Source organism: Nuphar pumila, chromosome 5, assembly GCF_984573655.1.
Source record: "Nuphar pumila chromosome 5, dmNupPumi1.hap1.1, whole genome shotgun sequence".
NCBI lineage: Eukaryota > Viridiplantae > Streptophyta > Magnoliopsida > Nymphaeales > Nymphaeaceae > Nuphar > Nuphar pumila.
In genome coordinates, this window is record NC_143253.1 from 21,033,823 (window position 1) to 21,105,911 (window position 72,089).

The 72,089-nt window shown below is 38.9% G+C and overlaps 4 protein-coding genes and 1 pseudogene across 5 annotated transcripts in view; 3 read left to right on the forward strand and 2 right to left on the reverse strand.

The window, feature by feature from the left end:
- The window catches only part of LOC149837058 (auxin-responsive protein SAUR71-like), a 501-nt gene extending 47 nt beyond the window's left edge, over nucleotides 1-454 (forward strand). The window contains exon 1 of the mRNA XM_090007955.1: nucleotides 1-454. This exon is cut by the window's left edge and continues 47 nt beyond it. Coding sequence (XP_089864081.1) covers nucleotides 1-454 — 454 coding nt within the window.
- Nucleotides 455-8,363: 7,909 nt separating this feature from the next.
- LOC149837059 (phosphoenolpyruvate carboxykinase (ATP)-like) lies at nucleotides 8,364-20,267 on the reverse strand. Its single transcript, XM_090007956.1, has 7 exons — nucleotides 20,261-20,267; nucleotides 19,788-19,986; nucleotides 15,365-15,396; nucleotides 15,056-15,237; nucleotides 14,622-14,791; nucleotides 14,271-14,439; nucleotides 8,364-8,501 (listed from the first exon to the last, which is right to left on the reverse strand). The coding sequence occupies exons 1-7, from the start codon at nucleotides 20,265-20,267 to the stop codon at nucleotides 8,364-8,366; spliced, it is 897 nt and encodes a 298-aa protein (XP_089864082.1).
- A 3,066-nt stretch (nucleotides 20,268-23,333) lies between these two features.
- LOC149837060 (auxin-responsive protein SAUR50-like) lies at nucleotides 23,334-24,033 on the forward strand. Its single transcript, XM_090007225.1, has one exon. It carries the CDS (start codon nucleotides 23,372-23,374, stop codon nucleotides 23,954-23,956), a length of 585 nt encoding a protein of 194 aa, XP_089863351.1. The 5' UTR covers nucleotides 23,334-23,371; the 3' UTR covers nucleotides 23,957-24,033.
- A 7,326-nt stretch (nucleotides 24,034-31,359) lies between these two features.
- Nucleotides 31,360-31,806, reverse strand: LOC149837061 (uncharacterized). The gene has a single exon (XM_090007957.1). It carries the CDS (start codon nucleotides 31,804-31,806, stop codon nucleotides 31,360-31,362), a length of 447 nt encoding a protein of 148 aa, XP_089864083.1.
- Nucleotides 31,807-64,336: 32,530 nt separating this feature from the next.
- Nucleotides 64,337-66,353, forward strand: LOC149837062 (glycosyltransferase family protein 64 C3 pseudogene; annotated as a pseudogene). The gene has a single exon (XR_016432080.1). The product of XR_016432080.1 is annotated as a glycosyltransferase family protein 64 C3 pseudogene (transcript).
- The last annotated feature ends 5,736 nt before the right edge of the window (nucleotides 66,354-72,089 follow it).

The following is a 72,089-nucleotide window of genomic DNA, read 5'->3' on the forward strand; positions in this document are numbered from 1 at the left end:
ACAACTAGTTAAGAAGTGGAGAAAAGTAGCAAGTGCTCCAAAAAACAGTGGCAAGAAGAGCATCAGTTTCTTGAAGAGGACTCTATCTTTCTCTGACCCCTCCAAGACAGGTGGGGATGTGCCCAAAGGGTATCTTGCTGTGTGTGCAGGGAAGGAGATGAGGAGGTTCATCATCCCCACAGACTACCTCAGCCACTATGCCTTTGTTGATATCCTCAAGGAGGCAGAGGAAGAGTTTGGGTTCCATAATGAAGGAGTGTTGAGGATTCCATGTGACGCTGATGTTTTTGAGAGGATGCTGAAGATGGTGGAAGAAGATGATGGTGATGGATTCTTTGTGCATGATAATGCTTCTCAAGACTGTGAGGAGGTGGGAGTGTCTTGTGGGTATGAGGATGATGCTCTTGCTGGGTTGGCTCGGTCTCATTCCCATCATAAACCAATGTGCAGATGATTGATGATGGTGGTAGTGTGGTGATACATGGACCTCTCTCTATGTACATGGGGAAAAACTATAAAACAATTCGAAGGGAGCAATGAAATTTGTGAAGCTGGATCCAGTGGCTTAAATTCATGTTTTCTTTTGTTCCTCTGAATTTTTATAATGAAGTTCCTCTGAAAATTTGATAAACTTTATTTCTTTTGTTTTTTTAAGGAAATAAATCTTTATTTCCTTTGCTACTATGATGGTATACATCTGTTTTTGCATAGATCTAAGCTCTACAAGCAAAATCTAAATTGAATCATGTTTAGTATTAAAGTTTACTCAAATTTGATATTTTATACCATTTTTAAAGTACCTTCATTTTTCTTATAGGGTATTAAACATGATAAAACTTTCTAATGTGCTAAATAAATCATGCTAAACACATCTACACGGCTAGATTTACCATTTTATGGCTAAATCTATGCAAACAAGAGTGTGCACCACCGCATGGTATCATAGTAGAAAACCAGCATTTGAGTTTTGTCATATGGTGGGGGATTCTCTCACACGGCCATGTGCATGACCATTTTGGAAATAGTGGTGTACGAGATTCTTTGCATCCATATTTGAAAAATAGACCATCTCTCTCTCTCTCTATCTCTCTATCTATCTATCTATCTATCTATCTATATATATATATATCTATATATATATATATATATATATATATATATATATATATATATATATATATATATATATATAGCCAGTTCCTCCTCTAGCCACCGGCAACCACCGTCGGTGCTTTTCGGCCGGTGCCGCCTCCTTTGTCGGCCACTACCTGGCAGGTGGTACACTCACTCTCTCCATTTTTGTTTTTTCTTTATTTGTTTCCAGTGCCACACCACTCCCCCTCTTTCGATTTGTTCGCCGACCAACCCATCCGGCCACCGCCCGACACCACCACCATTCCAGTGACCTCCTCAACCTCCCCTACTGGCTTGCTGAAGCTCACCCAGCTCTGCCCTCTGTCCCCTCTCTGCTGAACGTAGAAGGAACCCACCCCCGCCACCATCTGTGACCCTTTCTTCTTTGGACTGGAAGCATCTATGCCATCATCACAAATTGTCGTCGCTGTGACTAATTTGTCTCCCCGTTCGAGTGCCGATCAGAGGCCATCCATCGCCACGGTTCTCCTCTCCAAGCGTCGGGATTCCCCTTGGCCTTTTTCCTTCACTTGTTCGGGAGGGGCCAACGTCGAGCGACTGCCTCATTCTAACCCAGCCGAACCCCCATCGCCGCTGTGTTCTGTAACTCAATTGATCCCCCATCGTCACTGTGTTTTGTTGCTGCCGTCGAACCCCCAACCTTCTGATCAAACGCCAACCACTGCCGAGGTTTCTACCTACCATCTGTTTCGCAGCTACTCTCTACGTTACAGTCCACATCTCGTCGTCGATAGGATCAGAGGAGCGTGTCCACGACGGTGAATGGGCACACGATCATATCGGAGGAGCGCTTCCACAACAGTGGAAGAGCGCACGACCAGGTTACTCCCAACTTTCAACCCCCATCTTTACTCTCTCTCTATATCTCTCTCTCCTCACAATGAGGGGGCGTGGAAGGAGAAGAAGAAGTGGGTTGTCTCTCCCATAGTTGACCCCCTCGCCAACACGAAACTCTGCAAGCACCTCCTCGAGATCGTTAGGAGAGATCCAAATGAACCATTATTGGTAGCAGAGGCATGAAGAAACAAGTCGAAGAAGAAAATCACAAAGGGCTCAAAGGGTGCTTCCTCAAGATGATGAGTTGGAGGGGCTGGTTGGCTTTGCACAAAGGAAGCTGGGCATAAAGGGTCCCTCCCCTGCCTTTTGGCATGTCTCCTTCTTTCTGCGTTTTTGGGGTCTTTGCCCAACCCACTCTCTGCGCGTTAATCAGCAGACCCTTCTCTCCATCCAGGATGCCTTGAACAAATGGGGATTGGCTTTCTCCCTGTGTCGACAAGGCATTGTCGTTGCCCTTCATTTTTGTCTATCCTTCAAGATGTTCCTTTCCCTCTTAGAGATTTTTGCCTCGTGTCTAGCCTCCGGCTCGCTCGTCCACCGGAACATCCAGCATTTCATTCGTGCTGTCAAACTGGAACCCCTAAAGGCTTGCTCTGTGGGTGCTCTACTGAGCGCTCCTTTTTTCTTCTGTATTTTCTCTTGAACAAGCAACTCCAGAGTGTGGCAAAACGTTAGGCCATCCTGACAATGTTCTTTCTTCAGAAGTTTCTCGCGTGCCAAACTTTCCCGTGCTAAGCCTGGTGACTGGTGGTGTTCCCTGTGTCTTTCCCTGGATTTTTGAAAGCGCATGACCTATCACCATTGTAACACCTCTATCCTTTCCAGGCGTCACCCTGTCTGTAAGCGCCATCACGCTCCTCTGCTCTCCCCCTCTAGTTCCTTGGTGCAGTGGTCGTCACCCTCTACCAGTCGGGTGTCTCGGTGTCAAAAGCCTTATAAGCACAGGGCTTCTTTCTCACCTTGGGTGCAGGTTGGCAAGTTGCAGGATCCGTCATCCTCGTTCATGGCTATCAAGACCGGTGCATATTTAGTGCCGACCTCTCCGATGCTTGCGACGCCCATGTCTTTCTCAGGGAAATCTTTCACTACAAGAAAAATGTTATTTAGCGACAAAAATTTATGACAAAAATAATCCGTCGCAAAGTTGCGACAGATTAGCGAGAGAAAACTATTCGTCCCTAAAATTGGAATTAGGTGTGGAATTAGCGATGAAAAAATTCCATCGCAAACGTCATCGCAAATTTGTCACGGATTAGCGACGAAAAAATTCGGTCTCACACTCCGTCGCAACTTTGCAACGGATGAGCAACACCATTTTTTCATCGCTACTCCATCGCAAATTTGCGATGACGTTTGTGATGAAATTTTGCCATCGCTAATTTGTCTTTAAATTTCACGTAAAACCCTAATGTGAGGCCTCTTTCTTTTCTTTTTCTATTTCATTCATCGCACATCCTCGCCCTTTCTTTCGCCTCGTTGCTCGCCCTCCCTTCTCCCCCTTTTGACGACCACCTCCTTCTCTGGCAGCTTCACCGACACCACCTCGTTGGTCATCCGACCTTTCTCTCGCCCCCTCTTGCTCGTCTCCTCTCTCCTTCCCTCTTGCTCATCTACTGATGCCGACACTAGTGACCTCCTCCCCATATACATCTCCTCCCTTCCCTTCTTCTTTCCCCTAATCTCTCTCTCTCTCTCTCTCTCTCTCTCTCTCTCTCTCTCTCTCTCTCTTATCCTGCCCTCTATCACCCAACGGGCTGGCGGAAGGGGTCAGGACCCCCCCTCTCCCCTTTTTGCCTGTTTTGGAGATTCTGGCAGGGGGCTTTGGCCCTTGCTTCATTTTTCAGAATTCGGCAAGGGCCAATGGCCCCTGCCTCGATTTTCTTTTGAAGTCGGTAGGGGCCATTGTCCCCTACCTCCTCCTTTTCAAGAGCCGCATGGGCCTTTGGGCCCTGCCCCCCCCCCCGCAGAGGCCATTGGTCCCTGCCCCTATTTTATTTTTGGTAGGGGCCGATGCCCTTGCCCCTCTCTCGCCTCCACCCTTTCTCTCACCTTTTCTCACATTGCTCGCTCGATGTAACCCCAGCCTCTACCTTCTGATTTCAATGAGAGGGGTGTCACTCCTCCCTGCTCGCTCGCTCTTTGTCCTCTCTTTTCAACAGGGGAGGGGGAGGCCCTCCCTGCTCCCCGCTCTCTCTCTCTCTCTCTCTCTCTCTCTCTTTTCTGATGGGGTCAGGCTCAACCAGGTAGCCGAGCCCACCTCCCTCTTGGTCAAGGTTGGGGCCGGACTCGGCATGGCAACTGAGCCCACCCCTCTCCCTACTTCCTCTTTTCGCAGTGGAGGGGCCAAGCCTCACCCTATTTCCTCTGATAGCAAGGGAGGAGCCTGCTCCCTTTTCAGGCAGACTAGCAGACAAGAGAGGGGGTCGACACCCCCCTGCCCCTTCCTCTCTTCCTTTTCTTTTGACAGAAAGGCAGGGGTAATTCCCCTGCTCCATTTTTCTGTCAGGTTGTTGGGGCAGGGAGGGGAGGAGACAATTTTGCAAATATCAGCCATTTTTTGAAAATCTCCCTTGACCCACGCTGGTGACCTTGTCATCCTCCAGTTCCAGTAGCCTCGCTTCGCAACCAACCCGTGACCAGATCCCCTTCGCCAGCGAGTCTGCAGGTATACCGCCTCTCTCTCTGCCAAGCGGTAGTGGAGCCTCAGCCGCCTCTTGATGGGTTGCTACCTCTGTCATATATAAATGTGCTTTGCAGGTGCATAACTGAGCTAATTGCGCGATGCTTAGTGCTAAGCATTGTATGCGACTAAAAATGCAATACAAAAAGAAATAAGAAAAAAATGCAAAGGCAATATCATGCAAATCGGGTAAATACCCGTGGTGAGTAAGTGATGCAAGTGCATCACAGGTTATTCGATTTCTTGGATGCAACACTTTCATGTTCACACACTCACTTAGTTGTGGATATCTAGGACTACTTTGATGGAGTTTGGAGATCATGCTGAGCATGATTTTAATGTATGAAAATAGAAGTTCTCTTAATTTTGGAGTTCGGATTCCATGCTAGTCATGGTAGTAGTTAGTGGGATATTGAAGTGTGTTTGGTGCAGATATATATTTGACATTGTTTTGATATGAATGATTTGAATGTATTATAATGTTTGATGCGACTATATCTATGCTTGCATGAAGTTATTTTCAATTTGATTATTCTTTTCATATGAAATTGTATCATGAAAGCATGCTTCGAATGAATGTATCGTGTTATGAATGGGTTTGCACATGAAAATGAATGATAAGTTATCAATGCTTCAAACATGCTTCAAATGAATAGTTTTGCACATGAAAATATTAAGTTATCAATGTATGCATCATATTTTTGTGATTGAATGACATCATATATATATATATATATATATGTGTGTGTGTGTGTGTGATATCAAATCATTATATCCACCATGAATGCATGATAAATTAGATATTTTCTTCATCATAGCATTCTTATAATTCTCTTTTAATTGATTAGGATAATATTCGTAACATCATAAAACAAAATGACTGCAAATCGTGAATGGATGTATCGTAGGATAGTTGATAATGAGGTATCACTTGAATATATGGATGGTGTTGACAGTTTTATTGAATTTGCAATGGCAAGTGTCAATATAGTGGATCCCATAGGTCGGATCAGGTGCCTCTGCACGATGTGTAAGAATAATCGATTTGTAGAACCTCATGACATTAGACATCACCTATACAAGAAGGGTTTTGTCAATAATTATCAGAATTGGACACTTTATGATAAAAAAATTTGAAACAATTTTGACGCACGGGTGGATGTGGTGCACGATAATCCATATATAAATTTGATATTTATTGCCACATGACTAGAATTGGGTTCTGCTATGGGTCCTAGTGATGTACCAACTGTGGTAGTGAAAGAAGCAACAAATAATGCAGCTAGTAGATTTTATGATTTACTTAGAGATGTTGATGAGCCACTTTGGAATGGTTGTGAGAATAACCCTATCATGTCTGCAGTTCTTCAACTACTGAATTTGAAGTTCGAGTTTAATTTGAGTCAATCATGTTTTGACCATCTGTGCTCTATTATAAAGAGTATGTTGCCCAAAGATGAGAAATTGCCATAAAATTTCTATCGTACGAAAGTTATAGTTAACGCTTTAGGTATGGGGTATCAAAAGATAAATATTTGTCCAAATCATCACATGTTGTATTTCAAAGATCAAGAAAATAACAAATCATGTTCGCCATGTGGGCATCCTCGGTTCAAGCCAAAGATAAGAGGCAGTGATAGCACGAGGTTAAAAGAAATGTCATACAAGTCGCTCCGCTACTTTCCTCTCACCCCTAGATTGCAATGATTATATATGCTTTTGAGGACAGCTAAACACATGAGATGACATGCAAATAAAGTTTGACATGAAGACAAAATCAGGCATCTTGTTGATGCTGAAGAGGGTGATTACTATCAATCAGATGATATATATGACTTCTCTTATGATCATAATGTCACACATGGTATGCATGTCATATCTCCATTATCCGATGACACACGTGTGAAAGAATGTGATCCAAATGATATACCAAGTGGATGGGTACCCAATGAAGAAGAAGAAGAAGATGACAAAGAGGAGGAGGAGGAAAAAGAAAAATATGAAAGTCAAACAAGTGATGAGAAAGCATACTCGAGCTAGTGAAATACATCTTCTAATACATACCACATCACTTTCTCATATGCTCTTATTTTTGGAGTTTGGATTCCATGCTAGTCATGGAAGTAATTATCGGGATATTGGAACGTGTTTGATGCAGGTACATGTTTGACATTATTTTGATATGAATGATTTGAATGTATTTCAATGTTTGATGTGACTGTATACATGCTTGCATGAAGTGATTTTCGATTTGATTATATATCCATGAACATATGTAGTTGTGTAACTGATCCAAATAAAATTTTTATTTGTTAGAATATGGTTCGTGGAGGTCACAGTGGTACAAAAACATCAGAAATTCTCTCTTGATGGCATAGGAGTTGGTCCCCACATGTCAGAGTTAATTAATTTTACAAAAGGTTCCTCACATTGATCATTAGAAATAATAAATGGAAGCCTGGATGATTTTTTCATTTGACTTGTTAAAATGGGAGACTTGTTTCCACAACCATCAACATCAATAAGGTTTTTGTTTTTCAGAAATAGAACAATACTAAATCAAGGGTGGTCGATCCTAGTGTGCCACTTATTTTCTAAAGTTGTTCTAAAGTGACTTGAGAACATCACCTTCTGGCCTTGATCCAATGTGTAGAGACCTCCCTTTCTACTTCCGACTGCGACTTCTCTCCCTGTTGCCATGTTTACCACACAATTTGAAGATAAAAACTCAATATTAAACAAAAAATCTAAAGTGAACTTGCTAACTGAAATAGGACCTTTCTTGATGTTGGGAACGTAGAGAACGATTTTCAAAAACAATAGGAGACAGTTGAGAGTTGATTTTAGCAACCCCCGTATGTGAAATGATCAATTTCTCACCATTCCCCACCGTGATATAGTCGTTCCCTTCCTAACTTTTCATCTTAGAAAGCTTACCCATGTTACCTGTGACATGTGTCATGTGTCATGGCTCCAGAATTCAGGATCCACTGTGAGTCGCGGCTATATGCAATGGTCACTGCAGCTTGGCGGATGTCTTTGGATTGGAAAAAGTGATTGAAATGATTAAAGCAGTCAATAGCTAAGTGATTTCTCTTATTGCATATCTGACATATCACTCCAGTTTTATTCAGTCCAGCAGTTTTACTCCCGAGTGTCCTTGAACTTTTGTTAATATTTTCTTGAGGCTTCTTTGAGTTGTTTCCACCTTGAAAAAATCCACGACCACGAGAGTTAAAACGATGATTTCCATATCATTGTCTCTTATTACTTTGATTCCCCCTTTGATTGAAAAAAGGTAGCCTGAGGAGGATCCTAAGAGCTCGATACTTAGAGATGATTTCTGGCTTCAAAGCTATGGAGAAGAGGTATAATATCTTTATGTGATGGCAGTGGTGGCTTGAGCATTGTTGTGACAAGTTTCTTAGACATGCCCAAGACCTTGAAGAAGCCAAAAGGTGTTAACTATCTTCAACAAACCTGCCAATGTCCGCAGGATTGTCACACCTTTAAATTTGCTAACATAGTCGGTTAGAGAATTTGATTCTTCTTTAGTGATCAGGGGAGTTGCTGCATAAGATGAAATTCTCTCTTGGAAATCCTGAGCAAAAGCATCCTCAATAGACATCCAAATCTCACTTTTGAATAGTGTGCATGTGATCCGACCTTTTTACAGTCGATCAGATTGACGTCAGGAGAGGTATTTTGGATTCGGCAGCGGCCTTTGATCAACAACACTATCAGTGGATGAGGCTACAGATGGTGTTGGCATGATGGTGTCTCCATTCAAGAATTCTTGGAGATCCTGACTCTCCACCAACGCCGAGTCCTTCACAGTAATAAGTTGGAATAACTTAGCTTTAGCCAGATAAAGTTCGACAAATTGAGTGTCAATGGGTAAGGGTACATCAATGACAGCTGCACCAGTTGATGTTGAACCAGATTGGGTTCTAATACGTCCACGATAGTAAAGCACACTCACTCACACTTTCATTCACCACTCAACAGGGAAATATATACAAAAGCAACCCGAGAAAAAATGTGTATGCATGCTTAATGCTAAATTAATGTAAACCTGAATTTGAAACTCATTAGTAATGGCTCAATCTTATGGCAGTTTTCACCTTTCAAAGCAATGAATAGGATGCAACTATGATTTCCTTGATGCCCACCCCTCAAAGATTGCATGGTAAGGCAATACATTAGTAATTAGTTACTAGAACTTAAGAAAATAAGGAGAGTAAGATAGGCATTAAGCCACTCAACTGATGTTTTTCTTTCCAATTTCTAGGTCAACTTCAATGGGGCAGTTAGGTGATGAGGAATCAACCCCCCCAAAGAGACTAGGAGCTAAAAAAAATCACCCAAACGCGGTGAGCCTAATCACTGTAAAGATGCATCAGGCCAAATTGAAGAAGCCGCATGATAGATCTCACTTTGCATAGCGTGATGAATTTGGAAGAAGTCTGATTCTTCGTCCCTAACAATCCTTATGTTGCACTCATTCTACTGTGGGTAACCTGAATTCTGAACTCTCTGATCCAGGACTCAATCCAAAAATATTTTGTGACCGTACAATGAAAATTTTCAATGGGGTTTGTAGTGAGCTTGGGCCATGCAAAGGGATTGGGCCATTAGGCCACAAATTCCTCTATGGACTACGGGGCAGAGCACCCATGGTATAGACCTGTCTAGTTTTGTAATTTATTTTGTACCAGTTAGGGTTTTATGCCCTTATATATATATATATATATATATATATATATATATATATATATATATATATATATATATATATATATATATATATATATATATATATATATTCTTTTGAGAGTTGGGTATGCCTATTGAGTATTAGGGTTTTGAGAGTTTTGTATCTAGCTTCTGTATTATTTTGCATTTGTTAGTGGACATCATACCCCTCATTCGCTCTTGGACTTAGGCCTAAATTGTCAAACCACGTAAATCTTTTGTCCTGTTCTTTTCTTCTTTTTAGTTGTGGTTTGTATAACACATTCCAAGCACTCCACCAAACTGAAAATAGCCACAATTTCCTCTCCAATAACCATTTTTTGTATTGACGGATTTTGACCCAACCCAGAATTAATTGTCTGAGGACAGCCATACAAGTAGTTAGGGACAAATCCGGCCAAGCTAAGGAAAAAAACTTTTGGAAGAAATGTCAGAGCCACAATCGATGCGCTACTACCACTGAGGTGTTGAGTGGGGTCCTGTGTCAAGCTGAAGGCCCAGGATCGAATCCCTCTGCCACATGGGGCGGTCCGTTTAACCCTAGCTTGCCTTTTAAAAAAAAAAATCGGTGCACTATAGTTTCATCTTTACATTTACACGCAATGCAACGATTGGCAATGTAGCAGCCTCCTCTTTGGAACCAAGTGTGTTGACCCTAAAAAAACTAGAGCACGGTGAAGGCCCAGAGCTCCAAATGGCAGACAAAGGCTACCAGCCAACTCCATCCTCACGGGACGCTCAATGACACGATTTCACCGAAAAAATACCATCCTTCTCTAGCTTCCAACAAATGCCACAATCAGAATTTTCTTTGCTAATCCAAAGTTTGAAGAATAACGAAACTCTGACAAGCGACTTCCACAAGTGATTACCTCTTTTCCATGAAGGGTTGGGATTCCAATCTAAGTGACGTGAACTTGAAATATTTTACTTAGATTTTCATTTATCATTTCAAGTATAAGAGCACGTTTGAAAGTGAGAAAGAAATAGGAAAAGTGATACAAATAAAAAATTAGTATGTTTTTTTCAGCCCTTCCATACAAAAGAATTTTTTTTCCTTGAGAAAGCTTTTCTAAAAAGTATACTTTTTGAAAAGAAGCATTAATCCACCTCACCATCACTGCCCACTACCATTATCACCATCCATCTCACCATCACCACCACCCACCTCTTGGAAAACTATCCTCCTCACCATGATTTTTCACTATCCATCACCACCACCCACCTCTTGGAAAACTACTCTCCTCACCATGATTTTTCACTATCCATCACCACCATCCATCTCATTACTATCACTACCACCCACCTCCTGGAAAATGATGCTTGAGAAGCTCCACTACCACCACCTAAGATGATTTTTTTACCACCACCATCCATCTCACCACCACTCACTATCACCCACCTTTCGGAAAACCGTCCGTCCCAACATCAATCACCACCCACCATCACCCATATCACCCACCTCCTGAAAAACTGTGTTGAAGAAGCTCCACCACCAGCCCTCCTCCTCTCTCATTTTTTTAAGATTTTCTATTTTATTTTTCTTATGTTACCCAAACCAGTGAAATTTTTTCATTTTTAGAAAAATTATCATGTCAAAACTTTACATAGGCAAAATTTTCTATGAGAGTTTTCTTGCTTTCGAACGTGCTCTAAGTGACTTGTGAAAGTCACAAAGTGAACAGGATGCCATGAGTTCAAAAGTTCAAGGAGTGTCCCTTGCCACAAGGTCGAAGCTGAGTGTATTCCCCGATAGACAAGAGGGACCTCAAGAGTTTTACTGACTGGAGGCCTGCCAGTCTGCTGTCAGTGATGGGAGGTTTTTTTTTTTTTTAAATCTATGTGAAGCGAAGTTTTCTAATCGTCAAAAGCCATCCCTGTTAGCACAAATCAAGATCTTGAATATTGGGTCTGTTGAACATGGTTCAGATCTATCTCAAGAAATAAACCAAGTCCGGAAGGACACAGACTGGATCGGGTTTGGTTGCACAGGTCTCAACAAAGTTCCAAGATAATTGCCCAATAGCCAGCCTTTGCGTAAATTGGCATCCAATCAAATACTTCACAAAAAATGGCACAAAGTTGAACTGTGAGATACTAGGGGATCGACATGCCCCTTGGAAGGTTGAATAGCTAAAGGTGAATTGGTGAAGGTCTTACCATGTCGAAATTCACAATCAAATAAGTTTTGCAAAACAAGGCGTCATGCCACTTAGAAAAATAAAGAAATACTTCAAATATTCAATGAGATAAAGAGGTTCAACAGCTTTCTCAGTTCTAGTGTGAGAAGCATAAATGCCCAATAGCTCATAATTGGCTGGTTTTAAATTGTAATCACTAAAAATTAAGTCTGTTTTATTGCCCATTTTTATCAAAGAAATACAAAGAGAAAATGACTCATTTATATTACATTGAATGTTGCAAAGCTGGCCAACGCAACAATTACAAAATGATTTTATGATAAAAAAAAGAATTATAAAAGTATCAAAATGAGGAAGTCTTGCATTCATTGCATAGATCTTATCAGGAGTTCTTTATGCTGGTTGCTTATTAATATTTATCAAGGAAATTCGTAAGAACCCAAGTACTGCATTTAATTAATGATGTGGTTGCAGAAAATTATTATTTATGCCGTAATATTTTTCCACCATGCATGTATTAATATATATTCTGTCTTCTTTTTATTTATTTCAACAGTAATACCTTGCCAAGCAAACAAGGCTTCGAGACCGTGAAGACAATTGGGTTCATCATTATCATTTCTACTACTTAAACAACAGTGGTTGATCTCTATCTTAGCAGTCCATATCAAAGATATATGATACTTTTTTTTTTTCAGAATAAAGATAGATGATACTACTGACCCTCTTTTGTCTCTCATGCTGTTTGGCGTCTGCATGAAACATGACAAAGATTAGAAACTCAAGAGAAATCAAGAACATGATCATTTAATCTAGCACCATGCAGTGATCCTAAAAATGTAGCATATGATGAAATAAGCTTGAAAATAAATGGCTGGTATGTGTGCCACATATGATCTTTTATGTAGCATTGGTGTTTTTTCTTTTCCATTTGAGTTCAAAAGCTTGTTATCACTACAAGAAAAACGGTAATTAGCGACAAAAATTTGCGACAGAAATAATTCATCGCAAATTTACGACAGATTAGCTAGAGAAAACTAGTCGTCCGTAAAATTAAAATTAGTTACGGAATTAGCGACAGAAAAATTTTGTCGCTACTTAAAGACAAATTAACGATGCAAAAATTTTGTCTCAAAATCTGTCGCAAATTAGGCACAGATTAGCGATGAAAAAATTCTTTCACTAATCTATCGCAAATTAGCAACGATTTTTGAGACGAAATTTTTTCATCGTTAATCCATTTCTAAGTAGCAATGGATTAGCGACGGAAATTTTTTGTCGCTAATCCATCTCTAAGTAGCAACTGATTAGCGACAAAAAATTTCCATCATGCATCCGTCGCTAATTTGCAATATAAAAATGCCCATTTAGGGATCTCTCTCTCTCTCTCTCTCTCACATTCGGTCACCGCGGCGAAGGACTGATGGACGCTCCTCATGCCGGAGTTTCACCTTTGTTCGGGTGATGAGAGGATGGACGACCGGTCGGAATCCTATGGCGACCTCTGGTTTTCTCTTTAGACTGCATCCACCAGCATTCCATACCTTCCTCAAGTGCTGCCGGCATCCACCGGTCAGAATTTTTCCATCGCCTACCATACCTTCCACCGGCAACACAGGTATGTCTCTCTCTCTCTCTCTCTCAAGTGCTGCCGGAAGGTAATTGGTTCCCCCTCTCTGCTACATGTGTTGCCGAAATGTGAGGGGTCTCCTTTCTCTGCAGTGTGTGCTACTAAAAGAGGGCAGAAACCCTAAAGACTATTTGGCATGTATATGGCTGTATGTATTTTTTTTTCTCTTGCTCTATGGCTAAGGTTGAATACCTACTTGATTGCTAAAGAAACTTTTTGTTTTCCATTGCTCACTAAAGATGCCTCTACATCTCAGCTTCTTGTATTAGATAGTTCAAGTGCATATTTGATGCTTATATTTCATGGAATATGGTTGTATACATCATCATCGTCGTTGTCATTATAAGGCATGTCTTCAGCTATGGTTACATTCATTGTTTGACTAGTGTTTGAATGAAAGACAGAATAAGGTAATGCATGCCACTAAGTGACTTTACTGAAATTGCATGATACGTCACTACAATCATTCTTCTGCGTGGCCATTCTTTATCAAGTGTGTTAGGCACATGATACAAAGATTATAATAAGCTTAGTTCTATTATTTAGTTCTTTTTTGTTGATTTATGCTTGTTCTCCTAATAAGATTGATTTTTCAAGCTCATTATACTTGTAGATCTTGATTTGTTGGAAAATGAAAATGCCTTTTCTCATTATACTGTGCAGTGAAATTCTCAATAAATCTGCCTTATGAAAAACTACTAGAGAACTTAAATGGGTGGTCGAAAGCTGTGAATCAGAGATTTATTGTTTCCCTTTCTGCACCAACAACTTTCCTTTTCTAATATCTCATTGGAACTTTCATTAAGAAGTGTAATTTTCATGATCTATTTTTGTGAAAAAACTGATGATATGTGGGTGCTTTGTTTTAGCATTGTACTTTTAGCATGTATTATTGACTTATGTCTTAACCAAAGGTTCTTTATTACCCAACTTCAGATGCAAAAATCCATTATATGGTGGAACCCTAGATGAATGTTATCATTAATGAGGAAACACAGAACAGAGCTCAAGTGAGGTGTGATGCCCAAATAATCAAAGAACAAGATGAAAGGGAAAAATTAAGCCCACTTACAACATTCATGGGGTTCAAAATATGTGAAGGTACGACTCCAATTTCATCAGGTATCTCAAGGCCAAACACTTCTATCTTGGTGTAGTTGGAATTCAAAAGACTGCCTGAATGTATGGCATTGATAATTTTCCAAGTATATGCTAGCTTTATCCAACTACCAGTGCCATATCTGCAAATGGAAAAAAGGAAAAACAGAAAAACAACTGAAATGGAGTTTTATTCATCAGAAAGAAAGCTTGCTTGATGAGCAAATAAATCATAAAACATCTTTGTATGGGAAACCAGGAGAGGCTTTCTATTCCCTAGTCCTTGCTGCATTTCTCATTGATGATTGCTTGCAAATTGTTTTACCTGCCACTAGACCACCCAGTGTTGACGAGCCAGCCAGTTGCACCATGTTTCTGCATCTTCTCAGCTAGCATGGCTGCATACTTGGTGGGGTGAAGCATTATGAAGGCAGCTCCAAAGCAGGCAGAAAATGTGGCTTGCGGTTCCTTCACCCCTTCTTCAGTTTCAGCCACCTAGTTCAATTTGAGACCAATCAGAACCATAGGGAAAGAATGCATAACTTATCAATTTTTCTTGCTTTTTTGGTATGGATAGGGGCAGAGAACTTATGTCAATTCAAAACTATACAAATGATATATTGACCATGGTGTCCTGTGTAAGAGAATTCCAAAACATCTAAAGGTCCTTTCAATTAGTAATTGTGTGGATGCATAAATAAACTATGTAGATGGAAATAAAAATCACATCTACTATAAATACATCAGAATTGGTTAGGCATACCGGGCAGTGTAGCCACTAATGAAATGGTACATAGTCTGAGGCAAAGTAAGCTTGCTGACAGGCGGCAGCACACCAAATGCATCACAAGCCAACAATATCATATTCTTGGGGTGAGGCCCAACACAGGGAATCTTGGCATTCAGAATGTACTCAATGGGATAAGCAGCTCTTGTATTATCTGCACAAAGAAAATTGGTAAATATCCACACCAAAAATACAGAAAGCCATAAGGCTCATAACAGAATCGAAAAATGAAGAAGCTGATTCCACAAGAGGAAGAAAAGGAAGATAAAATGGATCTATACCAGTGACTGACTTGTCTGCATAAATCTTCAACCTAGATGAATGTTATCACATATTTATGATTGAAGTTTCATTTTTATGTAGGCTAATAACAGAGCATTGTTGGTATTTCCCGACGTGGGTGCATCTCGTGTGGGAGATCTTTTCGCAAGAGCAAAGAAAGAGGCACCATCAATTATTTTTATAGATGAGGTAGCAACTGACCTCCAACAATTAATTTCTTTTAATGGGAAATTCCCTTGTTGAGGATTTATTTACTTTATATCTTTCTGCAAATTGATGCAGTGGCTAAGAGTCGCGATCAGTGTTGTGAAAAGCATCGAGGCGTAGCGAGGTGCTTCACCAAAATCTGAGGCGAGGCATAAAGCGTAAGCCTCAAAGTTTTTTTTTTAAACTTAAAAAAACTATAAAAATTATCTAAAATTATAAATAAATAAATAAATAATTTGATGAAGCAACAACCAATAATAAATAAAAAATATCAAATAAATACTGAAAAAATATGCAATTAACATGTAAAAATAACATTAATGCACCAACTTGATCTATATAAGTATCTAAGAAATAAAACATGAGCATTCATTAAATAAAAAATTAACATTAACAACGAAATGTATATTAGCATTACCAATATCATGTCATAATTAGAAAATGCATTTTAGCATTAACAACCAAATGTTTATATATATATATATATATATATATATATATATATATATATATATATATATATATATATATATATATATATATATATATATATATATATATATATTAGAAAATGCATGTTTCATTTTATCGGATCTGGGTATAGTTTTTCTTATAAAAATCCAGTTAAACCTGAATCTTGATATGATACCTACATTACTTAGTCGGATTCGGGTTTGGACTCACTCATTTTAACATAGGTCCAACTGATGAGTTGTGGAGCCTGATTCAGAGTTTTGCCCTTGCAGTAAGGGGAGTCTAGAGGCTCCCCCCCCTCTGGCGTAGGTCCCACTGCACGTTTAGCGGGCGAGGGTCCAGGGGGGGCTCCCCTGGCGAGGGGTCATAGGGGGCAACACCCCCCAGAAGAAATTTTTTTTGGGGTTTATGTTTGAGACCCGGTGCCTTATGGATCAAACCCAATTTTTTACTAGCAGCTTAGTTAAAACTGCGTAAAAAAAACCCCTATTTTTTTGTCAAATAAGGGCTTTGACCATCATTTGACTAAAAAATTAAATGCGTGTACGCCTGAGCTTGAGGCGCGCCTCGCCTCAAGGTGTGCACCTCAAGGCGTATGAGGCACATGCCTCGGGACTATTGCGCTTTGTACATGCGCCTCAATTTTTTTTTAAAATTTTGCGACAGATTAGCAACGGATATGTATCCGTCGCTAAAATTCAACAAAAATTTAGGCACAAAATAGCGACACAATTTAGCCACAGATATTATCCCTCAGTAAATTTTAGCGATGGATTTATATTTTTCACAAAAATAAAATCAATCATTATTTAGCGATGAATTGTGGCATTCGTTAATCCCTCGTAATTTAGCGACAAAAGTAGCGACAGATCTTTTCTATCGCTAATTAGCGACCAAAAAATTACGATGGACGCTATCCATTGCTAATCCGTCACTAACAATTTTAGTGACGGATTAGCGACGGATTAGCAATGGATAATGTCCGTCGCTAATCCACGAAATTCTTGTAGTATATGAAGTATATAGTCAAAGTTGTTGATCAGCTAAGCTTGATGAACTTCCATAATCACCACTTAGAACATGACCAAGATCATGAAAGTACAAACGACTTACGATCTTAGTCACATTTCTCAGGGTGCCCATATGTAGTCAAACACGTGTCACGACCCTCGCGAAGGCTACCACCATTGGGTTTTTTGAGCCAGAATCAGGTGCCATCACATGGCCCACTTTGAAGTGTGTTGCGACACCTGATGCCCTCCATCTTTGGTTGACAATTTGTCAGTTGTGGGGTCCAAAAGCAAATGGAGGGAAGCTAGGTGTAGACACAAACTCAAAGTGTGCCGTGTGATGGCACTTGATCCTGGCTCAGGTTTTTTGCAACCACAAGATGGAATTAGTACTCGATAGGAGACTTTGAGTGTGCCAACTTGGTCTCTTCATACTCATGTATAATGAACTAATGCACAGGTATCTTGGATATTTCTAGATAGAGGTAGAGAATCAGGTTGGTCCACCTACTACATTTCCATATATATTTGAGGATCAACCACCATATTTTCTACCCTTGTTTTGTTGTTTTCATTTGCAGTTCCATAACTCTAACCAACTTTTCTCCACTTCCAAGTTGCTTTTTGTGCCCTTTAATTTATGGTTCAAGCTTGCTCATGAGTTCTAATCGTACGACCCTTGTGCTCTTGCCAAACTGTTGTAGCAATCTTGAAAGTTGATATGACAGCACAAGCTCCATGTTCAGAACTGTTGGATGAGCCCATTGATTCCAAAAAATCAATTGTATAGTATAAGTGTATCCAAATGGACTTGGAAGTTATTTCTACCTGTACTAGTGTCCCGAACAACCACATAGAGCATATGGATTTGGATAAGGGTCAAGACCTGATCAAAAGAAATAGGCGTGCCTGAATCACATTTATCGTTGTTCTTGACATGTAACGGCAAAGGACTTAGTTCTCGTGATCCCAGATCATGTAACACAATCCAGGAAGTAGCATGCAATTGTCATGAATCAAATCTACTCAGACCTACTGATGCAGGAGCGAAGCAGAAGACTTGGGTCTATGGATCCATTTAGATCTATTTTAATATTTTTTGGATATTTTTATCATTTGGATCATTTTTCATATTAAGTTATTTTGTAATAGATATTAAATCCTTGTGTTTGATCCATATCTTAATTAAGATAAGTTTTATCATTTTAAGAGTTTATCAGATTATGTAGTTTACTTGAATTGGGATTTTGGAGACCTCATCCATAAAAGGATGAGAGCCTATGTAGAAAGGACAATTCAGAGTTGATTTGATATTGAATTTAGTATTTTTTTTGTTTCAATTGAATTTTCTACAATTTTCTTGCATTATGATCATTTACTCATATTTTTTACTTTTTTTATGTGTAACATAGATTTTTTTGTAAATCAAGCCCTCTTAGATTTACATCAATTTGGTATCAAAGCAACTTTCTCTTAAAACGAGTTTTCTCAATTTAAATCAATTTGGTATTAGAGCGAAGACCACCCTCTCAATTCTATTCGAGGGATGATCTCGTTGGTTTCTTCATTCTCAAAGCATTTAATTTGAAGAACAACGAATGGCATAAATGTGTTCGGAGTTGTTTATATAAGCATGTGAAGCGCGATAAAGAGAGGTGGCGTTGAAAGAAATGGTTGAAGAAGTAATGCGGCAGCATTCAGAAAATTTGTATCCTCCATCACTATCGCAAGGTGTTTTTTCGCTGCCAACCGACCTAACAACACCACCGATTAGAGTAGTTATTCCAATGATACTATCGGAATATAATGAGATGGGAAAGATGCTCGTGCAAATACAAGTAAATTGTGATGCACTGAAACGAATGCTTCATGCAACTCTCAAATCAACAAATAAAGGGAAGGCAGTCACGTGAAACTCCATCGACAATGGAAGGTTTTCGGATGACAACACACGAAAAGGGCAAAAGGGCATTTTTGCCCCTCCCCCTTCTCTTTCCCTTCAATCACTAGCAGGACAACAACCTCCCAATGACAAGATTCCATCTGGCAGCCTCATGTTAGATGACCCTTATATCATCGAGAACTTGTCCCCCCTGATGAATGGCATGCCCATGGTGGTCCTCCCTTCGTCAACAATAAGTTGAGAGGGTGAGAGGGTGTGTTGTGCCTCTCTCCCTCCTTTCATTGTTTTTTTGGTAAAACGACATCTTACCACCGGCCCACCTACAACCTCACATTGTACGGTACCAGCCGAAGACAGTGGCTAGTGATGGAAGCAAATCAGGCCCACATGCTGAACATGAGTTTTTTTTGCTCATGCCAACATCGTGGCCGTCCGTTTTGTATTTTGAAAAGTTAAAAATACAACAAAACAATTATATGCTACGTGGCATTCATCAAAAATGCAATCAGACCGTCACGATGTTGGCATGAGCAAAAAGCTCAGGTTCAGCATGACCTGATCTGCTTCCTGATGGGCCTCTGTCCGCTATCCCACCTGCAATAGGGGTGTTACATGGGCATCTGGTGGGGACCCCATCAATGGCCAGGCATCACCTAGCGGGTTTCCACTGGACAGGGCAAGCTGGTGAGTGCAACCCCCACCGGCGGTGAACCCTGCAGCTCTATCATCTCCGCCTTCCCCGGTTTCCTCATGTCCCTCACCACCTCCCTCTCTCCTTGCCACTCACAGCAGACCACCAGCCGGAGGGTGCCCCACGAGTGGCATCACCCTTTCTTACTGATGTTGATGCCAGCACGGATAGAAACATGGTGGCGGAGGGAGTCTGCCCTTTGTCGACAAGTTGCAATAAGGGTGCAACGTGAAAGCTGCCACTGTTGGGAAGGAGAGGGTGTTGCGTGTGCCGGAACATGCACTGCTGTAGCTTGTTCCTGGGGGAGACATATAACCTGCCCGTGGAAGACCCGGACTATAGCACATGAATAATTAATTACAAAGATGAGACCCAATTGCCTCGACTGAACTCGTGCCCTTTTTCTCTGACTGTAGACGTCCAGAAACTAATCCAAATGGAGCGTGAAACCTGAGCACCGAGTCCCACCTAATAGCTTTTAAGAAGCTTAGAAGTGAACAAAGCAAATTATGGTTTAGTCAAATGCATTTTCCACAAGTGACTGACAGTGCCATTGGGTAGCTTTTTCCAATAATTATGACTGGCTAAGAATAAGACAGTTTCTACTTACCTTTCATATGTACTGGTAATCATGGCACGTTTGGAAGTGAGAAAGACGTAGAAAAAGTAATACTAAATGAAAAATATTTACAATTTCTCTGAAATAGTTTTTCTAAAGTGTTTCTCTCAAGTACATTAGTATAATTAAAGATATGTATGAATGAGTAGTAACCAATGTCCGCACTTGTGGAGGGGTGACAACCAATTTCCCGATAACGGTTGGGTTACATCAAGGATCTGCTTTAAGCCCTTTCCTATTTGCGATAGTGATGGATGAGCTTACGAGATCAATTCAAGAAAATGTACCGTGGTGTATGTTGTTTGCTGATGATATTGTTTTGATTGATGAGTCTAGAGCTGGGGTTAATGCTAAGTTAGAATTATGAAGACAAACATTGGAAGCTAGAGGTTTTAAGTTGAGTAAGAGTAAGACTGAATATATGGAATGTCGGTTTAGTAAGCAACGAAGTAGTTATGGGAGTGTAGTGAAGCTTGGTGAGCAAGATATACCGGTGAATGATTATTTCAAATATTTGGGATCCATCATTCAAAAGTATGGAGAAATTGATGGAGATGTAAATCATAGGATAAAGGTTGGGTGGATGAAATGGAAAAGTGCTACTGGAGTGCTGTGCGATCGTAGAATGCCATTGCGGTTGAAGGGAAAGTTTTATAGGACGACTATTAGACCCGCTTTACTATATGGTACGGAATGTTGGGCTGCCAAGAGACATCATATTCAAAAAATGAGTGTAGCTGAGATGCAGATGCTTAGATGGATGTGTGGAAATACAATAAAAGATAAGATTCGGAACGAAGAGATACGTAAGAAGGTAGGTGTTGCACCCATTGAAAATAAGATGCGAGAGAACCGTTTACGGTGGTTTGGACATATTCGGCGAAGGCCTAATGATGCTCCAGTTAGAAGGTTGGAGAAATGGGAAAATATATTAGTTAAAAGAGGTCGGGGTAGGCCTAGGAAGACTTGGATGGAGATGATAGGAAAGGATATGAATGCTTTGAACCTCACCGAGGACATGGCGTTGGATAGAAATGATTGGAGGAAAAAGATTCATGTGGAAGACCCAAAATGAATTTCTTTTTTGGTTCATATCGCTGACCCCAATTGTTTTGGGATGAAGGCGTAGTTGTTGTTGTTTTTGTTGTTGTTTGGAAGAGAGAAACTCCCATAAGAAAAGAAGGTTTTGCGTATGAGAGTTTTTTATGAGTTCTCCAAAAAAAGTTTGTTACTTGTTTATATAGATTGAGAAAAACAAAATGAGAGAGAGGAGGAGTAAGAGGAGGATGGTGGTGGGTGGTGGTGAGATGGATGGTGACGGTGACGGTGAGATGGTGGGTGGTGGTGTGGTAGTGGTGAGTGTAAAAATAATTTTTTTCTTGGTAGAAAACATTTTACCCTCCTTTTTTATGGATGAATGTTTCCTATCAAAAAGTGTGTTTTTTTAGAAAAACTCTCAACCAAAAAGTCTTTTATTTGGAAGGGTTAGAAAACCAGTATGGATTTTTTAATTTTTCATCATTTTTCCTACAATGTTCTCGCTTACAAATGTGATACTTTTTTTATAGAAAACATTCCTCAAAAAAAATGGAAGAATGCTTCTTACCAAAAAAAAAATGGTGAAGTCACCATCATCCCTCACCATGATTTTTTACTACCCACCATAACCACCTTCCATCTCACCATCACCTACCTCTTGAAAAAGAGAGATGAAAAGCTTCACCACTACCCCTTCCTCTTCTCTCTCTCTAATTTTTTAAGATTTTTCATTTTATTTTTCTCATGCTACCCAATAAAAGAAGAGAAAAATTTTTAATATCAAAACTTCTCATAAGCAAAATTTTCTCTTTTTTTTTATGAGAGATTTTTTTTCTTCCAAACCTGTAGTGAAAAATACTTCTCTCATTTTTGCTCTGGCTTCTAATCTAAGAATGAAAGCCTTTTAAGCATCATAGAATCCAGAATTCTATATGAAGTTAAAGGATGCACATAACCCTTTTAAGGATAAGTTGGCACTAAGCAGAAACCAAATCATCCATCCATTACTCTTAAACAATAAGCGATATTAAAACAATAAATTTACCCTTAAGTACTTTTATAAGTAGCATTTGATTGTGTAGACAGCAGCGTCTGGGGCGGATCGCTTCTGTCTGCTCCTGACGCAAACGGCATACGCACGTGATTCTTACAACATGGCATTCCGTTCATCCTAGCGAGATACTTTTTAGGTGCCCTGCAGTGTTTCACCACCACCACCCCGGTCCATCCAGCAATGGTGCTCGGGACACTTGGTGCAAAAACTAAAAAAAAGAAAATTTAAAGGAGGCAAACTTGACTTGTCCAGGACACCTTTTTGCCTGACTAACAGTGTCCAAACTGAATTGTTCTACACAGTCCTCCCTGTGAAATCAAACGCTTAAGGACTTCGATGGTGTATTTTAAAGCATAGTACGACGATAAATTTGAGACGTATAATTGATACTGTAAGCTATATATCTGATATTGACAGCAAACTATAAGTTGTCCATATATTGGTGTGGTCCATTTGCTTGGAATGAACTATTGGATCATCATCAAAGAAATATAATTTTGTATATTTGAATATTTACAAAACTTTTGAACCCTTGATATTTAAGTCTTAAAAGATTCTTATTATACGTGAGTTCGGATCAAGGGTCATCACATGGCACATTTTTTGTGCTTTAGGCACCTGATCTCTCTCCGTCAGGTCATGGGCTGCACACCTGATAGGCCCTATCTTTAAGATGTTCGGTGATCAGGTACGAAGGCAAAATAAATTGTGCCATGTGATGGTACCTATCTTAGTAATGGGATGATCTAAAATTCTATTTTTTATAAAAAATCAATGGGTCTCATTCATACTTATCTGTTTTTATAAAATCAAGCATCTAAATCACATTAAGGTAGAATTAAAAAAAAGAAACCTATAAAAATATAGGTGCACATTATTCTGTTGGTTTACATACCCTAAAGGTAATCAATAATTTTCTCTCCCTTCTCTCTACCCAACCTCCATTTTCTCTCTCTAGAGCTCTTTTAAAAACCCACACCCTCTCTCTCTTCATCCATTGACATCTAACGATGTCGAGTACTCCATCCGGGAACAAGAAGACCAACAGGATACGGCAGATAGTCCTCCTGAGGCACATGCTGAAGAAGTGGCGGAGCCTCTCCCTCAATCTCCCCGAGCCCACCCCTTCCTGCTCCTTCTCCCCCAGGTTCCGCCGCTGCCGCTCCGTCTTTTCCAACGACGACGACGTCGTCGACGAGCCCACCACTGGCGGCAACATCAACAGGACTCCGTCCGGATGCGTCGCCGTCTACGTCGGGGCCGAGCGCCGCCGCTTCGTCATCCCCACGCGCTACCTGAACCTCCCGGTCTTCTCGGCCCTCCTGCGCCAGTCGGAGGAGGAGTTCGGCTACCAGAGCACCGGCGCCCTCTCCCTGCCCTGCGACACCGGCTTCTTCGCCGTCCTCCTCGCGGTCCTCAACAAGAAGGAGAAGGCCCTCGGCGGCCTCGATCTCGAGGCCTTCCTCAAGTTGATCCCTTCTTCTTCTTCCGACGGTGGCTGCAAACAATCGAGCGGTGGCGGTCGTGTTGTCTCCCTTTCCTCTCATGACAATAAGGCCCTCTACGCCCCCTTGTTGCAGAACACCAGGGCTTGATGATTCTGGGGTTTCTTTCTCTCTCATCCTTGTTTCTGTTTTTTAGTATTTTTATTCAAGTGGAGTTTTTGGTGGTGTGGTGGAGATGGTGAAAACTGAGCACTGTGAGAAAAGAAGTATGACGTTTTTTTTTTCGTCTTTTTTTTTTGTATAGAAAAGAAACTAATGTACCATCCATGAATCCCATTAACGTTTGAGGGTTCAATGATATGTACTCTGTTTTTATTTTTTATTTTAATGAAAATCAATTGCTACTAGTGGATGTTTCTATCTGATAAGATGGTTGGTGGTTGTCGTGATTCTATCTTCGCTTCGCTTCTGTTGTTTGCTCAATCTTTCGTCATTTGGTATATTCAAAACTGTTGAAATCTACTGTTTTTTATTATTTGGCCAGATGGAAACAATTGGAAGATGCAGTTTCTTTTTCAAATGCCTGTTGTCCCTGTACACATCTCTAATAAATTTTTTGGTCTATTTTTCCAGATTCCCTGCTTATGATGCATGTATTAGGTTTGGTACGAGTGTGGATAGATTTTCCGCTGTAATTGGGATTGGAATTCTTATCTTTAGTAACTGAAATGAATGACCGTTCTATGGTGGTGGGAAGGCCGTTTCAAGGGAAACTTTTGTTGGTACAATCTTTCCAAACAGTATATCAATATTAGCAATTGATATCTAAAAAATGTAATCATATTTGGCAGTGGCAGAATAACCCCATCTTAATCAGTTGGTGCTTTTAAGGAGGAGAATCCCTTTCTTTGGGGAAAAAGAGTTGGTCAAGCTTATCATAAACCTAAAAATATTATGACACCTCAATTGCATCCAAGTGACAGTGGGTAGCTCAGACTCTAAACAAATTTGCTTTTTTTGGTATATTACGTGTCGTACCAATAGTTAGCAGGAAGCAAAAATAGATACAGGAAGCGTTGTGGGAAGCCGAAGCAGGAAAGCCAATGTTAAAAAGCAGTATGAAGCGTGAAGCGGGTTCAGAAAGCGAATGTGGAAGCATATAGGAAGCGAAAAAAAATCATGAAAGAAACGAGTAGGAAGCTAGATTTAAGTGAGTGGGAAGCAAGGGTGAAACTAGTGGGAAACACTAACGTTAGCTTGTGTGGGAGGAGTAGTTAGTGCACGTCACCTTGTGTTGGGGGTGTTGCAACTTCGAATGTCTATGGCATAGTTGTATAACTGGTAGGGGTCTGCCTAACCCCATCTCTCTCTATCATAAATATATATATATGGGAAATGTGTAAAAGGTGAAGGAGATGCAAGAGGGAAACTATTTAGAAAACGGGTGAAAAGTATACTTTTCACAAATGAGAAGCGAGCTTCTCCCACTCCCACGTTCCCTCGCTTCAGAAGCGTTCTGCCCCCGCTCTCCACTGAAGATGCACTTACGGTGACTATGGTCCTAGCTAACTCGGGCTGACTAATGTCTGAATGAGAGAGAGCAAATTTAGATGTGGTTAATGGGTCATGGGCCAATCAATAGTTTCTTGCTTGACCAATTTAGAGAACCATCTCGAGTTGAGAGTAGTGTACAGCGATTCACCTTTCTCTTGGTCTGGTCACCATGGAATCGAGTTGCCTTTATAAACCTAACTCCAACTTAAGGGTTTGGGGCATAAGCATGCATCATTCTTGGACTATGGGCAGTGTCACAAACCAAGTCTTAAGTGAGCCACCAACAGGGGCTCTGCTTGTTTGGTAGGAGCAGCTAGTGTACGTACGTCACCTTGTGTTGGGACGTTGCAGGTTCAAAACCCAATAGTATAGTTGTATAACTGGTAGGGTCTGCCAAACCCCAGCTTGCCTTTAAAAAAAAAAGTCTTAAGTGAACCAAGCTTAAAGCCTCAAGCAAAGCATACAAGCATATTTTTAGTCTCCCATACAGTGCCCATCTACTACCATGTTCAAGATTTTGAAGAACCACCAACCAATTTGACCTAGGGACAAAATTTTGTCATTTCATTAAGGGTAAATTAGGTCATTTTCATTCTATTTAAACGCCAAAATTGGCCATAGTTGAAAGCCAAGGTACCGCTTGAATTTGTATATATCTTGTTCTCTCCTTTAAATTTGGAGGGACACTTGGGCTGTCAATAGGGGTAGCAATTTCTGACACGACCCCCCAACCCGACCCGCCAACCCGCCTCTTAGGCGGGTTCGGGTTGGGCTTAAGCCAACCCGTTTAATAAACGGGTCGACCCGCATAACCCGTTTATTAAACAGGTCGGGTTCGGGTTGGGGGTATGCCAACCCGCCAACCCGGCTGACCCGTTTAATAAACGGGTTAGGTGGGTGGGTCAACCCGCCAACTCGTCTGCCAACCCGCCAACCCGTCAACCCATCAACCCGACCCGCGAACATGAGAACCCGTTTACCCGACCCAACCCATTTATTAAATGGGTTGGCGGGTCGTGTCGGGTTACCCGTTTATTAAACGGGTCGGGTTCGTGTTTGCCACAGCCGACCCGTTTAATAAATGGGTCGGGTTCGGGTTGAGGTATGCTGACCCGCCAACCCGTCGGGTCGACCCGCCAACCCGACACGATTGCCACCCCTAGCTGTCAATGCTTGCACTTGGCAGGGGAATGTTGCCCCAAAAAGAAAGGGAGGGGGAGGGAAATTATGCTCTAGGGATATTCTCGATATTTTATCGTTCAGGCGATGGCATGCTAGTCTTTCTGTTTTTTGAAATTTCTAAAAGCGAGTTGGAGTATGGTTGGGTATCCTTTCGGTCTTGCCCCGTAGTGGTGGTGGTGGTGGTGGGTGTGTGTGTGTGTGTGTGGGGTTATAAAAGGACGGAGGATCCAAGCAGAGGAGCGCCTGTTGCAGTACGGATGATTAAGAAGACATATAAGCCCATGTTCTTCCCTAGAATACCTAAATTTTCCTGTCAAGTGGTCGGGTTCAGGTCCAGAAGACCCAAATCCGACCCGCAAAATGTTCACTTAATTTTTGGTTACTTGGATGAGTGCACGAGCATTAGAACAAGGTTACCAGGAACTCTAGGTATGCCACAAGCCCCACACGCCCTGTTCAAAGATGTGAACCACCACTTCCGACAGGGAAAGCGGTCCCCAATTCCATGTCACCTCCAGAAAAAAAAGAAACTCTAGGTATGCGATGGAAACCCGTTTCCTGGAAAACCATTTCAGGGAAGCGGAAACCAAGCGGTTATGAAACTTGTGTGAAACCAAGGTTGTCAGACTAAGAAGTGGAAACAGGAAACAATATGAAAAATGGAAGCGGGAAGCGATGCATTTTAAAATGTATAGGAAGTGAAAAGCTAGGAATAAAAAAAATAAATATAAGAATTAAATAAGAATCAAAATGAAATACGAATAAAAACTAAAATAAAGTGACTAATATTAAAATTTATGATTTTTGGTATAAGAATTCATTTTTTAACAAAAACTAAAAATGATGATTACCAATTTTAGATAAAACATATCAAAGTGAGTGAGAAGAGTGGGAGAAAACACAAAAAACATGAAAAGTTGAGTAAGAAAACATATAAGAAGAATATATAAAGCCTGTGAAAAGAATAAGAGAAGCATGGGAGAATCGAGGTTCTCATGAAGTTTTGGAAGCAAGGAGTATCGTGCGTTTGACGCAAGTTTTCATAAAGCGAACTTTTCATCTATATAAAAAACTTTCGGTAGGTAACTCTGTGCAAAACTTCATTGTTGAAGCTGGTTAACTCAAAAGTAGATGAGTTTATGTGTTTAATAGAGAACGTCAATTGGATTTCTGATGAAATCCAGTAGAATGAATACATAAATGAAGTCATTATTTTCTCTGGTGCGCGATCTCTCTCTCTCTCTCTCTTGTGCGGTCTTTCTCCTTCTCTCGTTTCTCTCTATTGTGTTTTTAGTAGATCTATTTTTGCCCTTTTTTTAAAAAATGAATTTGAATCATTTTTTAAATATGAATAAATGGATTCGGACTAATTTTGACAACATTGGTTAGCAGTTTCCAAAGGTAAGTCTTACTGGTGATGAAGATGATCATCTGTTTTGTTTTTTTGTAGATATCTTTTTTTTCTCTTTGTTTTGTAGAACTAAAACAGAAGGTTGACAACTAAAATGCTGAGTTTCTCATCTTGCATCCCTGCAATCTGATCTCAGATATCTTTGCTCCAGGTTCCTTTTGATCTTTCTGTATTTTTGTAGATCTAATTAGAGGGATCATCGATTCCAAAAAAGGGGTAAAAATTAGGCATCATAAACATGTTGATGTCCTCTATCCTTATTCACCATAACCTATGTTGGATTTCAAAATACATTTTATTTCTCATTTGCTTCCACAAAATCATAGACAGTTTGGCCTCTAGTCAAATTTCTATTTTATGTTCTCTGACTAGTTCACCTTGATATTTATTATCAAGAATCTGTGGATTCAATCGTTAAATTTAATGGAAGAACCTTTGCATGTTTGTTGCATTGAAACTCTGAGGTTACATTGTTGAGGATTTGGTCTCAAGGTTTTGGATTGATATGCATATTTGCGAGATGCTTTGTGGTTAATAGCAAATCTTGTATATATAGTGTGTGTGTGTGTGTGTGTGTGTGTAAAATTTGTGCAAACAACCCAGAATTATCCAAGCAAAAGGATCGGATGGTCGTTTTTTATTAACCACAAGAAACAACTTTAGCAGTGGGTGGAACGGATACAAGGTCCTCAGGTCTTTACTGGCAGCCTAGACAACCGCAAATTTGTGTGTTTGTGCAAACTGCACAGTCCATGCACTTTGCACACGGTTTGTACCAAAGGCAGTTCGGACCTACTCATAATCACGTAAATATACCATGGGAGTTATAGATATACATGGTTTTGAAAATAAGAGCATAACCAACACATACACACAAGAGCACCATCATCTTCTTGAATTGTGGAATTCACAAAGGTTCCTTAAATCCACAAGGAAAAAGGGTTCCTCAAATCCAAAGGAATAGGACTGCTTGAATCCGCAAGAAGGAAAACACTTTATTCAATTACAAAACATCATTATAGCCAAAAACTCTTCATCAAACAAGAAACTTTCCTGAACTACTCTTATTCTAATAAGAAAACCTATTCAATAAGAAATCTGTCCTGATTCAATTAAACTTACTAACAATAACAAGATTCATATCCACTTATAAATCATCAAGACTAGGAAATTATTTAACTAAAAAACTACAAGAAGGCCTTAATTGACTCAAAACTAAAAAGATCCTAGCTTAATTAATCTTCTACAAACAAAATTTATCAAAAATAAGAATTAAAACTAGTCCAAGTCCAAGTTATACTTGGAATTATAACTTATGCTCAACAAGTATACGATCCTTCAATCTGGTTCTACATCAAAAATGGAAGGGAAAAGAAAAAACAAACAAGAAAGAGACAATAAAAGAAAAATGGCTAACAAGTAACAATTCAGAGGACAGACAAAATTCAGAAACACACTAATAGTTTCATCCAGTTAGGCACTAACGGAAGCACTTGGCACTGTCAGAGAAAACATAGCCATTGTAAATAAAAATATGGACTGCCTGACAGGATTCTTAGCAAGCCCATAATCCATCAAAACCATCTGCATTGACAGTCAATATCTGGAAACAACCATGGAACTAAATGATGCAACGAGTATCGGCTTCCCCTGGTAATCCCTAAGTTTCCTATCAGATGACAACTGACATGGCTCCTACTAACAAAAATTTATCTATTGAAAAGACTCTAACACCTTCAAGACCCTTCAACACACCCCATCAAAAGAACCCATCCTTGAAAAAAAAAATCATGTATTTAGCTTTAAAAGACGTGCTTCATTTGGAATTTGGTTTCAAACAAAATCTAAAAACTCAATGAACCAACTCAACCAATGCAGCATGTCTGAAGAACAGCAGCTCTTGGTGGTTGCTTGTAATTCAAAGAACTTGTCATGGGACTTGAATGAACTCACGTAGCTTAAAAGAAAGGAATGAGTCCCAGATCAACCCAATTAACCGTAGAACAATAATGTACGAGTAACATCAGTCTGAACAAGGCCCAAATCCAAAACGTTGGTTTCAACATCTTCGCTTCACATCTTGGGCGGTCCTTTTGCTTCTCCATACCTCCCTTACGTCCATCTCAGTTGTTTGTCTATTTATGAACAACTTTGACGAATATTGTCGAACTTCCCACAAAAATAAGTGGAATTCAAGAACAAGTACAAGCTACTATCAAATGAGTATCTTTCAATCTTCCTCTCTCCCTCCAGTATATGCACTGATTGAATTTAATCTGAGCGACATTTGGCAAAGGAGGTTTCAACATCAGATCATATGTTCTAATAATCCAGCCATTTAATAAACTCTAATATTCACTCAAACCAGATGAAACTAACATTAGCTTCATTCAGCAAGCTTAAAAGAACTGTTGTATGTTAGACTGATTAAATAACATAGAAATTATATTTATCAATATAAAGAAGGAATTTTACATTTTAATAAAAGTAGCTAATACGATTAAGAAACATGGAAGTCCTCTTTTTCATTATTAGTGTGCCTCCTTGAGTAAATAGACCATACTTAGGCTTTGATTACCTACACAACTTATTCTATAAGAAACTTGAGGAGAGAACCATCTTACAGAAGCTAACATCTTCCGAAGTGCGGAAAGATGTCAACACAGGAGCGTTCTTTCCCATAGAGTGGATGATAGGTGAATGACACAGTCTTATGGGCATATACAGCAAAACCGATCCGAATAATGCAAACTCAGATATTAGCATTTCAGTCTAGTGAAAGCTCATTTAGATTTCAATGAACCAACACACGTTAACCATATGAAGAAACATCAAGTAATAGAACTATAAGAACTGCATTACATAATGCAACTTTCCACATTCTCAAGTTTTCTCGAGTGTCATCTTCCTAGTGACGTATGAACTGTAATCTTTAGCTGAAATGTTCAAACACCAATTTTCAGTTAGTGTGTCCACATTAGGAGAACTGGATAAGACAAGCAATAGTGAATAGGCAGAACGACCTATACCCTGCTAAGTGACTACCCAATGAATACTATTAAATGCAAAAAATGTTGACAATAATAAAGGTGAGAACCAGAAGCATATTCAAAGCCTTCGCCAAAAGCTAATTGACCAAGCTGCTAACTTCAACAGAATAACATAAATTTTCAGTCCACCTTGCCAGAAAACAAAGAAAGAACCAATACGCACAAATTCCCCTTTGTCAATAATCACTGATAGCAACAATCCCATTGGTATCGCTAACTAAGCATAATGAAAACCACAAAGTAGAGAATTTCGTCTAAATAGAACATAGCTTATAATTCTCATAAACAAAATCTACCTCCAAGAGAAAACAAAATTCTTGAAACAGGAAAAAGAAGAAACAAAAAGAGTGTATAAATCAAGTTCTCGTTGAGCTTCTAACACTGGACAACATCTGAGAAAACGCCGCGATGACGTGAGGCGCCGCTCCGGAGATACCTCGGAGAACCCCGCCGGCTGCGACCCCGACCGACAGCATCTCCGAGAAGCCCGGCTTCGAGTCAACCTTCATCTCCAGGATGGCGAGGCGGGTGTTGGCGTTATCGAGCTTCCTCGCCGTCTCCACCATGAATCTGTCCTTCTTATTCCTTACAGACCCCGTAACTCTGTACAGAAGGGTCTGCAGGTCCTGAATTACCTTCAATGAGGCCTCCTTGGTGTCCAGACCCTCTGCCTCATACATGGCCACAAGCTCTTCTGGTGTTGGTGGTTTCCTTTTCTGGGTGTCTTTTTCCTTCTGGAGAGGTGGAGGAAGAGGAGAAAGGGGGAGAGATGGTGGTGGTGGGGCTGCAGAGGAAGAACCCATCGTCTCCATTCTGATCTGTGATAAACCCTAAAGGCTTATGGGGTTTTTGAAGATAAAAGTGGACAGTGAATCAGCATGAGCCTAACTCAATGGATAAAAATGGGTTGTTTTGTATGCGCACCTTGACAAACTTTTTGAAAAAAATGATACCTTGACCTTCGTGTAGGCTTATAAAATAAGCCCTGAATACCTTCTGCTGACATCTTACGTCACTCGCGAATCCATTGGTGTAAAAATCTTGCCCATCTGTGAATGCATAAGCTTCGACCTCAAAGCAAGAGACATGCACCCATGTGTGCCAACGGGTTGGGTTTAGTTCGGACCCAGGTGAAATCAGACTTGGATCAGATTTTTGGGTATGGTATCGAGTCCGGACTCAGGTATAATTGTGTTTACTATAAGAAAAATCATACCCAGATCTGATAAGAACTACATGAACCAGACCCGAACCATACCTGGTAAAATAATATTTTTTATTATTTTAACATTGAAAAATTGCGAGTCTTAATCGAAACTCGGGTCTGGTATAAAATTTCACAAACTATACCTGGGTCCATTTATTAATTGGACCTTCGGGTCTTCTTAGACAGCTCCTACCAAGAGCCCCCCTTGGTAGCTGGAGAATGTTTGGCAACAATACTTTGAACATCCAGTTTTTTCCAAAAACACTGGGGAAAAATATCAGAGTACATAAACAATTTAAATGGATGTGAACACTAATAATATCAAAATACAACTTGTTTTTATCGCGTCATTTTCAAAATAGGCAATAATCTGAAAACATCACCTTTGAAAACATCATGATAAAAATGCGTTATTTTCACAATAAGACCAATAATATGTGAGCATTGGAATGGTCTTAGCTCCTGAACATTAAGACAATAAAAAAGAAGGAAACCGAACCCCCAATTCAGTTATTTCAACTAGTGCTGATCCAACAAATTCATTATTAATGCTCAAATCAAGTGCTTCACTACTGTTTGGTAGGGGTGCAAACTGGTGGAAGACGGTCTGGAATAAGGTGGACTGAATTCAAATCCTAAATTTAAGCGGCAGGTCCAAATTCAAATCCATATCTGAAATAGATCCAATGTAGTAGAGATGAATCCATATCCAAATTTTACATGATAGTACTCGATCTACTAAAAAAAGTTGGAATCAAGGGTTTTACATATAAAAACAAAAAACAAGTTTGCCTATGAAAAAATAAAAGTTCGAACAGATCACACGATCCAGATCTGAATACAATTTTGACAGAAAATATTCATCCCTATTCTGGATTCAAATTCAAAATGTCCTATCATATAAGTTCCAGTCTTCTATTTAAAGAACCATATCCAAAAACAGATAGTCTTTCGAATCAGATATCTGACCTAATCTGCATGCATTTTGACCGCTACTTTCTGTGCAATACCATATCCAGATTCATTTAGGTATTTGTAGGGTTGTAGTTAAACTGTAATCATGTCTCTTTCATGCACAAATAAGAGCCATAAGATAGATCCAACCCATTTAGCCAATCTAATCTGGAAGGCCTTATGCGCGATTTGGCAGTTGGTGGATCCCACACAAACCCAATCCACAACCCATAACCCTTTAACTGCCTGATAGCGTAGGCGGAGCTGGGGGGGGGGGGGGGGGGGGGGGCAGAACTGGGCTGTAGCCCAGTCCTGCCGCCCGGCCCAGTTAATTTTTTTTTTAAAAGCCCAGTCCTAGCCCAGCCCTGATTCCATATGAAATAGATTTTTATCCATTTTTGTAGCCCAGCCTTGACTGCAGCAAATAGTTTGATTTGTCCATATGAAATAGATTTTTATTAATAATTGTAGCAATTTTTTATTTTATCTCAATTTTTTTTCGGGGACGCTGCCCCCGAACCCCAGACTATCACACCAAATTTTTTTTTTGCTACACCCCTGTTTGCCCCTCCCCCCCCCCCCCCACATGAATCCTAGCTACGCCCCTGCCTGATAGTGAAGCTGAAACCTAAATATTTGGCTACTAAATGTTCCCAACTAAAAAGGCAAGCTTTCTATCATGAGATTTTGGATAGATTTAGTTTAGGGGTGGCATTTGCTACCCTCTAATGTGGTGAGGGTCCAAGCTATACCTCCGAAAGCGACAGGAGGAAAGCTCGTATCATCTCGTTGTTGATCATTGTCATGTTGGGTGACCAAAGAGGTCTTCGCTCGATCGGAGGGAACAGAGAGGAGAGCGCTAACAACCTGTTCAGTTAATCTCAAAGAGCTAACTGAACCGAGGTAGATGAAAAAAGATTAGATAAGCATCCAAACCAGCATCAGCCGAACTCATATATCCAGTTTATCCTCAAGCAGTCTTTCTCGTGGGTAAGGAATCCCCCTAGTTGGAACTCATAAGTGGAGGTTGTTTTGACCAAATCTGACCTTATGGACGTGGTCAACATGATTAAAATGATAAGAATCCATCCCTCAATCATAGTTTTTTTTATGTAAAAATATGTTTTTTTGATGTTTATAAATTTGGTACATTATAAGTCGTTGAATTTTCAACCCTCTTAAAATCTGACATATATGTAATAAAAACATGATAGAAAGGTCAGTTTCTGCTAAACTTAATATGCAGATCACATCTAGAGGGGAGGGTTATATGTGAAACAAATTAAAATAATATTTTTTCAATAGGAGGTTCCTTACCGGTATCAAATATTACCCCTTTGATTTCATGCATTATGTTGATTTTCAACATGACCCATGCAGAAGTTTAATAGACTTTCTCAGCAAAAGTTTTCTTGAATCTTAAGGGGTAAAGTTTTTCTTTATCATTTTCCAGGAATTCCAGTTTGAATGGTTAGTATTCTTGATGGTGTTTGGTGGAAGTCATTTCATTCCATGAGCTCGGTTCCCAAATACCGAAATACCCTCATAATGCCCAAGTCAAATAAATGAAGGCAGATACGCAACCATTGACTCAAAGGAACTTACTGTTTCCAAACATTAATTGACTAAAGCAATATAAGCACTAGAACTCCCATATGAGGAAAATTTAGTATATTTTACATAAATAAATATGATATCTTATTTGTTATAGGTACAAATGCCTTTTTTTCATTGTTTTTCATAAAACTGACCTTACAGATGTGATCTACATATTTTTCTTAACGAGAACGAGCTTTTAGATTGTCCAATTATGAGAGGTAGGCAGGTTTTTATAAGATTTCAAAAATCAATGGCCTACAACGTGTAAATACTTTTTCGAGTCATAAAATTGTGTTCTTTCGTAAAAAAAAAAATACAATTCAAAAGCAGACCCCACTATTTTGGACATGCTAAATCCATTTATGTGGTTTGATTGAAACAAAACAACCTGCTACAAATGTTCGTAAAACATTACCCCAATAAATATTTACCACAAACTTATGGTCAACATCATTTTATAAGTTGTTATCAATTGTCCATAAGATCCCTGCACATCTGGCAAAGATGGGTTGGCTTAAGGCGTTCAATTTAAAAGATGTCAAGAGTTCAATACTTGAGGTTCACATCCTAAACTCTTCTCAGTATGTAGGGAGGGAGTACAAATGGAGTAATTCATTAAGGATACGTTTCTTACACACTGTCACCCAAAGGAAGTCTCTTTCCATTGAAAGAGCCACTTTGTAGGGAAAGTACTTCTCCACCAGGGAAGATATGTATCAGGGTTACCAGAAGCTTCTTAAATAAGTGGAAGCACACTTAAAGCCCAATATTCCTCGCTTAAAATCACAAATTTCTCCATGCTTCTTCTATGCTTTTCACATGCATTGTTCATGCTTCTTATATGCTTTTCCCATGTTTTTCATGTACTTTTTTTCATGCTTTCACTTACTTTCCATATGCTTTCTCTAAATTGGTAATTAAATTTTTTTATTTTTGATTAAAAAATTATGAAATATAAAAATAAACAATTTTATTTGCTTCATGTTTGTTTCCTATTCAGTCATCATATTACTTTCTTTTTTATTCCTGTTTCACTTTTAAATTGATACTTCACTTCTCATTTTCATTAAATTTTAAAATGTCCCAATTCTTGCTTTCCCTTCCAGTATTATTTTGTACTTCCGCTTCTTAGACTGACAACCTTAATATGAACTCATTTTGACCAAAAACTAATTTTTGCATTTATTATGTAGATCCCACCGCATATTTTCTCATGGACATGTTTGTTTCACCCTTTCTAAGAGAAAGACTATTTTCTATGAAAGGGAGCCTCTTTAATAGTAAAGGGCATGAAACAAACACCCCTTAAGAACACCAAAACAGAAACATGGTCAACGTGACACCTTTGGGCCTATTATAAGATGTCCAAAGTCGTGGTTTCTCTCCATTTTAAGAGAGAAAAATAAATGTTATTAACATGGTTGAATTCGGCAAGTTTATGGATAACCAAAAGCCCTAAAATGCTTTGACAGGAAATGGGATCCCTACTCAGATATGAGGTGATTGAACACTGCTGAAGGTAATGCATGTTTCTCCTATCAGTCTCTGTTTGAGAGATGGAGATGGTATTTAATGAGGCTGTAATTAATACCACCAACCCTTAGGTGTTTGGAAATAGTCTTTTGTTTGAGAGATGGAGTGGAGATGAGTCATTTTTTGACAACTTCAGCCTCATCTCTCCCATTTTCATCCCCACTCCATCACCCTTCTCATCTCATCTCCAACATAGTCTTAGGTACCCTTTAGATGACACCCAAAGCCCAATTACAAACCGAGTTTTGTGCTCAAAACCCAGGTTTTAGTGTTTTATGAGTGACACCAAAACCTGGCTAAGTGAAAAAGCACCCCCCGCCCCCAACATCTCAACTCTCTCTTCTCTCTCCTTCCCCCTACGTTCCTTCGGACCTAACATATGTCCAGCCATTTCTGGCCAGCCGCTGGCCAGACTAGAACACCCCCTCATCGAGCGGTACTGGTCCAACAATTTCCTGCCAGTGACTGGTCGGAAAATGGCTGGAAAATTTTTTTTTTACGTTTTTGGAAAAACAAGGAATGACCAGCCATTTTCCGTCCACCAGCCAGGAAATGGACGTCAGTGTCGCCTGGTTGGCCATAGTTTTCTTTTTTTCTTAGGTTTTTGGAATGACCACCATTTTCTGTCTGGAAAATGGCCTGAACGGTGTCGCCTGGCCTTTTCTTTTCTTTTTTGTTTTTTTGCTAAAAAAACCTGAAATCTAGGTTTTTGGTCACCCAAACAACTGTCATGTTAGTTTTGGCAAACCAGGTTTGCCAATAACCTGGTTTGAAGCAAAACCTGGCTTGCCAAACACCAGGTTTTGGCCCTTGTCATCCAAACGAACCCCTAATTAATTCCATACGACCAACTAATCAGCGATAACTAGTACCACGCTTTAGCAACAGATTAATAAGTCTGGTGTCTTGCTATCAAGGGGCAACCTAAATGAAAAAATATCTTTTCAGATGAAAAAATATATGCCCATAATGGACACTAATCAGACTTACAAAAAGCATCGCTACCTGATACTGTTACAGCAAAAGTGAATGGAGAGAGAGAGAGAGAGAGTTACAGCTCGCCATCAGTGTAATCAGGGAACGTAACACATTTGTAAACCTTGCATTGCGTACATAATATATATCCAATCTGCATATAGGAAACACTTGGGCTTAGCAAAAACAGAAATATGATAGAGTTTAGTGGGAATACACTGAAAAATGTATTTTTATGAGCTGGAAAAAATTGATGCCTTCATAGCCATTGATTTTGGATCACCGGGAAAAACCTGTATACAGGTCAGATTCCAGTGAACCAAAAGCTCTCTCTCTCTCTCTCTCTATATATATATATATATATATAGAGAGAGAGAGAGAGAGAGAGAGAGAGATATGGGGGAATATTGGAATCTTAAGCATGATTCATTAATTGACCAATATTCGCCATGAAAAGTTCTGCAAGATTGCTAGAGAAAATTCAGTTATTGGCATTCTGCAAATCGAAAGGAACTTACAGCTCTACATGTTGGACAACGACGGTAAATCCTGTTGTTCTGAGCCTTCACATTGGTCTTTTCTCCTTTACAAAAATCACATATCAACCAACCTTGGTCTTGACAGGGAACACATATAATTACTTGATCCTATTGCAATGTTTTTGAGGTAAGTCAGAACATTGCTGAACTCTTAAAACTATGTTGTACTAAAGCAGAAAAGCTACACTTGCCAGAAATTAAAATAAAACAGCTAGGAAAAAATGTAGATACATAGCATTGCTATGGAACTATCGTATCAAGACTTTATTGGCAAGTTTTTTTGCAGGAGAGTCATATGTCCATAGAGGCCATTTGAAAGTCTAATATTTAATACAAACTAGCTTTTAAAACAATAACTAATCAGGTACTCGATCTGATACAGCCTGCAACAATTGAATCTCCAATTATTTTCAATATTCTACTTGTAAACTTTGCCTGCTGCAATCTCAGAGAAGTATAATTACAAAATTAACAAACCAAATCAGCCATTGCATTCACATCAATTGCACAATATCTTGATGCAAAACCTAAAGGCACTACAATCATCATTGTAAACCAGAATAACACCAAAGTAATAAAAGATCCAGCCTACTAAAATGAACTGCAAAATAAGTTGGATAGAATCAATCAAGGTCGTCAGAGAAGTTAGCAAAAAAATGCAGAAAGCATCTGATATACTTGAATTATTTAAAAGTTAGATAAAGAAATGGAGACAGAGAATTTAATCTTTTTTTTTATTCTCAAGAATTTAATCACTTATTAATAGCTAGTCAAAGAAAGGGAGACACAAAGAAAATCCAATGTTCATAACGGACGAAAAGCATGATTAGGAATTCCAAGAGTGTTTAGGCACTGGATGCAGCATGAAATAATTTGAAGTACACGTATGCTTGGATGGTCAAGAAAGCCCTATGGAGGTGATCTTCATAGTTTGTTTAGAACAGGTCTCAAAACATGCAATTGTGATGGGTAAGAAGTATTTTCAAGAGCTTACAAACTCAATGGTCATCTTAAAAAAAAATCAACAGGTCACAATGTACCAAAATTTTATGACTAAAAAAATCAGGATTTCAAGAACATAAACCAATATGTAATCCCTAGCAAACAAACCATGTTGAACAATGTTGTTGGATCGAGTGACAGAGGGGTTCTTGACTGGTCAAAGGTACCCACATGAGTGCACACCTTAACTGGTGTATGCCTAACTATCTCTATGTATACATAGGGTGTATCTAACATTAAACTAGTCATATTATAGCCATGTATTTTAAAAAATGACATTGCTCTTAATGATGTTTTGGTCAATTCAAATTGTTAAATGTGGTTAACATTAACATAACTAGTTTAATGTAAGATAAACTCATATATATATATATATATATATATATATATATATATATATATATATATAATCTGGTAGGTGTGCATCCATGCTTGACTGCCCAATCAAATGATTGGATGGTAAAAAAAACCTACATATGTGATCTCAATGGTATGATCAGATGGTAAAAAAACTCTCACATATGTGAAGTACATTGTTTGCTTAGTAAAGAAAGAAATAAGTTTTGGATTATGTGATTGTGATGTGCAAGAATGATTTCCAAAGGCCACAAAATCAGCAGCCAATGATGTGCTGAAATTAAATTTCATGACAAACGTTTGTGATTTTACATCAAAAAGCATGGACCTAGTTGTGATCCCTAACAAAGAAACCATGTTGAACACATCTGTGGGGTCAAATTGAGAAAGAGAAAAGTTGTTGACCAGAGTGCACATCAGTCTGTTAAAATGTAAAACTGTACATATATGTATATATAATAATATTATATTATTATATATATATAAATACATTTTTAATTTCTTTCTTTTCTGTATTTTTTTTTCCTTTATTTTTATTTTTTGTCTTTATGTCATCTAGTTCAGTTTGAACTAGAATGACTGTTGCTAGTCAAGTCCTGTCCAGACTTGACTAGCAATAGAGCTGTTGGACTGTGCCCAACAGCTCTATTGAGTCCTCTTTCAGCTGTGTATATAAAGGGGTGCAGCCCCTCTTGTATTTTACTCCAATGCTTCTTAAGCAATTGGTTTTTCATATCAATAAAGAATACATTTTTTTTTTTATTTTGTTTCCAGTTATACCCTTTTTAAGGGTTATGCTTTAGTGTCATTCTTGACACTTGCTCTTGTTAATCAAAGCTCGTGTTTCGAAGATCCCCATTTCATTTCATGGTATCAGAGCCGCGGAAGTACTAAATCTTGAGAAAAAGCTGTCTCGGTTTCCGTGCCCGTTTGCAAAAGTGTTCGCCACTTGAAGAGAAGTGTTTTATCACTTCATTGGAGAAGATTTCACATCTTGTTGTATTGTTTTTTTTTTCTTTCTTTCTCATTTTCCTTCTTGTTTCTCTTCTATCCCTATTCTTTCTCTCCTTGTAATCGATGGATGACAATGATAAAGTCACCATCATGCCTATGAAACTAAGCGATACGAACTATGTAACATGGGCTTCAATCATGAAGCACCATATATGGGGAAAAGGCTTATGGGGGATTGTGGATGGTTCCGATTCGGAACCTAAGCTATCTCTTACTAAAAAGGAGGGAGATAAAGACGTCCCTCTATCGGAAGAAGAGAAAATCAAGGCTATTGCCTCATACGAGAAGAAATGGAAAGAATGGAGAATATCTCATGCGAAGATAATGTCATGGCTTATCAATAGCGTTGACATTAAAAAATGCTCAAGTCTTGCCAAATTTGATCATGCCGATAAGGCATGGGAATACCTTAAGAATATGTATTCCCTTAAAGATATTGCACATGTGTGCAACCTCCAAGAAAAAGTTCGAATGATGACACAAGGAGACAAAACTATTCGTGAATATTACAATGGGTTGTCCGAACTTTGGGAAGAACTTTCCCTTTTAGAACCAAAGTGGCATTGTGCCGAAGACATCGAGCTTCGTCAGAAACAACTCGATGTTGAACATTTTTACCAGTTTATCACTGGATTAAGGCCGGAATTTGAAACCACTAAATCGGCCCTACTTCACCGGGGAAAAATTCTTTCTATTGTTGAAACTATTGAAGAGTTAACAATGGAAGAAAATCGTCTCCGGAAAGGTTCTTTAAAAATTGAAGATGATTCCGTTTTAGCCGTGTCTAGACCAGGGAATCATGTTCGATCATATAGGCCTCCTCACTTTAACCGACAAAATGGTGACTATGATAAGAAGAAAGTTATTTGTCATCACTGTCATGAACCGGGACACTACAGGCCACAATGTCCCAAACTTAAGGAGCTGAGAGAAAAAAGAGCTGCAATTGCTGGATCGGAGCCTAAAGATCAAGATGCACCAGTTTCCCTGGCCCAACTAATGGAGATCCTTCAGCCTCTCATCAAAGGTGCCTCTTCCTCATCTGAAGCTTCAACCGGCGCAGCAGCCTCATCTTTTTCTGATTTAGGTAAAATTTCTTGGCTTCTTGACTCTGGTGCATCTTTTCATATGACCCCAAATAATCAAAGTCTATCCAAATGTGTTAAAAATAAAACAAGTGTGTCAAAGGTCTTTACTGCTGATGGGACTTCTCTTGAAATAGAAGGAATAGGAGATTTTGAAAAAATTTATAAAACAAAAAATTTTTTTATTCCAGAAATTAGACATGTTCCCAAATTAAATTTAAATCTTTTATCTGTATCTCAAATTTCTGATTATGGGTGTAATATTTCTTTTTCTTCTCATGGTTGTTGGGTACAGGATCGCCAGTCAGGCAAGCTAATTGGGGAAGGCCATAGAGAAGGAGGACTCTATTACATGGATTTTTTGGAAATGCCGAAGAAAGCTTTTTGTTATAATATTCAAAAAATAGAGTTGAAACTGTGGCATAAGAGACTTGGTCACCCACATATAGCCAAAATCCAACATTTTCCAAATCTAGGGAAATTTTGTAACTCTGAATCATTTGATTGTAAAGATTGTATTCTCGGCAAAATGAAAAGATTACCATTTCAGAACAGAACCTTTTTCTCTTCAAGACCACTTGAATTAATACACTCGGATGTTTGGGGTCCTGCACCAGTAATTTCTAAAGGAGGATTTGTTTACTATGTTATTTTTGTCGATGATTTCTCCCGACATACGTGGATGTACTTTCTCAAACATAAGTCTGAAGTATTTTCATACTTTCAAACTTTTCATAATATGGTTAAAAACAAATTTCAAAATGATATTACTATTTTTCGCACAGATTCAGGGGGAGAGTTTTTATCCACAGATTTTCAAAATTATCTTAAATTGCATGGCATCACACATCAAAGATCTTGTCCTTATACACCTCAACAAAATGGACTGGCAGAACGAAAACATCGCCATATTATAGAAACCACTAGAACTTTATTAATAGCAAATCAAGTCCCTAAAGACTTTTGGGCAGAAGCTGCCTTAACTGCCACCTATCTCATTAATAGGATGCCATCTTCTTCGTTACAAAATATCACTCCCATTGAAAAACTTATGAACATTTCTCCAGACTACTCTAGATTAAGAATATTTGGGTGCAAATGTTTCATATTTACTGACAAAAATGATAAACTTTCCCCTCGTGCGATTCCCTGTGCCTTTTTAGGATATGCTGAAAACCAGAAAGGTTATAGATGTTTTGACTTCAAAAATAATAAACTATATGTGTCTAGAAATGTTTCCTTTCTTGAAAAGGAGAGCTTCTTTGATTTTAGAAAATTAAAAGACGTCACTGAGTACTCCTTTTTGCTAGATCTAACATCAACATCTGATGAATATGACATTGATTGTAACTTTGATGATGATCCAAGAATTATTGATCTTAATATTGAAAATGAAGAAGTTCATAGAGATACTAGTATTCAATATTCCAGGCGACAAGAGTCTAATACTCCATGTGCACTTGAGAAATATTCTAACATTCCAACTAGACAATCATCCCGAATCTCGAGGCCTCCAGAAAAGTTTGTATCATACGAGTCTTTCTCACCCACATATAGGGCAGTTATTGCATTAATTCACTCATATGAAGAACCATCCACATATTTTCAAGCAAAAAATGATATCAAATGGATAGAAGCCATGAAAGTTGAATTAGATGCACTTGAAAAGGCTTCTACATGGAATATTCAAGATCTTCCTCCAGGGAAGAAAACTATAGGATGTCGATGGGTTTATAAAATTAAAACCAAGAGTGATGGTACTCTTGAAAGATATAAAGCCCGTTTAGTAGCCAAAGGTTATGCCCAAGAATATGGGATTGATTATGAAGAAACCTTTGCTCCGGTGGCTCGTATGACTACTGTCCGAACCTTAATTGCCTTAGCTTCTATCAAAAAATGGTCTATTTTTCAAATGGATGTCAAAAATGCTTTTTTAAATGGAAAGCTAGTTGAAGAAGTATATATGGAACCCCCTCCTGGTCTAAGTATTCCTAAGGGTAAAGTCCTTCGCTTAGAAAAAGCTCTTTATGGACTTAAACAAGCACCAAAAGCTTGGTATGATAGGTTTAGTCGTGTTATGATTGATATTGGTTTTCAATTCTGTTTAACTGACACTGCTTTGTTTATTAAGAATTCTGATGCAGGGATCATTGTGCTTCTTCTCTATGTGGATGATATGATCATCACCGGAAGCGATAAACAGGGAGTTGAAACAATCAAAACACTTCTTAAATCTCATTTTGAAATGACTGATTTGGGCTTGTTGAGATATTTTTTAGGCATTGAAGTTGCTTATTCTCCTAGAGGATATTTATTATCTCAGACTAAATTTGCTTTTGATATTGTTTTCAGGTCTGGTATTACTGATGATAAGAAAGTTGACACTCCAGAAGTTGTTAATGTTAAAATGAAGATTGATGATGGAGAACTTCTTGCAGACCCTACTCCTTACAGACAGCTTGTCGGGGCACTTTCCTATCTATCCATTACCAGACCAGATATAGCACATGCTGTTCATACAGCAAGTCAATTTCAACATGCTCCTACTTCTGTTCATATGGGAGCAGTCATGCGTATTATCAGATACATCAAGTCCTCTCTTTCACGAGGACTTTTCTTATCTTCCTCCTCTTCTCTTGATTTAATTGCATATACTGATGCTGATTGGGGAGGTGATCCCAATAACAGACACTCAACCACTGGCTTTTGTGTCTTTTTAGGGGAATCATTAATCTCGTGGAGGTGTAAAAAGCAGCATAAGGTATCTCTCTCATCCACCGAAGCTGAATACAGAGCCATGGCAACCACGACCATGGAAGTAGTTTGGCTCCGACGACTGCTTGCGGACATGGGAGTTGAAGCAACAAAGGCTTCACAAATGTGTTGTGACAACAAAAGTGCGATCTACATTGCCAGTAACAGAACATTCCACGAACGCACCAAACACATCGAAATGGATTGTCACTACGTCAGAGAGGAATATCTACACGGGATAATTGATCTGCCATATGTCACTTCAGAATATCAGTTAGCAGACCTCTTTACAAAGCCTCTCGCTGCTCCCCGATTTCACTTTCTCTTAGACAAACTTTCGCTCATTGTACCGTAAGTTTGAGGGGGAGTGTTAAAATGTAAAACTGTACATATATGTATATATAATAATATTATATTATTATATATATATATAAATACATTTTTAATTTCTTTCTTTTCTGTATTTTTTTTCCTTTATTTTTATTTTTTGTCTTTATGTCATCTAGTTCAGTTTGAACTAGAATGACTGTTGCTAGTCAAGTCCTGTCCAGACTTGACTAGCAATAGATCTGTTGGACTGTGCCCAACAACTCTATTGAGTCCTCTTTCAGCTGTGTATATAAAGGGGTGCAGCCCCTCTTGTATTTTACTCCAATGCTTCTTAAGCAATTGGTTTTTCATATCAATAAAGAATACATTTTTATTTTTATTTTGTTTCCAGTTATACCCTTTTTAAGGGTTATGCTTTAGTGTCATTCTTGACACTTGCTCTTGTTAATCAAAGCTCGTGTTTCGAAGATCCCCATTTCATTTCACAGTCCACACCTACCAATGATATATATAAAAGGTGTAAGCATCATAGAGTAGAGAAGTTACTCCAACTAGCAAGTGCTGCAAGTAAATGAGGCTCAAGACCAGAGGGTGCCAGATAGGGATAGGCACCATATACTTGTGAAAACTCCCATGCAGCATTTTAGCTTTGGAGCATGGTGAGATATCTAATTGTTGCCACTTTTAAAAGTTAATTTGTTTTGGAGAACTTCCAGAAACCTGGCACAAAGAAACACTTCGACTTAAAAAAAAAAGTTTTTTGCCAAATTAGAGGCAAAAAAGAAAGGAAAAGAAAAGCATCAATAAGACAAGGCTCCTGTGACATCTTAAAGATTCTTCCCCTCATCTTCCTTTTGCTCTTGTTGCTTCCTTTGTCTCTTGTACCTCTCTCTTCTCAACCCCACCCTTGTTCTTCATTCTTTCTAGTGGTCTCTTCTCTAAACTGGACACCAAGGTCTTTACCAAGTCAAAGAAGGGCCAACATTCACTTCTGTTCTGATTAATGTTCTAATGAAAGTTTCTTACTTAAGCACCATCAACATCTGTGCAGAAAAACCTCGATGGAATAAAAGGAGTCGAGTTCTACAAATTTCTTTCATGTTTTGGCATTTAGCGTTGCATTGCTGGCTATATAGAGCTGAACACATGGTTGAGGATACTGAAAATAAAGATCATATAGAATATCAATAACATATTTGGATGCACCCACTTATCGAGAAAATCAGATAAGATAGGATATTGCTTATGCCACATAATGCAAAAACCAGGATTATTCTGTTTTTCTGAATAAATGAGTGCAGACCCCTCAGTGGAACGAAGCAAGAATCATAAATCTCTTAAAGCACTTAAATGATTCTGGTGTTATCCACATTTTTGACACTGAAAAAATTGGAATTAAACTTGACATTGTCACAAAAACATACATGAATAGGATTTCTTAACAGTTGAAATTTTTAAGCTATGTAACAGGACTCTTCTAAAAGGTCAACGCACCCAAGTTGCACGTGCATGGACATAGCTTCTGCAGTGTCAGATGTGGTCAACTGCACCAGGGTCCATTTCTATCCAAAACTGGACTCAATTAACCCTAACCAAGTCCAGTTTTATCTACTTAAATATGTATTCCTAAGTAACTGTGACACACCAATTGGGCTTCTGTACCCGTGACGACATGGGTATGGGCACCAGGCGCAGTGCGGGTACGCCACGGGTCGGGTACCACACTGCACCGGGTCGGATCTAATTCAGACCCGCAACTCACAAAAAGAAGAAGAAGCAAAATCGCGCCCCTCCCCCCCTCTATGCACCATGCTTCGGCCTCTCGAGTTGAAAGAGCAGCACCTGCCCCTGTCGGAGCGAAGAAGGCTGGCATGCACGAGATAGGGATACACCTTGAGTTGCAAAACAAGGTTGACCTGAACACCCAGAAATTGGATCAGCTTTTGTCAAATCCCTCCCCAGCCATGCAGGTGTGCGCACTGTGTGCTAGCCCAGCACACCATATTTTTTATTGTTCCACGGCGCTGCAATACCCTGAATTTGTACAAGAGCAAGTTCAGGTGGCACAAGGTTTTGCCAAGCCCGCGAACAACCTGTTTTCAAAAACCCATAACCCAGGTTGGGGAAACCATTCCAACTTTTCGTGAAAAAATCCACAACAACCCCCTGCCCCTTCCCAAACCCAAGTCAGACCAGGTGGCTATCAATCAAGCTACCAGAGACCTAGCTTTCCTCAAGCCTAGCCCTCGTTTAGTCAACCTTAGTCCCAAGAGTATACATCTAGCCAGACATTCGAGGATAAAATGCTTCAGGCTTTTGCAGGCAACAAAAAAAACCTGAATTCCCATACCTAGTTCATAGCAAAGTTGGAAACACAGATGTGATAGCTTGCTGAAGCGCTAAACAAATGAAGCGAGGGGACATTGCTTAACTAACCCATGGTCAACCCTAGGAGAAAGGAACCCTGCACATTAATAATAACTGATCCACACCAAGAGCATGCCCAAGCTATTATCACCCTTAGGAGCGAGAAGGAGTTCCATGGAACAAGGGAAACTGCAGGAGAATTTGAGAGACAAACTAGTGAGCAGTCGGTCCCTTTGGATACATCAAGGAAAGTGAGAGGGCTCTTCCATCTGAGCCTTCCAAATCATACATACCCAAAGCCCCCTTTCCTAAAGCATTAGAGAAGCCGAACTCGTTTGGCAAACAAGGGGCGGAGATGCAAGAGATACTTGAGATTTTCAAGCACGTTTAGATTAACCTCTCTTTTTTTAATGCCATTCAACAAGTCCCTGCATATGCAAAGTTCTTGAAAGAACTTTGTACGCAAAAAAGGAAGTTGAGGTCTAATGTACCAAAAAAGATTTATTTGACCGAGCAGGTTAGTGTGGTCTTACAACACCAAACTCCTCCCAATCTTAAGGACCCAAGGGCTCCGATTATCTCATGTGTCATTAGAGACATCACTGTCGAGCGTGTTTTGCTCGCCCTTGGGGCAAGTGTGAATATCTTGTTGGGTTTCTTTTATGACGCGTTTGGGCTAAAGGAGCTGAAACCTACGCTGATGACACTGCAACTGGCAGATAGATCGATCAAGGTCCCGCGAGGGATTCTTGAAGACGTTTTGATCAAGGTAAAGGATTCTTACTTCCCTAAAGACTTTATCATTTTGGATATGGATGGAATTGATGAGGTTAGGCAAACGTCCATCATCTTGGGATGTCCCTTCTTAGCTATTGCCAATGCGTACATTAATAGATGCACAAGAGCAATGGATATATCATTCAACAATAGAAAGATGTGGTTGAATATTTTCAGTGCAGCGATGGGCCCTACAGGCGACTATGCTTGCTTTCGGGTTGATTTAGTTCAGGACCTGGTAGAAGCAGAGTCGTTATAGACGTTGAGTGATCCACCTCACGAGGATAATAATGAATCACTCGGAAAGGATAGTTCTGGCTGGATTGATAGATTGTCAGGTGAGTTGCAGTGGACCTGTCACTTTGGAGCCCCTCCTAGATTTGGCAGAGAAACCTGCCAAACCTTCGATTGAGAACCTGCCTGAACTTGAGTTGAAGTCTTTACTAGCTTCGCTCAAGTACGCTTTCCTAGGAAAGGAACAAACTCTACCTGTGATTATTTCAGCAGACTTAACAAGCACTCAAAAGTACCAACTTTTGCAGGTTTTGCATGAACATAAAGAGGCTATAGGTTGGTCTATGGCGGATCTCAAGGAGATAGACCCCTCCTTTTGCATACATCATATCATCATGGAAGAGGGCGCTAAACCCTCTAGGAAAATGCTAAGGAGGTTGAATCCTCATATGAAGGAGGTGGTGAAGAAAGAGGTAGTGAAGTGGTTGAACGCAGGGATTATCTATCCCATTTTCGACAGTCAATGGGTGAGCCCAACCCAGGTTGTCCCCAAGAAATCTGGGCTCACCATCACCATCAATGATAAAGGAGAGAGCGTTCCCACGAGGACTACTACAGGGTGACAAGTTAGCATCGACTATCGAAAACTGAACAACGCAACACGGAAAGATAATTTTCTGTTGTTGTTCATTGATCAAATATTCAAGCAACTCGCAAGCCAACATTATTTTTGTTTCCTTGATGGATATTTAGGATATAATCAAGTGGTCGTTCACCCTGAGGACCAGGAGAAAACCAACGTTCACCTGTTCTTATGGCACCTTCGCTTTCAAGAGAATGTCGTTCGGGTTCTGTAATGCCCCGACAATATTTCAAAGGTGCATGATAGCTATTTTCTCCCATATGGTGGATGACGTCCTTGAAATTTTTATGGACGACTTCTCGGTGTATGGCTCTTCATTTGATGATTGTCTCTAGAAGTTATCGAGAGTGCTCAAGCGATGTATAGAGAGAAATCTTGTGCTCAGTTGGGAGAAGAGTCATTTCATGGTTCGGTAAGGGATTGTTCTAGGACACATTGTTTCTGAGAAAGGGATCGAGGTCGATAAAGCTAAAGTGGAGTCCATTACAAAACTCTCTCCACCAACCTCTGTGCAACAAGTGCGATCGTTTTTAGGGTATGCAGGTTTTTACAAGTGGTTCATCAAGGACTTTAGCAAAATCTCTTAATCCCTTTGTAACTTGCTTTCTAAGGATCAACCTTTCTATTTTGACGATGCCTGTCTGAAGGCATTTCTATATCTAAAGGATGCCCTAACCACAACTCCCATTCTGCGATCTTTCGATTGGTTAGTGCCCTTTGAAATCATATATAACGCGTCTGATTACGCAGTAGGAGCCATTCTTGGCAAAAAAATTGAACGAAAGTCTTATGTTATTTACTATGCTAGTCGAACTCTCTCTGATGCTCAAATGAACTACACCACTACAGAGAAGGAATTGCTAGTTGTAGTATTTGCATTAGAAAAATTTTATTCATACTTATTGGGATCCAAGGTTGTTTACTCGGATCATGCCGCTCTGCGGTATTTGATGAGTAAAAAGGATACCAAGCAACGTCTTATTCGTTGGATCCTTCTGCTACAAGAATTTGATCTCAAGATTCGAGACAAGAGCGGATGTGAGAACCTTGTAGCAGATCATCTCTCCAGACTGATAGTTGAGTCATCCACTAATCAGGGTCAGATTGACAATTCATTTTCGGATGAACAACTTCTGTATGTCAAGCGTCTCCTCTGGTTCACGGACATCATTAAAACAAAAATGAGAAAGATCGATTTATGGCGCAGGTGAAACATTACTTCTAGTAAGATCCATAGTTATTCAAGCTATGCCCGGACCAGATGATTAGAAGGTGCATTCTCGAGGAGGAGATTGAATCAGTGTTGGCTTTTTATCATTCCCTGGCCTATGGAGATCATTTTTTAGTTAGAAGACCGCAACCAAGGTCCTCCAATTTGGATTATGGTGGTCGACACTTCATAAAGATTCACATGAGTTCAGCAAGAGATGCTTGCGATGCCAGCAAACAGAAAATATTTCTAAACGAAATATGATGCCCCTGCTCCTCATTCTTGTTGTTGAGATCATTGATGTTTGGGGCATCGATTTTATAGATCCTTTACCGCCTTCTTTCAAAAATGTTTATATTTTGGTGGGGGTATATTATGTGTCCAAGTGGGTTGAGGCCGTGGCCATCCAAACCAATGACCATAAAGAGGTGCTTAAGTTTATTAAGCACAATATCTTTATTAGGTTCGGCGTTCTGAGAGCTATTATTAGCGATGGAAGCAAACATTTCAAGAATGTACACGTTGCTTCCTTACTTAAGAAGTATTTGGTGCATCATCGAATTGCGACGCCATACCATCCACAGACTAGTAGACAGGTCGAGGTCAACAACAGGGAGATCAAACAAATGCTTGAAAAGACAATCAGGCCAGACCAAAATAATTGGTTTCAGCGCTTGAATGATGCATTATGGGCATACAGGATTGCTTTCAAGACTCCGATGGACATGTCCCCTTACCAGTTGGTATTCGGGAAACCATGTCATCTCCCTATTGAATTGGAACACAGGGCCTATTGGGCGATAAAGAAATTCAATTTTGACATAACCGAAGTTGGCACAGAACAGAAGCTTCAATTGAGTGAGCTCGAGGAGTTACGAAATGATGCTTATGAGAGTGCCAAAATTTACAAAGCTTGAACTAAGAATTTTCATGATAAGCATATTTTGATAAAGCAGTTTGAGCTTGGTAAGAAAGTTTGACTCTTTAATTCGAGACTCCAATTGTTTTAAGGAAAGCTAAAGTCGAGATGGAATGACTCGTTCATAGTTTAGGAAGTATTTTCACATGGTGTAATTGATATTATGGACCCAAGAATGGGCAGAAATTTCAAGGTCAATGGGCAACGACTGAAGCCCTGCATTTCTGATGTCGCTATAAATCGGGATATTGAGGTCATTGACCTAGTGGATATGTATAGAAACACGCAGTGTATATTATATAAGATTAAGATGCATTATAGTTTGCATATTTCTTTCTTTTTGGTTTATATGCATGAATGACAGATCATGTATATATTTCATTTCTTCGTAGCGTTTATGAGTTGCAGGTATTAGGACAATTTAGAGCCTCTCAAGGAACAAGTACATAGTTAATTCGACTGCATGAAGCGGCATGCGAGGTTTCATTGCTTATATCAGGTAATATCTATCCCTTCTCTTGGTTTCTTTTGGTTTTCTCATGTGCATTCATTTAGTTGCATATAAGCATGAGGGAGTACCATTGAAGACAGTGTCATATAAGCATGGGGGAGGGTATAGTTTGCACCATTTTTTTTGTCCATGTAATTACTCTGATAAAAACTCATAAGAATTAGGCTTTTAAGAAATAAGTTTTAAGCTTATATGAATGTGTTATATGATCTAACATTTTAGAGAATTTTTAAGCCCCGCGAAAAAAAAATTCTGATACTAATCTGAAAAGTGTAGTCATTTATGTAGATTTCAAAGAAAGGATGGTAGATGAATGTGAGAGTTTATTTTGAATCACGAATATGAATATGCACAACTTTATTTTTGAACAAACTAAGCAAATGAAAAGCATCAAAGAATAAGAGCTTAAAAGAGAAAATGAGCATATGTTTAGTCGTTTGATGTCTTCGTTGTTCCTTAGTAGTTGGACTCAGATACAAGTTGAAGTGTTTAATTCTTATGTCAAAAAGGACAACAAAGGAAATCACTTCTCTGTCTAGTCAATATATGTGGCCTATCTGGTTCGAGCAATTAGAGCCTGAGGGGTGTTTGCACTTGGTGCCCTAAAACCATTTGGTTTGATAGCCATCGGCTCGAAAGCTCGTTACATGGACTTTATAGAGAGCCTAAGAGATGTTGACATTGCACATGACAAAAAGAAAGTTATACGTAGAACTATAAAAGTATAAGGCCTAGTAACTCGAGCAATTAAGTCCAAGGGATACTTTGTATCTGGTGTCCTAAAGTCGTCTCGTCTGAGAGTCACTGACCCAAAACTCGCTACACGAGTCACGAAAACCTGAAAATGTATATAGTGCTCAACCAAAAAAGTGAAAGTGTGAAAATTAAAAAAAGAAAGAAAGAAAAAGTGTAACGTGAGCTTAATAAAAAAATTCATTGCTTAGAAATAATTATAAAAAACTGTGTAGAAAACATACAAGTGAGGATAAATAAGTAATCACATGAGTATACTTGATTTTCTGAAAATAAAGCATAAATAATTGTAGTTTTTAGAAAAGTAAAGGAAAAGGTTTTTCTTTTATAGTGGCATGTGAAAACTCTAAATATGTTGTGAAAATGTAATGGCATGAAATGTTTGTTAAAATAGATTTCTTAACTGCCTAATCTTTTTGAAAAAGAATTTTTGTGTATACATGATAGAGATGTTTGTGGGTAGCATCGCTGCAAACCCTCATGAGACCTTACTCGTTCACTGGGGTAACCCAAGGGTTTAAAGGGCTTGTTGCATATACTAAATGCAACCGTGATTCCTATGAAAGTGAGTTAGGTTTTGATTTGAATGTTCTGTTTTTGTTTTTGTTTTTGTTTTTGTTTTTGTTTTTGTTAAGGGTCAGTTTGCTCAGAGACTAACAAACGATAAGCATGGAGGAATTTAATCATGCATAATTTTTATGCATATCATACAATTTATATGCATGATTACATGAGAAAAGAAGATTAATTACCCGTGTTTGTCGAATTTTGTAGGGCATTACTTAGTTTTCAAAAAAAGAACAAATTGCACAAAGTGAATTCATTCGAGTGGTTTTCAAAAATTTAATATTTTGTTTAAACAACCTTCTTGAAAATAGTTTTCGAAAATGGGTGTCTTTTGAATTTAGTAAAAATTAGCAGAGTTTTTAGAAAATATTTTTGTAACCCTAGGTTTAGTTATAAATAGAATTAATCATGAAGAGGGGGGGTGTCTCCTCTAGGGATTCATGTCAGGCCCCTCTTCTCCTCTCTCTCTCTCTTCTCTCTTCTCTCTTCTCTCTCCCTCTCGATCCCAGCCGGTTCTCCCCCTTTTCTTATTTCTTTTCTCTTATTCCTCTTTCTTTCTTTCCCTTCTCTCGCCGGCTACTTCTTTTCCTCGTCATCGGAGAGCGTCACACGTGCATCCTTGGAGGACGACCATTCTTTTCTCAACCACTCCGTCGAAGGCAAACTACAAGGTGAGCCTTTTCATCCCCGTTTCTTTATATTTTATTTTTGCATATAGATTAGTTTTCTTTTTATTTTTGCACGCATATGAATCGTCCTTATTCTCGTAGATTAGTCTGCATTAGTTTTCTGCATATAGATTAACTTCTTTTTTTTTAGTTGTTTTATCATCACAGTTAGATTTTTTAGAAAAAAAAAAGTTCCGGACCTTGCAGTCATATCTGATCATAATCTTATCTGCTCGGTCAGTTCAGGCCAGCAGTCAGCCGGCCCAGGTCTGATCGGTTGCTGAGTCAGATCAGTCAAGCGGTAGACCCGATCTGCGATCGGATCTGCTGATCGGATCAAAGCAGATTAGGTCAGGCCGACTTAATCTGTCAAACCAACCTGATCAGGCCAGTCGACCAACAATTAGATCGATCTGATCTGTGACCTAATATGTCGAGATTTGGAACAGACCGGCCTGTCGTTCTTTCTTTTTTTTTATTCACTGCCAGCCAGCATAATCGCAACTAGACCGGCGTGATCAGGTCTGATCTGCCAGGTCGGCCAGCCCAGATTGGCCCTGCCATACCAGATCTGTGATCTGAACCACTCAGATCTGATTGTGATCGGGTCTACTAGCCTAGATCAACTCAATTAGACCTGCTGATCTAGCCGATCCATCGGCTAAACCAATCTACCTAGATCTGGTCGCTTTTGAGATAATCAGAACATCCGTTGTGGGGGTTGAGGTGAACTGTGTGCCTCGATTTTTGCTATTCCTTGTATTAGTTTAGTGATAGGTAGCATTCATTACATTTAATTTTATACATATAGATTTTAGTCTTTAAATTTGTTTTACCTGTTATTTTATTGCAACTAACCTTAACTAGATTAGATAGTCTAGTTATTTCGTTTTGTTTTGGTGTTAAGTTTTGCAGGTGGGTTCACTCGTGAGATAAAAGCGTGATAGCGAGGGTCGTGCCCATGGAGACAAGGAAAGCTAGTCCGTAAAAGAAGGAACCCTGTAGATTTTTTTTGCTTTTCTATCTATCTATCTATCTAACTCCGCCTGTGTATAACTGTTTGCCGGTCCCAAGCCCAGATAAAGGAGGAGGGTTGCGGTAGGCCTGTGACAACCAGCATAAAAACTTAGTCATACCTTATGAATATGAACCAATATGAGAATTTCGTTGGGGCGTTCCCTACTGAGCGACGTGTTGTACTCTATAGGCCCGGAGGCAGTGATAAATGGGCAAGGGTTGCTAGGTCGTCGCCCGGAAGCGACGCGTCACACTGGCGCCCGGGTGTGGTGTCAAATAGGCAAGGGTTCCCTCACTTTGTTGGACGGGTGGGGGTAAAGAAGTTAGTCCAAGACCATAAAATTAGGTTAGCCACTTGGAACATAGGATCTTTAACTGGTAAGTTGGTAGAGTTAGTAGATGGTATGTGTAGAAGAAAAATTGATATTTTATGTCTACAAGAGACCAAATGGGTAGGTGAGAAAGCAAAAGTGATAGAACCTTGGGGATATAAGATTTGGTATACAGGAATAAATAGGAATAGGAATGGAGTAGGGATTGTTATGAGTCGTGAGTTTATAGGTAATGTAGTTGAGGTCTGTAGGAAGGGTGATAAGATTTTACTTATTAAATTAGTATTAGGTACGAATATTATTAATATTATTAGTGTTTATGCACCTCAAGTACGTTTAGATGATGTTAAAATGTAAACTGCAATATATATATATATATATATTATTTAATATTATTATATTTTCTTTTATTATTTTCTTTTTCTATTTTTTTATTTTCTTTTTTAGCATCTAGTTCAATAGAAACTAGATATTTTGATCCAGTCAAGTTCCTGTTGGAACTTGACTGTGCAAGTAGCTGTTGGACTGTAGTCCAACAGCTATAATAAATGTTGTTGGACTATAGTCCAACAGCTATAATAATAAATGCTGTTGGATTGTAGTCCAACAGCTATATTAAGAGACGTTGGAATCCAACGTCTCTTTTTGGAGAGCTCAAAATGAGCTCTCCTCTCTCTCCCATTTTTTTGTATATATAGGGGTGAACCCCTTCAATGTAAATAACCATGCTTCTTAAGCATTTTGTTCATGAATAAAGTAATATTATTTTTCAAGTGTTCTTCCCTTTATACCCTTTCAAGGGTCATGCTTGTAGTGTCTCCAATAGACACTTGTTTGTGAGTTATTTGTGCATTTGTTGAAGACCACCATTTCATTACATGGTATCAGAGCTACGAAATCCTTAGATCTTGAAGTGCTTCCGCCTCGATTTCCGTGCCACATTTACAAAAGGTGTTTCATCACCTTGTTCTTGGCTCAAGAAGATTTGTTTGAAGAAAGGCGAACTTGTGCTACAAAAAAATTTGGTTTTGTATAATCTCTTATTCCTTTGTCTACTCTTTTTCTTTTCTTTTTATTTTTCTCTCTCTCTCCTCCTATTTATTCCTCTCTTACCCTTGTAAAAGATGGATGACAATGATAAGATCACCATCATTCCTATGAAGCTAAATGATACTAACTATGTAATGTGGGCTTCGATTATGAAGCACCACATTTGGGGAAAAGGTTTATGGGGTATAGTGGATGGTTCCGATTTGGAACCTAAACTATCTCTTACCAAGAAAGAGGGTGATAAAGAGGTTCCTCTAACGGAAGAAGAGAAGAGTAAGGCGTTAGCCACTTATGAAAAGAAATGGAAAGAATGGAGGATAGGGCATGCAAAAATTATGTCATGGCTCATCAATAGCATAGACATTAAAAAATGCTCTAGTCTAGCTAAGTTTGAGCATGCCGATAAGGCTTGGGAATACCTCAAAAACATGTATTCCCTTAAAGATATTGCACATGTATGCAATTTACAAGATAAAGTTCGGACAATGACTCAAAAAGATAAAACTATTCGAGAATATTATAATGAGTTGTCCGAACTTTGGGAAGAGTTGGCTCTTCTTGAGCCCAAATGGCATTGTGCCGAAGACATCGAGCTTCGCCAAAAGCAACTCGATATGGAACATTTCTATCAATTTGTGAATGGTCTAAGGCCGGAGTTTGAATCCACCAAATCGGCCCTTTTACATCGTGGAAAAATTCCTTCTATTGTTGATACTATAGAAGAGCTCACTATGGAAGAAAATAGACTTAGAAAAAGTACTCCAAAAGTTGATGATGACTCCGTTTTAGCTGTATCTAGACCGGGGAATCATACTCGTACTTACAAGCCGCCTCATTTTGGAAGGCAAAACGGCGACTTTGATAAAAGAAAAGTTATTTGTCATCATTGTCATGAACCGGGGCACTATAGGCCTCAATGTCCAAAGTTAAAAAGAAGAGAAGAAAAAAGAGTTGCATCTGTTGAATCTGAGTCAAAAGATCAAGATGCACCTGTGTCTATGGCTCAACTGATGGAAATCCTTCAACCTCTTCTCAAAGGGGTATCCTCCTCAACCGAAGCCTCAACTGGAGCGGCAGTTGCATCTTTCTCCGGTCCAGGTAACTTTCCTTGGCTTTTAGATTCTGGTGCTTCTTTTCATATGACCCCAAATGTTAATAGTCTATCCGAATGTCTTAAAAATGACTCAAGTGTGTCAAAGGTTTTTACAGCCGATGGCACATCTCTCGAAGTAAAAGGAATAGGATGTTTTGAAAATCTTCAAAAATCCAAAAGATTTTTTATCCCAGAAGTTAGATATATCCCTAAACTTAATTTGAATCTCTTATCTGTCTCACAAATATCTGATTATGGATGTAATATCTCCTTCTCTTCTCATGGTTGTTGGGTACAGGATCGCCAGTCAGGGAAGCTGATTGGGGAAGGCCATAGAGAAGGAAGATTTTATTACATGGACTTTTTGGAATTACCCAAGAATGCATTTTGTTATAATATTCAGAAATTAGAATTGAATTTATGGCACAAAAGGCTTGGCCATCCTCATATGTCTAAAATTCAATATTTTCCAAGTTTGGAAAAATTTTGTAATTCTGAAAATTTTTCTTGTAAAGACTGCATTCTTGGCAAAATGAAAAGGTTACCATTTCTTAGTAGAACTTTTGTTTCCTCACGACCACTTGAGTTAATACATTCGGATGTTTGGGGCCCCGCACCAGTTATTTCCAAAGGTGGTTATACATATTATGTCATTTTTGTTGATGACTTTTCTAGACATAGTTGGATTTATTTTCTTAAACATAAATCTGATGTCTTTGCTAACTTCCAAATATTTCATAAAATGGTTAAAAATAAGTTTCAAAATGATATTTCTGTTTTTCGCACTGATTCATGGGGAGAATTTATGTCCAACGAATTCAAAGACTATCCCAATTTACATGGTATTACACATCAAAGATCATGTCCACACACTCCACAACAGAATGGCCTAGCCGAACGCAAACATCGGCACATTATGGAAACTACTAGGACATTGCTAATTGCAAATCAAGTTCCAAAAAGTTTTTGGACTGAAGCGGTCCTAACTGCCACCTACCTCATTAATAGGATGCCATCTTCCTCATTAAAGAATACAACTCCAATAGAAAAGCTTGTTAATTTAACTCCAGATTATTCTAGATTAAGAGTCTTTGGATGCAAATGTTTTGTTTTCACCAACAGAAATGATAAACTCTCTCCTCGTGCAATCCCATGTGCCTTTTTAGGATATGCTGATAATCAAAAAGGCTACAGGTGTTTCGATTTTCAAAATGACAAATTATATGTGTCAAGAAATGTATCTTTTTTGGAAAAAGAAAGCTTCTTTGAATTTGAAAAATCCAAGGATGTCACTGAATACTCGTTTTTAATTGATCCAACTTCAAAATCCAATGAATGTGATGTTGGATGTGACCTTGACAATGATCAAAGTCCTATTGTTGTTGAAAATGATGATAATGAAGAGCAAATCCATAGGGATGTTAGTCTACAATATTCAAGACGTAGAGAGCAAAATCTTCCATGTGCATTACAAAAATACTCTGAAGTCTCAACTAGAAGAACGTCTAGAATCTCTAAACCTCCAGAAAAATTTGTGTCTTATGAATCTTTTTCACCCACGTATAGGGCCGCCATTACATTAATACAATCATATGTTGAACCATCATCCTATTCTCAAGCAAAAAATCATATAGAATGGATAGAAGCCATGAAAATAGAATTGGATGCACTAGAAAAGGCCAATACTTGGACGATACAAGATATTCCTCCGGGTAAGAAACCTATAGGTGGTAGGTGGGTATACAAAGTCAAAACCAAAAGTGATGGGACCCTGAAAAGATATAAGGCCCGTTTAGTAGCAAAAGGATATGCCCAAGAGTATGGCATCGATTATGAAGAAACATTTGCTCCTGTGGCCCGTATGACCACTGTTAGAACTTTAATAGCCTTGGCTTCCATTAGAACATGGCCTATCTTTCAATTAGATGTCAAAAATGCTTTCCTGAATGGGAATCTCGTTGAAGAAGTATACATGGAAGCTCCACCTGGTATTAGTATCCCTAAGGGTAAAGCTCTTCGTCTACAAAAAGCTCTTTATGGTCTTAAACAGGCTCCAAAAGCCTGGTATGACCGATTTAGTCATGTTATGCTTGATATTGGTTTTCAACCTTGTTTAACTGACACTGCTTTGTTTGTTAAGAAATCTGATGCAGGCATCATTATTCTTCTTCTCTATGTGGACGATATGATCATCACCGGAGGCGACAAACAGGGAGTTGCGAATATCAAATCTCTTCTTAAAACTCACTTTGAAATGACTGACTTAGGTTTATTAAGATATTTTTTAGGCATTGAAGTTGCTTATTCCCCTCGGGGGTGTTTGATATCTCAATCTAAATTTGCTCTTGATATCGTTTCCAGGTCTGGAATTACAGATGATAAGAAAGTAGACACTCCAGAAGTTGTCAATGTTAAAATGAAAATTGATGATGTTCTTGATGATCCTACTCCTTATAGACAACTTGTTGGAGCTCTTTCTTATCTTTCCATTACTAGGCCAGATATAACTTATGCGGTTCATACAGTCAGTCAGTTTCAGCATGCTCCCACCTCCGTGCACATGGGAGCGATTTTGCGTATTATTAGATACTTAAAATCCTCTCTTTCACGAGGACTCTTCTTGTCTGCTTCATCTTCATTAAATTTAATTGCATATACTGATGCTGACTGGGGAGGTGATCCCAATAATAGACACTCAACTACTGGTTTTTGTGTGTTCCTAGGTGAAACCTTAATTTCGTGGAGGTGCAAGAAGCAGCAGAAAGTCTCTTTTTCCTCCACCGAAGCTGAATACAGAGCCATGGCAACCACCACTATGGAGGTTGTTTGGCTCAGACGATTGCTAGCGGATATGGGAGCTAAAGCAACGCAAGCTTCAAAGATGTGCTGTGACAACAAAAGTGCGATCTACATTGCAAGCAACCGGACATTCCATGAGCGCACTAAACACATTGAGATGGACTGTCACTATGTCAGAGAGGAATACTTACATGGAACCATTGATCTGCCATATGTTACATCAGAATATCAATTAGCAGACTTCTTCACCAAGCCTCTCGCTGCTCCCAGATTTCACTTCCTCTTAGACAAACTTTCGCTCATTGTACTGTAAGTTTGAAGGGGAGTGTTAAAATGTAAACTGCAATATATATATATATATATATATATTATTTAATATTATTATATTTTCTTTTATTATTTTCTTTTTCTATTTTTTTATTTTCTTTTTTAGCATCTAGTTCAATAGAAACTAGATATTTTGATCCAGTCAAGTTCCTGTTGGAACTTGACTGTGCAAGTAGCTGTTGGACTGTAGTCCAACAGCTATAATAAATGTTGTTGGACTATAGTCCAACAGCTATAATAATAAATGTTGGACTATAGTCCAACAGCTATAATAATAAATGTTGTTGGACTGTAGTCCAACAGCTATATTAAGAGACGTTGGAATCCAACGTCTCTTTTTGGAGAGCTCAAAATGAGCTCTCCTCTCTCTCCCATTTTTTTGTATATATAGGGGTGAACCCCTTCAATGTAAATAACCATGCTTCTTAAGCATTTTGTTCATGAATAAAGTATTATTTATTTTTCAAGTGTTCTTCCCTTTATACCCTTTCAAGGGTCATGCTTGTAGTGTCTCCAATAGACACTTGTTTGTGAGTTATTTGTGCATTTGTTGAAGACCACCATTTCATTACAGATGATTCCATTAAGCGTCAATTTTGGGAAGATTTAGATGAAGTAATACAAGGGATATCTTATGGAGAAAGGCTTTTCATCGGCGGTGACCTTAATGGGCATGTAGGCATTAGTAGGGATGGATTTGAGAGTATCCATGGAGGCTATGGTATAGGAGAAAGAAACGAAAGTGGAGAAAGGATTTTAGATTTTGGTTTATCCTATGATATGATCTTAGCAAACACTTGGTTTAGGAAGAGGGAGTCTCACCTAGTAACATTTAAAAGTGGGGTTAATACGAGTCAGATAGATTTTTTCCTACTTAGAAAGAGAGATAGAGGTTGTTGCATCGATTGTAAGGTTATACCGGGAGAAAGTGTAGCTACACAACATAGAGTCTTAATTTTAGATCTTAGAATTAGACAATACCGCAAAAGGGATAGACATATGATAGCTCCTAGAATTAAGTGGTGGGCACTGAAAGAAGCTAAACAAGGAATGTTTGTAGAGCGGGTAGTTAAGGAGGTTGATTGGTGTCTCGAGGAGGATTCAGAATCCATGTGGAATAAGATAGCGGGTGGCATGAGAAAGGTGGCTAAGGAGGTATTGGGTGAGTCTAAAGGCGGTGCACCGCTAGGTAAGGATACATCGTGGTGGAACGAGGATGTCAAATTAGCTATTAAGGTTAAAAGAGAGTGTTACAGAAATCTAAGTAAAAATCGTGATAATGAGAATTTGGAGAAGTATATGATAGCAAAGAAGGAAGCTAAAAAAGTAGTTCGGAACGCGAGGGATAAGGTATATAAGGAGGTTTATGACAAGTTGGATACCAAAGAGGGTGAGAAGGATATTTATAGGCTTGCAAAGATGAGAGATAGGAAATCGAGGGATCTGGGTATGGTTAGATGTATCAAAGATGAAACACAAAGGGTTTTAGTCAAAGATGAGGAGATTAAGGAGAGATGGAAAGATTATTTTGATAAGCTATTTAATGAAAGTCATGCTCAGGATCTTGGAGACTTTTCAATTCCTTTTCATGAGATGAATCGTGACTTCAAGCGCAAGATTCAAAAGAAAGAAATTGCAGAGGCTTTAAAGAAAATGAAATCAATAAGGGCAGTTGGCCCAGATGGTATACCTATCGAGGCTTGGAAATGCTTGGGAGAGAAAGGTTTAGAATGGTTGACAAATCTTTTTAACAAGATTTGGCGGACAAATAAGATGCCTAATGAGTGGAGGAAGAGTACTTTGGTGCCTCTATATAAGAATAAGGGTGATATACAAGATTGCACAAACTATCGTGGTATAAAACTCATGAGTCATACTATGAAACTTTGGGAGAGGGTGATTGAGTCTAGGTTGAGGAAGATTGTCATGATATCGGAGAATCAATTTGGTTTTATGCCTGGAAGATCAACTATGGAAGATATACATCTTCTTAGACAACTTATTGAGAGAAATAGAGAGAGGAACAAAGATTTGCATATGGTTTTTATTGATTTGGAGAAGGCTTACGATAGAGTACCTAGGGACGTTCTCTGGTGGACAATGATGAAGAAAGGTGTTTCTCTCAAGTACATTAGTATAATTAAAGATATGTATAAAGGAGTAGTAACCAATGTCCGCACTTGTGGAGGGGTGACAACCAATTTTCCTATAACGGTTGGGTTACATCAAGGATCTTCTTTAAGCCCTTTCCTATTTGCTATAGTGATGGATGAGCTTACGAGATCAATTCAAGAAAATGTGTCGTGGTGTATGTTGTTTGCTGATGATATTGTTTTGATTGATGAGTCTAGAGTTGGGGTTAATGCTAAGTTAGAATTATGGAGACAGACATTGGAAGCAAGAGGTTTTAAGTTGAGTAAGAGTAAGACAGAATACATGGAATGTCGATTTAGTAAGCAACGAAGTAGTGATGGGAGTGTAGTGAAGCTTGGTGAGCACGAAATACCGGTGGATGATTCTTTCAAATATTTGGGATCTATCATTCAAAAGTATGGAGAAATTGATGGAGATGTAAATCATAGGATAAAGGTTGGGTGGATGAAATGGAAGAGTGCAACTGGAGTGTTGTGCGATCGTAGAATGCCATTGCGGTTGAAGGGAAAGTTTTATAGGACGACTATTAGGCCTGCTTTACTATATAGTACAGAATGTTGGGCTGCCAAGAGACATCATATTCAAAAAATGAGTGTAGCTGAGATGCGTATGCTGAGATGGATGTGTGGAAATACAATAAAAGATAAGATTCAGAACGAGGAGATACGTAAGAAGGTAGGTGTTGCACCCATTGAAAATAAGATGAGAGAGAATCGTTTACGGTGGTTTGGACATATTCGACGAAGGCCTAATGATGCTCCAGTTAGAAGGATGGAGAAATGGGAAAATATATTAGTTAAAAGAAGTCGGGGTAGGCCTAGGAAGACATGGATGGAGGTGATAAGAAAGGATATGAATGCTTTGAACCTCACCGAGGACATGGCATTGGATAGAAATGAATGGAGGAGAAGGATTCATGTGGAAGACCCATAATGATTTTCTTTGTTGGTTCATATCGCCGACTCCAATTGTTTTGGGATGAAGGCGTAGTTGTTGTTGTTGTATTTATCTATCTATCTATCTATATATCTATATATCTATATATCTATATATATATATATCTATATATCTATATATATATATATATATATATTGACCACTAGCCATTTAATTGGGTTGTAATAATTTTTAATTTGTGCTCGACTGTTGTAATAGGGTAGAACGTTTTATTTGTTCCTTTTCTTAAGGCAATAAAGATTTGTCATTGTGTTGGGTATAAAAGCTTTTAAACACGTTCCCTGTTTTCGACTCAGACTTCACCACTAATGTGAACCGAAGTTTTAAGATTTGGTGCACGATTTACATAAACGATTTTCATTGAAAACTATCTTTTAAAAATACTTCCACGAAAAATTGCATCAAAAAAGAGGGAAAGATATGCATAACCCACAAGAAACAATTTGATTATTTATCCATTGTCCCTGTTATCAATGACAAACATTATCGGACAACCATTAGAAACAGACAAAATGCTTGACAAAGAAATTCCAAAGCAAAACACACTGATACCCATTTAAATAACCCTATTAATGAAGATGGTATACAAACATAATAATGTAACGAATTCTGCTTCACATTCCAATTATACAAAATCATAAGAGCATTGGCGATCACAGAAAAACACTTGTGTCATGGCCATTCTATTTCAAATGCAATGCGCCTCAAGCCTGAGAGTGTTAAAGTTAGTAACTGATTATAATCAAATTCTGATCAAATACAATCATATAAAGCATTAGAAGAGAAAAAGAAAATCCCCACTTAAGAATTTTAATAAAATTAAAACAGCCATACGCATCCCCACAAATTATAGTTTTTTCCGGAAATATGAAATATTTTATCATGATAACCATATTAGCATCCATTCCTTGCTACCGTAGCACAATCTCGTAAGGAATGACTTGCAATTCATTTCAGTCTAATGAATCAAACTCACAAGAAGCAAACAGAAACGAAACCTAAAACATGGCAACAACCACTTCACACAATAAAGATACACAGAGAAATTGGTTTAAATTCGCATCTAGCAATTAAGGAAGATAAAAGGGGGAAATGGGTAGTAAGAAAACTTAATGATTATGCACGAAATAAAACTTAATCCACCAGAACTGGTCATGAAAACTGACCTGTAGCTGTGATTGCTGAGTGGATGTGCAGCATGTAACCGTAGCCGACCCTCTTTTGCGCGATATTAGAGCTGAGCTTGTACGAAAGTTGCAGGGGCTCGGTTTGCTAGGCACAGAAAACGCCATGGTTGAAGATGAAGAGCTAGCAAACATACGGTGGGGAGATGAGAGAGAAGGAAAACACTTCATGGGGCTGCTTTTGAATGAGCTTTCCTATTCATCTAGATGACGTTTTGGGTGACTCAAAAGAATCCCGAGATACAAGAAATTGGCATTGAACCAACTACCTTCCCTTCTTCTCACCACTCACTTTGCTAAATGACCATAACATCCTCATTACTCTTCCTCTGGGTAAGGACAAGGGAGAGGGTATTTTTGTTATTATGGAAACACAGACGGGAGGGTTTTGGGCTTTGATTTTGATTTTCTTGGGCATCAAAGTGAGGTCCTTCAATTTTTATAGTTTTCAATAGCAAAATTCGCCGGAAACTGACATCCTATCGAAGGTTTTTGCCGGAACCTGACTTCCCATTTACGGATAGGCTGGAATTTGACACACCAACATCCACTACCACCCTGCTACAAAGAGCCTGACTTCCACGCCGGAGTCGGACATCCAATCGATGGCTCGGCCCGAGCCTGACTTCCCATCGACGGTTTGGCCTGGTTTTTGACACACCAACATCCACCATCCTGCCACAAATAGCAAAACTCGCCGGAATCTGAAACGTCGTCCACGTTTCAGGCGGAATCTGACACACCACCCTTCTCCAGCAGACTAAAACACGCCGGAATCTGCCACACCATCGAAATCTGCGACGGAGTCTGACACAGGAACGGAACAAACCTCGCCGGAATCCAACAACCCATCGGTGTTTCCACCGGAATCTGACAAACCAACATCAGAAAAAATTTAAAAAAAATCCGTCCATGGAGACAAAGCGGAAGACGCAAATCGTCCCCTTTTTCTTCATCCTCGCGATCTCCATCCTCCAGAAGACGGCATCATCCCGGCCATCGATTAGTCGCCACCAGGAGGACCCCTGCGGTCCGATCGACCACCATGCCCTCCGCTCGGACCAGCTCACTGTCCTCATCAACGGCTTCTCGGAGTCACGCCTCCCTCTCCTCCAGGAGATCGCCACAGTCTATTCCTCATCTCCGGTCGTCCACTCAGTCTACGTCCTGTGGGGCAACCCCTCCACCCCGTTGGGAACCCTCAGAAATCTCTCCTTCCAGTCCCTCGGCGCCCCCATCTACCTCCTCCGCGACCCGAACGCTAGCCTGAACAACCGATTCCTCCCCCGCCCGTTCATCCGTACGCGGGCAGTGGCCATCTGCGACGACGACATCCGAATCGATGCCGATTCCATCCGCTTCGCCTTCCAGGTGTGGCAGAACCACCCGGAGAGGATCGTCGGATTCTTCGCCCGGTCGCACGATTTCGATCTCAGCCAGAGGTCATGGATATACACGATGAGCTCGAATCGGTTTTCGATCATCCTGACGAAATTCATGGTGGTTTCGGTCGATTACCTGAGAGAGTATTCGTGCCGGATTCCGGCGAGGGTTCGGGAATTGGTGGACGAGCGGAGGAACTGCGAGGACATCGCCATGAACTTCGCGGTGGCAGCGAAAACGGCGGCGGGGCCGATCTTGGTGGAGGGAAAGGCGAGGGACTACGGGGACAGCAGGAATTGGGGGGAGGGGGAAGGGGAGAGGGAGAAAGGTGGGGTGGAGGGAGGGTTGAGTTGGAGGGAGAACCACCGGAGGAATCGAGGGGATTGCATAGCGGAGTTCCACAGGGCGTGGGGGAGGATGCCGCTGCGCTACAGCTACGGGAGGGTGGTGGATGGTGTTGGAGAGCAAGGGCAGTGCAAGAAGGCCGGCAAGTTGGTGCCTTGTGATGAGCAGGAGTGAAGAGAGAGAGAGAGAGAGAGAGAGAGAGAGAGAGAGAGAGAGAGAGAGAGAGAGAGAGTCTGGGGAGTGCTCAGTGCTGGTTCTTTGAGATGAAATAGCAATTTGGAAATCTCTCTGAATTTCAAGAATTCAGGTAGCTAGGAAATCTCTCTCTCTCTCTCTCTCTCTCTCTCTCTCTCTCTGAGAATAAGGAGTTCAAATCTCTCTGAAAATCAGGTTGGACAGATTTCCTAGGAGAGTTTGCACCTAAGCTGCTTGTTATGTGAGACGTTTAACAAGTGCATGCATAAGGGGAAGGCTGATTTTGTTGATTGGGACCTTTGGGCTTCTTTAGCTGAATTTGGATTGCTGGGCTGGTGTCAAAAGGGCCATTTGATTGCAATAACATTTTTATTGAATGGAAAAAATTTGTTCATGAGGGGCCTTCTTCAGAATGATTTTATCTTGTAATTTGTTTGAATTGAAACAAGAAAAGATCTTTTTGTAAATCGTATATGGAAAAAACGGTTTGTAGTACAGGAGTATTCGCTTGTCCAAGTTTAGTACCTTGATCTTTGCTGATGAAGAAAGCTTGATGTTGTCTTTCCAATTCCTTGATAAAAATCTTCATTGTGTATACAAAAGTTCGGGAAGTACTCGGTTTCATTGGTTGAATACGAGCGATGGAACCGCTTCCACAGAGATGCCATTGATGAAGCAACACCATCTCCAAGAAAAAATGGACAGACGAGACTCTTCGTCTATATTTTTCTTTTTCTTTTTTCCAAATAAAGCTAGGGTTAGGCAGATTCTTAAGTTTTTACCTGGTTCTCGATGAGGGTTTTTCTTCGTTGTCAAAAAACAAAAAACTAAATTATCAGTCATGGACCTTATGATCATTCCTAACAATCAAGATCGTCATCTCTAAGTTCATATCCTATCTTCGTAGGACCTCATTGTCGCGAGTTGTTTTGATGAAATATGCAGTAGATAGATTCAACATGGTAGTTTTGATGGTAATCGATCTTTTGGTCTTTGTTTTTTACCAAAAGCCATGATCTTTTAAATCACAAAACTTTAGTCTTTTATGGTCGTTGATATCTGAATTGCGGGAAAATCCTACGTACAAGTCAGAATCCAATGGTTCGAATGCCACTCTCACTAAAAAAACTCTGCAGTCAGATTTGATCAAAGCAACTTGCAACAATGATATGAGCGGCATTGTTCTATGTTCCGGGCCAAACACTTATAAAGTTCAGAAAATGATCACTGTCATTGCAAAATGATGCACTTTTCGAAATGCTTACCAATTTGACAAAATCTATGTTGTTGAAAGTTTGCAACCTTCAATAAAAAGATCGTCTACTGAGCTTCACAAATATGGTAGGACCTTCGTTAAGATACCTTGCGAACCTCCCTTAAGTAAATACTTCTCGAGGAGCAAATGTGTGCTAACATTCGCAGTCACCTATTATAAATGTTACCGACGTTCACACTATGATTCGAGCTCCACAAATACAGTACGACATTCATGAAGAAAACCTACGAACCTCCTTTAACTAAATACTCCTCACATATGTCTGCAAATGTGTGCTGACATTCACAAATACTTATTGTGAATGTTGTCCCTCGTATGCGGGTGTCCTCGTTACATTCACAAGATGATTTACAAACATTCTCTCTATATATGTTGATCTTTTGACCTCATTTGCAGACTTGTCAAATATTCGCACATTGAACATAAGATTCATAAATTTTCTCATGACTTTAATGCAATTTTTATTTTTATTTTTTTGTGAAACGTCGTATGAGCATTAAATGAGATGTTTTATTTTTTCAAAAGCGATGGCTCGCATTTTGGGGCTATTTTCACATAAACTAGGGTTTTTCTGGTCCTCAACATGTTTTTCTCCAACTGTCTCTCCCCTCACAAAAAATTTTGACGAATTTCCAGGGACTATTTTCTGAAAAAATTCTTTGGTGCTATTGCTTGCTCTCTGTAGTGCGACAACACTTCATCAGTAAATTTTTTAAAGTTTGGGACATCATTGGCGGCGAGATATTTTGGTAAGCATATCTTTAACGACTAAATCAGTTATATTTCAAAAATTCTGGCATGAATCAATTATTTTTTAAAGCATTGATATGAATAAATTATTTTGTGAAAGAATTGCATGGTTCTCAAAGTTATCTTTGCATGTTCAATAGCTTATTCCATATTTTTTGTTTGTTTAATTCATTTTCGTGTGAGTCCATTTCACACTTTATTTTCTTAATGTGGTAAGATGTTCATTTTCATGTGGTTGTTTATCTGTTGTGGTCATGAGCTTTACACTATAGAAAATTTGTATTTAGTACATTGTTTGTTCTTGATAATTAAATTTGTTGAATATAATTCTTTTTGAGAAGCGACTGATAGATTTTGAACATCTTCATGCACATGAGCCTGTACTTTTTCATAAAACCCCTTATGGAAAAATTTATACTAGATGCTATCCCATACCATTTTTTGTGCTTCCAATTTCAGTTTCCTTTTTCCTTTTTATGGATTATTGTTGCTATCATATTGGTATTATGATCTTCAAAACCATCACTTTTATATCTATAGCATGTATGCGCAATATGTAGGCTACTATTATGATTTTTTCTTTTGTTATATTTCTTTATCCATCATAAAACAAACAATGTGTATGGGTTTCATTGTTGAGAAGATTATTCTAAAATTCTTGTGCAGCCATATCCTCCCTTATATGATGTAAAGGGAAGCTATGTGTCATAGTTTGAGCATACTATCTTACTTCGACCAACTTGCAATGACTACTGACAAGTTGCTAATTTATATATCATAAACTATATTTTAGTGTTTTATTCCTACCAATCGTTTTCATCATTATGAATGTAAAAATCAAGAAGAACAATGATCAGGTTCTGCATATATTGGTAATGTTTCATGGTATTAGTTGCAACTCCATATAACTTAACAAGTTGGTAAGGCCCTGTATTTTGTATAGTTGTTGGATTAATGCTTGGGATCAAGTATGATTTTGTTAGTTGCTATGAATATGAATTTTATATGGATCACCAATATCTCTATTTTATTTTTGTAGAAAGTTCATTTATTTATTATAAAATAATGATTGAAGAGATTGTCATAGAGGCAATAACACCTACTGATGGAATAAAGTAAATCGAAGAACAAAGACATTACACACTTGGTGATTGGTCTTACTATGGAGTACAAAGGAGGCTTGACATGTAGATAGAGGACATATGTCATAAGAAATGCGTCATCACTAAGCGAAAGCCCAAAAATCTGCTCTAAAATAGAAAGTTGTCAGTAGCAACAAGGACAACTGTATAAAATATCGACGAGTTTATGGCCAAAATCGTGTCTCCTATCTTGAAAGCATCAAATGAGGGGGATTTATATGTGCAATCAATGGTGAAGAAGTTGAAGGAGCCATTGATTTAGTCTGAGGTTATTGTTAACCTCAATGCCTAGCTAGAAAAAGCAGACGTGACCACCTGCAGTGACAATGATGAGATGGAGAGTATGGACACCGTGAGGGTAAGATGGGCAGAGGAAGTATCTCAGTAAGGGGAAAGTGCCAAGGCTAGGGTGGAGGAGATTGTGAAAAGCATAGAAGGTGGAGATGTTGAGGTGGAGAATGATGTTGATGGTAGAGTGACAATCCTTTTGCAAAAGAGGATCCTCAACAAAAGTTGGAGGCTGAGGTGAAGAATGCTTAGGAAGATTCTCAAGAGGATAATGCAGATAGACCGAAGAAGGATCCTCATGAGTATGATGAGGTGGAAGATTAGCCATTAGAGAAGTAAGTGTATGCTCTGAGGAAGAGATCATAGTGCCAAACAAGGTCCAGTGCTTGTGAATGAGTACTTTCTTCATTTGTTATTGTATGCAATATATTTATAAGCTATTTGCAATCAACTAGTTTGAATACACAACTAGTTTGAATACAGACATACATTATATGTGTGTGTGAAGCATATTTGTAAGATAACTAGTTAGTTTCTTATAATTTAATCTTTAAAATATTATATATGTGTGTCTGAAGCATGTTTGTAAGATAACTATTTCGAATATTAAAATTCATTAATGAATTTATCATATTTGTTTGAAACATATTTTTAGAATAATTAGTTTGAATAGTCATACATTCATTAAATTGTCATATATGTGTGATAATTGAATTGAAGTCTTATATTCAATAACTAAATTATGATATTTAATCGATTTCATGCAAATTTTATTGTGATTGCATGATTTGGAGCTTAAAAAAGCAAAGGATCCAACAAATCGTATACATTGGTTCTATTGATTCCAAGCACATGAGTGGTTTTCAATACTATTAGAGAAAGTGAAGGACCGATTGAATTGAATGCATTTTAATTTTTTTTTGAAGCTCACGCAATAAAAAAATGGCCATAGTCTTGTAGATTCCATGGTGTAGTTATGGAATTCGGCAACCAACACATTTAAGTTTTTTGATTTTGAGATGACCATCACCTTGAAATAAGTGACACGCATCACTGGACTGAAATGACATGTGGAGCCAATGAATGCACCTCAGCTTGGAGAATTCAAGCGCATATGTCAAATTTATTTAGGAGCAACTGAGGCTTCATTCCAAGGTGAAATGTTGAAATTGTCATGGTTGAGGAACAATTATGACAGCAACAAGGCAAGGAGAATGAAAGAGAAGTTAGCTTGTGTTGGAGGGAAAACATGTCATAGGGTAGACAAGGAGTTGAGGGCATTCTTGTTCTACTTCTTTGGGTCCTATGTATTCATCGACAATGGTGAGAAGTTGATCCATTCACCATATGTGCAACTGTTGTAAGACCTGAATTACATCGATGAATATGCGTTTTGGTATTATTAAAGGCACAAATATTGATTTAATTTGATTGATATGAAAACATAATTTTGTTATCTTTATGTACTAGTTTGTGTATGAATCTATGTATTGATCCTTCCAGGTTTAGATATGCAAGCACATATCCATTAGAAGGCCCCTAAAACTTGTCCAAGTTTCTCAATTTTCATGTATTACTATATGGAGTAGGTCATGCACTGAAGAAAACTTAGACAAAGTGGAAGAAGAGGGGAATGATGGAAGAGAGATGTCTCTCAGTTGGAAAGAGCCCTTGCACTATAAAGTTGTGTGTGCTGATCAAAACTAATGATGTTCACAATATATATTTTTGAAGTTCTCATCACATATTTGTGGAAGTCATTTTTAACAAAAATGAGGTTCACATACAATCAACACATATTTGAGAACCTAAAACATATTTGCGAAGGTGAGCATGTATTTATGGATGTCAATTTTCAAGCGTTATGAAGGTTGAGACGTTCTCAACACATATTTGCAAAGTCTAGCATGTATTTGTGAATGCCATTTTTTCAACTTTAAGTAATTGTTTACTTAAAAGGAGATCTGCATGCAATTAACGTGAGAAGGTTGGGACATTTACATCACATATTTTTGAATTAAGACATGTATTTGCAGATGTTATTTTTTTTACTTTAAGTAATTGTATACTTAAATGAGATCTGCATGCAATTAACGTGTAGAGGTTTGACATTTGCATTGTATATTTGCGAACTTATGCATGTATTTGTAGATGTTATGATTTTGACTTTAAGTAACTATATACTTAAAGAAGATCCGCATGCAATTAAGGCACAAAGGTTGAGATGTTCACATCACATATTTGTGAACTCAAGCATATATTTGTAGATGTCATTTTTAAAACTTTAAGTTATTGTATACTTAAATAAAATTCACAAACAATTAATGTGTGAAGGTTGGGACGTTTACATCACATATTTATGAAAGTCACTTTTAACAGAACATAGGTTCCTATACAATCAACACGTATTTGTAACCCTGAAACTATATTTGCAAAGGTGGACACATATTTACAAATGTCAATCTTCAAGAGTTATAAATGTCATGACGTTCGTATCGCATATTTGCGAACTCTAGCATGCATTTGCGGATGCTATTTTTTTAACTTTAAGTTATTTATGAAAGTATGACCTATATTTGTGAATGTCTTATGTTTCACATAATACTATATGCGAACATCACCGCAATTGTCAGAACCTGCTCTTATCCAGGTAACCATTTGCAAGCTAATTATATAGTAAAATTTACATAAAGAAGGTAATATACATTAAAAATTCATTTGTAATCATAAGTTAATGTCAGTGTTAAATTTACAAAACATCTGATTACATATAAAAAATGACCCAGACAATCCCAT

Excerpts from the sequence above, each read along its gene's own strand:
- LOC149837060 (XM_090007225.1), top strand. The coding sequence starts at position 23,372 with ATGTCGAGTACTCCATCCGGGAACAAGAAGACCAACAGGATACGGCAG.
- LOC149837061 (XM_090007957.1), bottom strand. The coding sequence starts at position 31,806 with ATGGGTTCTTCCTCTGCAGCCCCACCACCACCATCTCTCCCCCTTTCT.
- LOC149837059 (XM_090007956.1), bottom strand. Across the intron at positions 15,238-15,364 it reads TGCAGACAAGTCAGTCACTG|ATAATACAAGAGCTGCTTAT; the intron begins GTATAGATCCAT and ends TTCTTTGTGCAG. Across the intron at positions 14,440-14,621 it reads ACTGGGTGGTCTAGTGGCAG|ATATGGCACTGGTAGTTGGA; the intron begins GTAAAACAATTT and ends TTCCATTTGCAG.